The sequence below is a fragment of the Spermophilus citellus genome, assembly GCF_964194105.1.
Source record: "Spermophilus citellus genome assembly, chromosome: 10".
Lineage (NCBI taxonomy): Eukaryota > Metazoa > Chordata > Mammalia > Rodentia > Sciuridae > Spermophilus > Spermophilus citellus.
The window spans coordinates 128115608-128185468 of NC_138197.1; the positions used below are offsets into that span (position 1 = coordinate 128115608).

General features: G+C 54.7%; 2 protein-coding genes across 4 annotated transcripts in view; both read right to left on the minus strand.

The window, feature by feature from the left end:
* Nucleotides 1–2964: 2964 nt before the first annotated feature.
* On the minus strand, nt 2965–20533 carry CBX7 (chromobox 7). 3 transcript variants are annotated; one of them, XM_081310490.1, is made up of 6 exons: nt 20215–20533; nt 18195–18238; nt 11202–11267; nt 9362–9428; nt 6379–6727; nt 2965–6057 (listed from the first exon to the last, which is right to left on the minus strand). In XM_081310490.1, the coding sequence occupies exons 1-6, from the start codon at nt 20281–20283 to the stop codon at nt 5903–5905; spliced, it is 750 nt and encodes a 249-aa protein (XP_081166616.1). In that variant the 5' UTR covers nt 20284–20533; the 3' UTR covers nt 2965–5902. The 3 variants fall into 3 exon arrangements, with proteins under 3 accessions (XP_081166616.1, XP_081166617.1, XP_081166615.1); XM_081310491.1 differs by having other exon boundaries at nt 2965–6060; nt 6379–6448; nt 20215–20528; XM_081310489.1 differs by having other exon boundaries at nt 2965–6060; nt 20215–20526.
* A 44949-nt stretch (nt 20534–65482) lies between these two features.
* The window catches only part of PDGFB (platelet derived growth factor subunit B), a 14581-nt gene continuing 10202 nt past the window's right edge, over nt 65483–69861 (minus strand). The window contains exons 3-7 of the mRNA XM_081312062.1: nt 69499–69588; nt 68420–68625; nt 67242–67386; nt 66149–66297; nt 65483–65823 (exon numbers count right to left, since the gene is read on the minus strand). Coding sequence (XP_081168188.1) covers nt 66173–66297; nt 67242–67386; nt 68420–68625; nt 69499–69588 — 566 coding nt within the window. The 3' untranslated portion in view covers nt 65483–65823; nt 66149–66172. The remainder of the gene's footprint in view (nt 65824–66148; nt 66298–67241; nt 67387–68419; nt 68626–69498; nt 69589–69861) is intronic.

Here is a 69861-nt window from a genome sequence, read left to right on the forward strand (position 1 = left end):
GCAGGTGGGAGCTGCCTATCCTTGTCTGGTGACCACCTTGTCCCCCAGGGTGATAGTGTCCTCCTCTCCTGCTCATCTCAGCCTAGACTACGGTTGGGTGGGCTCCCTCTGTGCACCAGAAGGATGAGACCCTAGCAGGCGCCTGCAGAACAGAGGGAAGTGTTTAATGAGGGTCAACAGGAGGACTGACGGCGGGCATGCTCCTGGGACGCAGGGTGTAGCCAGTGGGGACCTCTGGCGCCAGGCCTGACGTGCTGCCAAATCCACCAAGGCTGGGTGTGAGGACAGCACTGGGGGTGGGCTCTCTGCCACCACCTTCTTACACTTTTTATTTTGGGGGACTCAGGGGCGCTTTACCACTGAACCACATCCCCAGCCCTTTTTATTTTTGTTTTGAGACATGGTCTCCTAAATTGCCAAGGCTGGCCTCAAACTTGCAATCCTGTCTCGGCCTCCCAAGTGCTGGGATGACAGGTGTCCGTCCTGTACCCACCTCTGACTCTGCTATTTAATTGCTCAGAGCTCTAAGCCCCACATCTGGAAGAGCAATAAGAACATGTGGGTGCACCCTGTTTGGCACTGGGGGAGATTCATGTGGGTACACATGGGCCCACCTTCTGGCCACAGCAAACGCCCTGGCAACCCCTATGCTGACCGCTGGCAAGGCTGGCCCTGCGCTCCCCAGGTTCTCAAGTATGGCCATGACCCGCACTGTCATGCCCCCTGTGAGGGTGACATCCTTCATCTCCACATTTTGGAAGGGTTCCACCTACCCCTGTAGGGGACCATGGATGCCAAACAGACTCTGAGTCCTTTGGAGGAAGGATCAGAAAGCTCAGGTCGGTGGGAAGTCTGAATTGATGGAGTGAGACCAAGGATGCAGCCCTCACCATGTTCTCTGGAAGGACAGACTGTCTCAGACCCGTGTCCACGGAGGAGCAGTCACCACGGAGGACTCCTGGGGAGCTGGAGGGTGAGGACTCTTCTGTCTGTCTAGCCATGACAGCGGATGACAGCCGGCCTCCGTCCTTGCCCTCTGCACAGCCTCCTGGAAAAAGCAGAGGCTCCTCGAGGGCCCTCGCAGAGTAGCCGTCCTCTCCTAGAGCTGGTCCAAGCCCTTTAGCACAGCTGAGGAATGCCCGCCGGTCAGAGGCTGGTGCCACTGGGAGCCCCACAGAGCAGCGGGAGTGGCTGGGAACTTCAAGGCAGGGTGTGTCCGTGGGCTCCATCCCCTCCCTCAGGAGAGGTCGGCGACTTGGTTACCAGAGCTGACTCGTCCCTGGGCGTGGATCTGCCTTCCTTTTCTACAGCATCGATGCCATCAGCACCAACACGGCGGGCCAAGTGCCTGGCTTCCCCACAGACGTCCACCCCAGCCGCGCTGGATCGGGACCCCGTCGTCCCCTGGCAGAGCAGCACAGCCGAGTGAGCGAGCTAGCGTGGGCATGGGCTCCACGGGCCCTGCCCCTTGGGCCCCGTCCCAAGCTCCTGGATACCAGAACAATGGCATCGCAAACTGAAGATCAGCGTGGGCATCAGGGCTGGGCAGCACCCTGCGGAGTCAGGCCAGAGCTCCCCAGGATTTGGGACCTGCACTGGGCCCATGGTGCCACATCCAGGAAGAGCCTGGGGGTGGCAGTGGGACTGGCCCTTTTCACTGGCTTGAGAATCTGCCCTCCTCACTCTGTGGCTCTGGCCTGGTGGGTTGGCGATCCTGGTTTCCAGGGCAGGGAGGGTCTTCCAGGGAACGCCTCAGAATCCCAAGTCCCAACCTCCACGGGTGGGTGTCAGCCCCTGGGGCGAGTGTCAGTGGGCAAACAGGAAAACGGGGTTCCTGGTGAGGTCGACCAAGCTCCATCGCCCGGAGGTGCCAGGTGGCTGCTACATAATGTGGGCAGAGGGGAGCCTGTCTGAACCTGGGGAGTCCTGGAGGCACGTTTTGCTGTCCCCAGTCCTGGCGGTGACTGAGGCACGTGTGCAGCAAGTGTAGTCTGATCTGATGAGGGCAGGTCACCAGGGCCCCGAGCACTTGGTGGATGCAATTGGGTCTCCCCACCGGGGAGGGTGGCTGGCTGGGGGCGGAGAGAAGGGGGTGATGGTCACCCTCCACACCGCCGTGGCCACCCAGAACTGTGGTTTCCCCACCACCATACTACTTCCTCACAGGGGCTGTCTGTCGCTGGCCTCCTCTTGACAGCCTTATTGTGAAGAACCAGCAGCACAGCACAGCCGCGCACCTGCAATGGCCCTCGGGACACTCACCTCTTGGCCTCATCCCTGACCTCAGCTATGGGCTGGGGACAGTCCCCTGTGGTGTCAAGCACCAGCTCAATGCACATTCTAGTTGGGGCTCAATATAACTGATGGGTACAGCCCGGGGGCCGGGGGCCCTGGATGGCTGAGGGCCACCCTCCACCAATCCATCCTCAGGAAAGGACAATCTGTGGGACACTTCTTGGTGGCCATAGCATAACTGTACCCCAGTTGCCTATAACTGACCTCAATAATCCACCCGTCATAGCTCTTCTTTCTTCTGCCCACTCTAACCCTTGTCCTGTCCCTGGGTCACCTCCCAAACTCCCTGCAAAGAACATCCCGGCCTCAGGCCTGCTTTGGGGGGTGACCAAGCTCCTTCTAAACCCTCTTCTGTTTTAATCTCCTTCCAGAGGAGGCGCTTCCCACAACCCATCACCCCAACTAGAAACCCAGACATGACCTCAGCACCCGCGTGTCCCCAGCATGCCTTTCTTGCCCTCACTGGGACTGTCCCCCTCCTGCTCGCCCTGACTGCTCCCAGCCAGCATCCTGCAGCTGGTGAGGAACCCAAAAGCAAGTGGCCTCAGGACTCTGTCTCACTGCGTGCCCCACCCGCCCGCCTGGGGTTAGAGGGCTGCGCTGGCTCTCTCCCCAGAACAGAGGGCAAGCGTATTAAGATAAGGATTGAATGCCCACAAATTTTTTTTAAATTGTCTTTAATAATTTTTTGCCTCATTTACCAGATAAATCATCTAAATAAATAGATGCTATACAGTCTCTTACCAATATCAGTACAAAAATAAAACTGCGCTCTGCACCCGCTCTGACCCTCCCCAGCCTCACCATCAGGAAGGCGCGCCCTGGGAGCCGATGCCCGGTCCTCGAGTACATTCATGTCGTCTGAACAAAGCTCGAAGCTCATCTGTGCAAAGGACGCGTTCTTGGCTGAGACCTGGTGGCCACATCTGGCCATTTATAAAGCAAAAGCTACACAGGCTTCCATTCAGATGCCTAGCGCCTTCCCAGAGGAGGCGGCGAGGGACATTGGCAAAGGGGTTACCATCCTGTCAGAATGATAAGGTTCCGTGCCAGGGGTGGGTGGGACATTCCACCCCGCTTCATGGCAACAGTAAAGTACCAACAGGCCTCTACATTCAAAAGGGGCTGGGGAGAGGCAGGCGGCCAGTGTTCCCCAGCCCGAGGGTACTGGCCTTCCGGGGAGCTGTGGGGTGGGAGGTCACTGTCCACCTGGTCTTCTCTCACCTGACCCTAGCTGGGACACTCAGGGCTGGGGGGAGGCCTGTATGGCCAAACCCAACCCCTCACAAAGGTCACCTGTCCTGGGCTGAAAAAGATCCTAACTGCCTGAGTGGTTCTCCCCAGGGAGCCGCTCTCAGGCTGCCCTGAGTTAAACATCTCAAGACCATCACTCCAGGGCCAGGCCTGGACCTCACCCTCTGAGCCACAGGGTTCCCTGTGGGCCACAAAGGTCTGAGGAAGAGGAGATGCATGTTCTGCTGCTGCAGACAGAAACACAGCTGCCTCACCCACCAGGAAAAAAAAAAAAAGCAAAAAAACAAAAACAAAAAAACCCCAACCCCCCAGGGCCACAGGCTGGCAAATTTGACAGCTTAGGACCCCCAGGAAGCAGGAAGAGGGCCTGTGTCTCCTGAGGGGGCAGAGTGTATCTTCTAGTAGAAGCTGTGGCCCTGTCCCAGAGCCAGGGTCCAACAGTCAGCTGGAGAGGACCCCTCGCTGTCCCAGCCTCGGCCCTCCACCTCCAGGGCTGGGAGCCCCTGCCCCCAGGCTTCTCCTCTTCTCAGGGTCGTGCAGCTGAAGCCCCTTCCCTTCCCGGGCCCACCCCACATGCTCATCTAGATTCCATTCCCTGGGCTGGGGTGAATCAGGTCACCTATTGTGACTGTCCCCCAATGGAAGCACTGAATTGATCCCGGGCAACGAGAATTAGAGAGAGGGAGAAGGAGCTGGAATTGGGAATCTTGCCAACAAAGCATCCCAAAAAGGAAAAGGGTGTCTGCTGTCTTTGGTTTGGGAACTGGGGAGGAGTCTGGGGGAAGAGTCACCCTGCCCTTGTCCTCACGAAGACCTAATGACCTTCTGAGGACAGGCACAGAGTCAGGGGACAGGGATGAGCTCCCAGCCACAATGGCTCTACTGTGTTCAGGTTACCCCAACTCTGACCGGGGTGGAAGGGTGGGGGAGTGGACCTGCTCCCTGCTCCCCAGGACCCCTGACTCCAACTGGCCTTCTCTCTGGGACAGGGCTGGGATGAGGGAGCAGGGAAGCCACCAGCCCGCAGGGAACCTTGGGGCAGACCAGAAGCCAAGCATCCCTCCTCCTGGCAGACACAACCTCACCAGGGCGCTAGGCTTGTGCACAGCCTGAACTAACCTCCCCTGCGGCTGGACCCCCACAGGAAACAAGGCCAGTCCCTGCCGTCTATTTAGGTCTGGTGGGAGGACACAGAATGAAGTGGGAAGGGGTCCAGGAGACAAGGGCTGCCCTGAGAAAGTGGGACACCCCCGCCCTTCCTGCCTGCCCACACCCACACCATGCTTGGGGTTGGCTGAGCTGGAGGGGAGGGCAGAAAAAGGGGAGTTGGAAGGGCTGAAAAGTCACCTGAGTCAGAAAGGACAAGAATCCCTGTGGGAGGAAGGACAGGTCACAAGTGTCTTGGAGTCTATGCAGATGTGTCAGCACAACTGGGCAGATGCTTGCACACCTGCTGCTTGGCCAGGCACAACCAGGAAGCCACATCTGCATGCCTGGAGCAGCAGATGCCGCCATGCTCGTGGCCAGAACCTTGTTCTCGCTGACAGCTGCGAGCAAATGGAGCTGGAACAGGTCCTGTCGCATGACCTGTGCAAGGTGGTGGGTTGCCGTGGCGAGTTCTTTTGTGCTGTGAATTGCCCTATGTTCACCTGGCCAGGGTTTCTAAAGGAGGCATGTGAGGCCCACGTGGACACTCAGGGCACATGTGATGTACACAAGGGGCATCGTGCACGCTGTGCCGCTAGGTGTGCACATATTTCCACACGAGCCAGGAGATAGGGCAGGATCTCTCAGCAGAGGGAGCCCAGAGGGCAGCCTCCTCCCTGGGAAGGAGTCTGTGACTCTACCTCAGACCCTCCCTCCAGCCCCTTCTCCCTGACCTGGGCCCTGGGGTGAGAGCAGCCTCCGAGCCCCACCAAAGCTGGAGGGGAAAGATCAAAACCAACACCCAATCCCAAGAAAGGGGTGGGAGGGCCAGACAACCAGACAGGCTGGGGGCTGCCAGGTGGGGCCCTGCCTCCCAGGGCTCCTTTCCCTTCTGGAACCAGCAGCTGCAAGGCAAGGCAGTCAGCTGCAGAAGCAGCCTGAGCAGGTGGCCCTGTCCCCATCAGCCTGGAGATGGGACCCTAAACAGAGCAATACCAACCTTCCCAACCCAGCCCTAAGGCCTCTCTGCAAACGCCCTTCACAGAGAAGGGCAGGGTGGTGGGAGGTTGTGGGGCCATCCCCACTTCTTCTGCTTGGTGTTTTTTTTAAATAAAATAATTACCCTGCCCCAACCCCTCCCTGTCTCGGGAGTTCCCCACCCCAAGCCCCAAAGGAAACAGCGAAGAAGAACGGTGGAAACAGTGATTCAGAGCCTCTCGCTGCGGTCTCGGAAGAAGCCCTCTGCTGCCTGGGCCTCTCGAAAGGTGACGGTGATGGAGTTGGCGGTGATGTCTGTCACGGTCACCTCACTTGAGGGAAGCACAGGTGTCCAGGGAGGGGGCCCATCTGCCAGTTCTGCATCTGCTGCAGCCACAGGACAAAGACAGGGACAGAGGACAGGTTGGCAGGGGGAACAGCAGCAGCATGCAGACCCCTCCCAACTCCAGGTCCTTCCCATGGGACCTACCACTGGTCCCCCAAGAGGGTGCCATTCCCCCCCAGTCCCTGGCGGACAGAGTCTTCCATAGTGGGTTGCCAGCTCTGGCCAGGGGTCAGGCTCAAGTCAGTCCCCACAGTCCCGACTGGCTGTGTAGCCAACCAGGTCCTCAAGGCTTGGGTCAACTGGACCTGGTGGCCTCCAAGGACGCTACAGATCTGAGGCCCAGGGCCGGGCTGTCTTACCCTCCTCAGGGGGCTGCTCTGCGGGCTCCCACTGGCCCGCCGCCTGCAGGTCATCCGAGGCCGGTGTCTCCTGCAGGGAGAGCTCCCGTCGATGGCTGTGACTCTCCAGGTGGGACCCGCGGGGCGGGAACTTCTTGCGCGAGAGCCGCAGATACTTGTGGGCCTTGCGGGGCTTGCAGAGCGGGAAGGGCAGGCCGGGCACCAAGGGGCCCTTGTCCACCAGCTCAGGCGCCCCCGCCTTGACCACCCCCTCGGGGCTCCCGCTGCCGAGTGGGCGCGCGCGAGAGAAGCAGAGCTTCTCCTTGCCCTTGGCCTTGTGGGAGCTCCGCAGGTCCATGCTGTAGAGCCGCTGCGGGGGCAAGCCAGGGCGCGGGTCAGCCCCGCCTCCCGTCCGCTGCCACCTTTGCCTTCGCTAGAGCCCTGGCCCCTGGCGCCGGGTGCCCGCCGCTCCACGCCCCCCACAGCTGGCCAGGGCCGCAGCGCCCCGGCCCCCTGCCCGGCCCTATGGAGGGGTGCGGACGGACCCAGGACGACAACCACGGGGGTGGGGGTGGGGGCGGCACACGGGGAAAGGAAACCCAACTGGGGGAGCATCGATCGCCTACTCCACACCAGGCCTGGGTCCAGCCACCAGAAAAAATTGTTTTTGAAGTGGCTTCTGAAGCACTTTAGGTTCTAGGAGAATCGCTGCTGCACACCACCCTCAGCTGGAGCAGCCAGCTCCACGGAGTGGGTTCTTGTGGCAGCTAGGCTGTGGGGACAGACAGCACAACCTGCCCCCAGCTGAAGGGACAGCATGCTGCCCCTCAGCTCTGTGGGGCCCAGGCCTCTGCCAACCTGCCTCACCAAGGAGCAGGGTGCGGCGGGGGCTTCCTACACCAAAGGCCCCAGTTCTGAGATGGGGGATCTGTCTCCCTGCCTTTGGGGAGAATTTAAGTCTCCAAGAAAGGAAGATACGGGATCTCCCCCCATCACTCTGGTACAGTACCTTCACCTGTCACCTGTCACCAGAGGCTGAGGGCTCCTAGAACAGCAGGAAGGATGGGGCCAATGGAGTCACAACCCAAGTTGGAGGCGGTGATGACACATGTGGCCTCCACTCAGTCCAATCTCCTAATCCCGTCCCTTGCCCTGGGTGCGGCTGTGGCGGAAGGAAGCAGGGCCGAACCCAGAGGGGCCTGGGAAACTAGAGCGGGAGCTAGTCCCGCCGCAGCCCTGGGAGCCTCTCCTACTGTCAGCAAGGCAGGCTCTTTCAGTGCGATGCCACCTCTCCATGCGAGAACAGGGGGCTCCAGGCCAGAGCTCGGTTCTCACCTGCTGTGTGACTCCAGGTCAACCACAGGCCTCCCTGAGCCTCAGCTACTTCAACAGCAAAGCGGTGAGGAGACCTCAGTGGACAGCCTCTGACAATACCTGCTTCCCACCTTCATGCCATCGGTGGTCCCTTCTCACAAGAAACACTGCTGCGTGTGACTTCCTGGGCCTGGTCACAAAGACACAGTGGCTTCTTCCTTGCTCTTGGATCACCCACGTGGGGAAGCGAGTGGCGGTACCGTGAGGGCTCACACTGCCCGGCAGGGCCTCATGGCAGGAGCTGCCCTAAAACAACTGGCACGGATCCTGGGCCTGGAGCAGCCCCAGCCCGGCCCAGGCAACTGACCTGGTCCCCTGACTACCCAATCAGGACCACTAAAGAACTGGCTAAAGTGCTCCCAAATTCCTGATCCACTGAAACTATGTGATGATGAGTTCAGTGGTTTAGGTTGCTAAGTTGGGGTGACTTGTTATAGATTTGCCATGGATAACTAATACACCTACCCGGCAGGTTTGGCACGCAGAGGAAATGTGGCCATTTGCGAAGCACCAGATACACCACCCCACATGCAGTTCTCTGGCAAATGTGACTTTCCATCCTGGGACTCAATTCACATCAAACACCATGGATCACCCCCCACAGGAAGGAGGCTGTCACTCGCCAAGAAAGCCCCAGGTGATCCATAACCTCCACACTGCACGCGGACCAGGGAGCCTTGTGCTTTGATTCAGACACAGGGGTGGGGGTGGCGGGCGCATGTGAAATTAAAGCAGGTGTTTTCATGCTCACAGCGAGAACCCAGCACCGAGAACCTCAGCAGCTTGCCCAGAACACACAGCTGCACCTCAAGCCCCATTTGCTTTTCATGCTCCCAGACCTAAGATGTAGGTGTCCAGGGTATCAGAGCCCCGCCTCTCAGAGGACTCAAAAGGAGTCCCCAGGGGTTTCTTCCTACTCAAGAAGGACACCTTTCTAGGAGCTGGTGCTCCACAGCTGGTCCACACACGAAGGGCCTCTCCTTCCCGGGTTCTGGAAGTCCAGCCTCCATGTCCCCTAACCGCCAGAGTCTGTGTTTCTGAGGCTCTTAAATATTACAATTTTCTGTTTGGGGATTTTGAGCATCATAGGCTTATTTATGAGATTCTAAGCTTTCAAACATCCTAGGACTAAGATCAGCACGGTGGTGCACGCCTATAATCCTAGCAGCTTGGGAGGCTGAGGCAAGAGGATCTTGAGTTTAAAGTCAGCCTTAGCAAAAACAAGGGACCTTAGTACCTTGCGTACAACTCAGTAAGACCCTGTCTCTAAATGAAATACAAAATAGGGCTGGGGATGTGGCTCAGTGGTCGAGTGCCCCTAAATTAAATCCCAAGTATCCCTCCAAAAACAAAAAAAAATCCTAGGCCTGTATTAGCCATGTGGCCCCTCCTCCCACAAAGGCTCCCCCCACGGGGGGTCATCTTTCCTCAGTTCCTGCTCCATGTTTGGGCTTTTCCCCTTCTGTGGAAAATTACCCACTGAGTGTCCCACCCCACAGTGCCCGGATGGTACCAGGGGCGGGCAAGTGAACCAGTTCAACCAGCCAATGCAGATGCACTCAGGGGGGTGAGGGGAGGCAGGGGCCTGGGTAGGGCAGGGGAGGAGGAGGCCCTGCGGCAGCCGGGTTACCTGCAGCAGAAGCCGCTTGGGTTTCGGGCCTCTCTTCCTATACCCAGACGCTCGGTCTCTCTCCTCCCTAGATGCAAGGCAAGTGGCAGAAGAAAAGGAAACACTGGTGACATCCAAGGGAAAGGAAGGTGTCTGCTTCATCCCCTCCTCTGTCTGTCGGGATGGAGACCCCCCCCAGCATCCCGAAGTCCTCCAAGGCTCTCCTGGTCAGGTGTCCACTTTCCAGGGCTTGGACTTCCCATCCAATAATGGGAAGGGGACTGTTTGTCACTGATGTGGGGCTCTCCAAACACGTGAGTCCTCCCTGAGCTCCAGGGCCAGCGCAAATGCCCTGCTGTGCATGCGGTGGGGACCTCCAAGGTGCAGTTGTCGCTCTTAGAGGAGCTGCGTAGAAACCTGCCAACCAAATGTGCCTTGAATGTCCTTGGGGGGCTGGGGAGAGTGGCGAGTCCTGCCCGCTGGCCTGACTTGAGATCCTTAGGAACCTGAACTGAGGAAGGCTGCACCATCTCATCAGGGTGGGGAGGAAACCCAGTTGTCTGCCGATGGCTCTCATGGTGCCCCCCCAGGCACAGGCTGAGGTGCTACAAAGTCACACTCAACACAAGAGACACCACGACCAGAGGCTGCAAACCATGAGGCCAAAGTAGGCAGCTCCAGGCCTCTGCCTCCTGGTCACTGGTTCAACTCACTTCCTGTGGCCCCCACTCTGGAGGCCGGGAAGACAGCAGAGAATGTGGGGGTGGAGTTAACCGCCCCACACCCCGCCCCCGCCTGGCTGGATGGCCTGGGCTAGTCTCAGTATGAGCTCAGCACAAAGCAGTGAATCCACGGCCTCTGTTTAAATGTCGGTCACCCTCCAGGCGGAACCTGGCACCTTCTGGACACGGGTCTCGGGACAGCCAAGAAAGGCACTTTGCAGTCCCACCCGGGCCTTCACTCCCCCATGGCTTGCCTGGCCACACGCCAAGGTGGTCCACAGGGTTCTCCCAAGTGGCACACCCTGTTGAACTAAGGCCCACCAAGCACCCTGGAGGGAGAAAGAAGCTGGGGACGGGACACCCTGGATTTTAAAGGAAAGAACAATAAAAGCGCATCCTTTGAATCAGCAGCCATGGAGACTGTGGGAGAAGCACTGAGCGCAGGGAGGAGCTGCCACCTGCCCCGTGGCCTTGTGCCAGTCTCCAGCCAGAGGCTCAGGACAACCGAAACTCCTCAGAGGCTCAGCCTCCTCATCTGCCACACGAGCCCCTGGTCCCTGCCTCAGGAGGCTGCTGTAAGGGACCACATAAAAAGGATACAGAGACAAGGCCCACACTGCACGGGCCACGCTGGGAGAACCGAGGCTGCCCACCGTGGGCAGGGCTGCTGGGCACAAGGGCCAGATGGCGCGCGGAAACCCCGCAGTAGCTGGCAGAAGAGGGGACCCACTTTACCCTGGGGCTCTGCTGGGAGGTGGCCAGGAAGAGGGCCAGAGCTCAGCAGGTCATGCCTCCTCTGGGCTCAGGTGACCTCATCAGACTTCCCTCAGTGGAAGGACAAGCCACTGACATGCCACTCACACGACTGGCACCTTGGGAGCCACCCCTGTCTGCCTCCCCTGAACACAACTGAGGTCTCGGGCTGGAGCTCCGAGTGCCAGAGCCAAGAGATGATGGCCGGGCAGCCAGAGGAAGTGGCAGGCAGAAAAGGAAGGGGACCCGGAGTTCTCTGTGCCCACCACCTTCCAACGCCTGGTCAGACACCCCGGTCCTACCCCCAGCGGCCCCCTGCTCAGGGCCACGCTGCAGTGGGACCCCTAGGAAACCTGGAAGTGGGCCCAGCAGCTGCAGGCCCTTACTTCTCCTCGTAGGCCAGGACCAGGCGGGGGTCCAGGATGTGCTCCTCCGGCTCCCAGGTGCTGTACCTGAGAAGAGAAGTAACAGATGAGAGCTGTCCTGCCTCTGCCTGGCCCCAGAGGCCACGGCCACTGTCCCAGGGCCCTCCCTCACCAAGCCTCCAGCCCTTCCTGGTAAGGGGGGGCTGCCACGCACTCCTAGGGGCTGACCTGTTTGGGCCCCAGTGACACCAGAACTCCCCTCCCTCCTGCCTCACCACAATCTGACTGGGTCCTACTCAGGAGAGACCCCACATTCACCCAAGGCCCTTGATGCCTGGAAGACAGCAGGTCCCTATGTGTCCCAGGAAACTGGGGGACACTCTTACTATGACAGCGTGGGGGCTCTGGAGCCACCTGGCCAGGGTTCAAGTTTCAGTTCTGCCACAGCTAGCTGGGCAGCCCTGAGCCATTTACTCAACAGCTCTGTGCCTCAGCGTCCCCCTCTGTAAAGGGCTCTTGTGCTGATAAAATGTTCTACTTAAGGGTCCAGAGCCAGTAGCAGGTGGGGAGCGCTCTGCGGGTGTCTCCCAGTGTTTACCAGCACCACGGGTTCCTCCCCAGCCTTCCAGCCCAGCCTGCGGGGGTCACTGCTCCTTCCTGCCTCGGGCACCGGAGCCATGGAGACCAGGCCTTCACATAAGTGCCCTAGTCTCTGGGCCTGGCACCCCACAGGTATCTGTAAGTATCTATAACTCTGGTGCGGTGCTCCCACAGTTGACCTCAGCACCCCCAAGAGCCGAGGGACAGAGGGGTGACAGCACCGCTCCCCAGAGCTCTGCCCTGATCAGGCCTGGCTGGGGACAATGCCACAGGTGCCTTCCACCTTCTTTTAACTACTCAGCACCAGCCTCCTGCAGTGCAGCCTTTTTGTTTAAATAATTTCATTTTAAAAGCAAACTTTTATGACTTCCATATGGAAAAACCAGTATCACTCATCATAGAGAGATGTAAGTATAAAACAGTTTTTAGGGTGGGGGTGTCCTCAGTGTATACCACTTGCCTAGCATGTGTGAAGGCACTGGGTTCCATCCTCAGCACCGCATATGAATGAATGAATGAACAAATAAATAAAATTTAAAAATACACATATGTATGAGCCACATGTGGAGTCACATGCCTGTAATCTGGGCAATAGGAGGCTGAGGCAGGAGGATCACAAGTATCAGGTCAGCCTGGGCAACTTAGTAAGACTGTTCTGGGGCTAAAGTTGTACTCAGTGGTAGAGCACTTGCCCAGCAGGTGTGAGGCACTGGGTTTCATCCTCAGTACAACATAAAAATAAATAAATAAAATAAATGTGTTTTGTCATCTACAACTAAAAATATTTAAAAAAAAAACTGTCTCAAAAATGTATTTTTTTTTAAATGGGCTGGGACTATAGCTTGGAGGTAGACTGCCTCCTGGCTCCAATCTCCAGTACTACAAAAAGGTCTGTACACATGAGTGCATATAAATCCCTATGTAAAATACCTGTGTATCTAAGTATACAAAGGTAAAGACACAGGCAACAAATGTGTCTAAACCAAAACAAAGCAAAGTTCCACGATCTTGGCAAGAGGCCTTGCTGGGTGAGAAGGCAAGTAACTGGGGAGCTTCCGGAGGCAGAAGAGGCAGGCAGAGCCCCTGCAACTGCAACCTCCCAGGTTAACGTATCAGAATACTTATTTACTTTTCTTCTTTATTTGTTCTAATCTCAGGATATTTAACAGTAGACCAGGGTTGAGCAGCAAGACATCCCAAGACAGAAAGCACTCCTCCTCCTTCCACTCATCTTCCCTCCCACGTACTCCACCATCAGGCCTGGTGCAGCCTGGCCTGGCTTCTGTCATCTGTGCTGTGCCCCACCTCTGGGTGCTCCGACCCTGCAGTGAGCCAAGCCAAGCTTCCCAGGCTTTACGGAATGGCCCTCCTCCCAGCAGGCCCAGCACCTGGCCTGGGAGTGGCTGTGGAGGCCCCACATAGTTCTGGAAGCCCAAGGACCCAAAGGCTGATGCGGACTGTGCCCTCCTCCCCCCAGGAAAGGTTGGCTCTCTCAATGAATCTAATAAGGAGGGAGATCCTGGTTCCTCCTGGGTGGGCGGGACTCACCTCTCTCTAACTGCTGCCCTTCCTCTCTACCCAGCCCACCTGCCACGGCAGGTTCATTCTTGCTGATGTAGCTACTCTGTGATTGCTGGTAAGTCCCTACCCTTCTCTTGACCTCAATTTCCTCATCTTAAAGAAAAATCACCCCCACCCCCTCAGTGACAGCTGGTGCACCAACAACCGCCAGGAACTTGTCCCTTCTTCACAGCACTCTGAGGAGGTAGGTTCTTACACTACCCCATTTTGCAGATGAAGAAATGAGACACAGAAGTTAAGCAGCTTGCGGGGGATCAAGAGCGGGTGAGTGGCCAGTCTGTGCTTGGAACTCAGTTCCACTCCCAGTCGCCCTCTACCTTAGGATGCCTCACAGGACACCGTGTCTGGCTCCTCACTGGCTGACATCCCTGAGAGAGTAGCACTGCCTGTCTGACCAGGGCCTGGCACACTGGTGCACAGGACAGGGCGGCCAGATTGAGAGCAGGATGCTTTCTGGTGTGGGTGGGCCGTGGCAGCCGTCAAGTGCCGCTCCGGGCTTGCGGGCCTTCAGAAGCACCTGGGCCCCTCGGCCCCCTGGCTCCCGAACCCAGCGAACCCAGCGGAGCGCCCCGCGCACTAGGGGAGCCAGGAGGCTGCAGGGTGGGCAGGAGCTTGGATGACAGGCGGGCCCAGGTAGCGCGCGGCCGACCCGGGACATCCTCAGGGCCGCAGGTCTGCGACCATTGGCTGCGCCGGCTGCCGGGAGCGAGCGCCCCGCGCCGGCGGGACAGTGAAGTGGAAGGACGTGGGGCGCCCCGCCCCTCGCAGCAGGGCGGCGCGCACGCACGGTCACCCGGCCAACCAAGGCGCGCGGGGGCGGGGACGGCGCAGCGGCTCCGAGATAAACACGGCCACGTGACCCCGCCCCGCCCCCAGCCCCGGTAAACAAGCGGCCGCCGCCTCCCAAGTGAGTTCCATCCTTAGGCGATACAGGCTCCTCCTGGTAGAGCGGGCGTCAGCGAGGCAGGTCGCCCCAAGTCCCAGCAAGCCTCACCCGTACGTGAAGACGGCGCTGCCGAGCTGTGGCGCAGCTTGGGGCCCGGGCGAGCCACTCCAGGTGCCATGCAGAGCCAGGCCAGCAGCAGCACCCCTCTAACTGCCCTGAGTGAGAAGCCCCGGTGCAGACTGCCGGGTCCCTCCTTGGGGGCAGGTGACTTGGTCTGACTTCCATCCCTCTGGGGCCTCATCCTAAAGTGGGGCTCTCAATAAATAATCCCTTCGTTTAGGGTTGTGAAGATTAGCTGTGTTAAGCCACATAACGCACTTAGATCAGTGTGGAACTCGATAAGTGCAAATAAGCAGTAATGAAATCAATTTCAAAAAACCTAGAGGGCCCAAGTCTGCCAGGGTGGGAACCCAGGGCTCTGCTGCTGCTGTCCAACCCCAGCTGTGGAGGAGGAATACCTCTTACTCTGTGGCTAGAAGCCATTAGTGATTGTCTTGGTCTTCAGCAGGGGCCTTATTCTACAGATGGGGAAATGGAAGCACAGAGAGATTGAAGGTTTTATCCTGGGTCACACAGCTGGTGAAACTACAAAAACTATTTTTTCTAAGGTAAATGGTCTGGCCCCAAAGCCTGAGCACATCCCATTGAACTGGCCAAAAGGCCAACAGACAAGAGAGACTCCTGGCTTGGTCACCTTGGGTGGAGCTGGCTGTGTATTACATCTGGTGGGTCCACAAGCCTTGGGATCCAGCAGCCTGAAATTCAAATTTTCCCAGCTGACTCTGCAACAGCTCTTTGCTGGGGCTTCTGTCTCTCCATCTATGAAATGGAGGACTCTAGGGCAACTGATGGGCCAATGTCTGGCTCCTAATGGGAGTTTTTTGATTGGCAGTTTGGTGACTGCTGTACTCACTGATGTTGCTATTAAAGTTCCACGGAGCCAGGCCTTCCTAAAAGATATAGTAGCATTCACAAGTGGGAAAGAAAGGAAAGCATCTAGTATGTGGGGGTAGCAGGGTACTGGGAAGGATGAAATGAGAGTGGAGTACCTAGGGGTTCTCCAGGGTGCAGAGACCACCATAAACCTCCCAAAGGGCATGAGTTACTTTGACATCCTCTGCCTTGTGCTCCCAACCCCTTCCTGTGCCATTTTGCTGCAAAAGAAGCAGGAGCCCTGCACAGTGGTGTGGCACACACCTGTAATCCCAGCAATTTAGGAGGCTAAAGCAGGAGGATTGCAAATTCAAAGCCAGCCTCAACAACTTAGCCTTAGCCTAAGTGACTCAGTGACACCCTGACTCAAAATAATATTAACAAAAGGGTTGGGAATGTAGCTCAGTGGTAAAGTGCCCTGGGTTCAATCTCTGATACCCAAAACAAAAGAAGCCAAAAAAGCAGCAGCAGCAAGAGAGCCCCTCTGACATATCTGCTGGGGAAGGGGACACTCATTGTCCTACTCCTGGGGACCAAAAAAGGCATAGAAAGCTCCAATGGAGCCTGGCTCAGAGTGAGTACAGTTTGGGCTGGGTATGGTGGCCCATGCCTGTAAACCTAGCAACACAGGAGGTTGAGGCAGGAGGACTGAAGTTCAAGGAAAGCCTGGGCATCTTAGTGAGACCCTCTCTCAGAAACTAAAAGGGCCAGGATGTAGCTCAGCGGGAGAGCACCCTTGGGTTCAACTCCCAGTACCACAAAATCAATTACAGTTTGCTTATGGTTAATTGTAATTAACAGAAGTCTCCTTGCCCAGAGTGAGGACAGTGGCCACCAAGCAGGAGGACCTGAACCACACACCCCCGCCTGCCCAAGGCTGGCACTGCCCAGCCAAGGCTCCTGCCCAGGGGAAGAGTCTGCCAGCTCCATCCCACCACCTTTCTTAGTCTCTGTTGCAGGCACCCTCCCCCCAGGAAGGGAGACCCCTGCTCTCCTGCCTCTACCCTGATTGAGCCACTTTCTTCTCCCAAGTGAGGTGGGGATGACTGGCAGTACCTGCCTGCGCAGGTGGCACCAATGATGGTGGGAAGTGGGTAGCACACTGCTTGGGGTTGGCAATTATAGTCTTGGATGACCTCCCCTCTCTGGGCCTCAGTATCCTTATCTGAAAAATGAGCTCTTGTTAGAATGGAATCCCCTACTTCGTTTCCTAGGTGGGGCACCTTCCAAGCCTACCCACCTAACTCTGTACCAACTGCAGACATCCCCACTAAAAGCGGGTTGAGCCTGGCACCCTGCAGTTTTTGCCCTTTGTCGATCCTCCTAACAATCCACCCAAAGGACGGTTTATGGCTCCAATGTGAAGACCAGAAAGCAGACGCCCTGCCCTGCTGGGACCTGCCCAAGGGCTCACAACTGTCCACTGTGCAGCCAGGAATCCAGTACCAAGGAGAGGGGACAGGCATAAGGCACCCCCTGGGTCACCTGGTCAAACAGGGCTTCAAGAGCTCCACTGGGGTCACAAGAGGGCCCACGTGATGTCTCAGCACCTTAAGAAAAAAGTGGGCCAGGGACATAGGCCCACAGAAACAGCCAGGGCCTCTGCTCTCTGGCTAGCTCCCTCCTCCTGACTGAGCTCTGAGGGGCGGGCAGATGTATTGGTCTTTAAGATAGATCAATGAAAGCGGGAGAGAAGGAACTTTTCATTAATAGGGTCTCCGATTAGAGAAGGAAATCTATCAAAAGCTGTAGTCAGGAGGACAAACAGCAAAGAGTGTCTGGAAGGCCAAAAAGCCAGAAAGCCCCGCCCACTGCCATTCCGGAGAGCTGGGGGAGGGGAGGAAGGGCTGAAGAGCCCCTCCACCCGAGCCAGAATCCACCTGTGGCCAGTGGGGGAGGGGGTCCTCCCAAAGCTCCAGGCGTATTTGGAAGGAAGGACTGAGGAGTGTATTATCTACTTGCTGGTCACCAGTTGTCATCAGGATGCTGTGGTGGCTCTGAACTCAGTCCTTTCCCCTTACAAGGCAGAGCTGGCGGCAAGAGGACTATTGAGCCCATTTCACACAGAGGGAAGCTGAGGCCCCGCGGGGCTGTCTCCCCCTTTGCGGCCTCCCACCTCCCTCCCAGAAAGCCTGCAGGGCCAAACACCACGTCGGCACGCCCCCCTTTCTACACACACCAGGTGAGCAGGAAGCCCCAGGTGCGGACAGCAGGTGGGAGAGGGGGTTTCCAGGAGTCGGTCTGCAGGAGGCAGGCCGAGGGCGGGGCACCCACAGACCAATGTGAGGCCCCAAGGCTTGCTCTTCCCTCCCCCAACAATTCCCTGCTGGGAGGTGATTGGCTGGTGGGCGGGCTCCTGATTGGGCTTCAGCAGGAGAGGCGGAGCACGCGGGGGGAGGTCTTAGGCCCAGCTCTCCGACCCCCGACTGTGGGATGGGAGGGTTGGGGCAGCAAGGAGACTGACCTGAAAATGGGGAGGACTGTTCAAGTCCCAACTGTGCCTCTACTTGCTGTGTGACCTTTTTCTGAGCCAGTTGCTCATCTTGAGTGCTCAGGATCACACCCACCTCCCAAAGCTGTCTGGGGATCTACTCTGGAGACTGGAAAGTGCCACCCAAAGGCAAGGTGGCCCCAGGCTCCATCCTTCCCTAGTGGCTTACCCAGCAGTAGACCTGCTGAGCTCCGGCCCCTTGGCCATCTCGGAAGCACAGATGCCGGGTCTTCACTCCCAGTTACCAGGAGAAGCCCAACACTGAGAGGGCAGCACCACAGGAGCTGGACCCCCACCTCGGCACCTGTGCTCCGACCCCTGAAGGCGGCGGTGGAGGGGAAACTGATGATTTAGTCAGGGTCAGCTGCCCAGTCACAAAGGCAGCCTACGCTAAAAGCTAGGCAGGGGAGGGGGCACAAAGGGCGGAGGGATGGACAGGGAGACACACACGAAGGAGCCTTACTTTGGGGGCCATCCTTTCCACTTCACCAGATATTCCACTTTGCCCTGGAAGAGAGAGAAACAGGAATAGTGAGACAAACGCTTGCCCCAACCTGTCAGGACAGTCAAGTCTCAAATGGCTTTGGAAAGGATCTTGGTCCCAGATACCCTCTGCAAACAGCTGCGCTTTGACACACAAATACAACCCGGGGACCCTCCACTAGATCCCTACCAACCCAGAGACCCCCAAATGCCCCTGGGGCCAAAGCTCAGAGCTCTCGTCACACATGGGGACATGCATGTATGGCCAGAGATCCACAATGGCCAGAATCTCAGCGTCAAATTCATGACAACTGGAAGACTTTCCCAATGGCTCTGGCCCTCTCAGCTGAGTCTGTGCAAGAAGAACCCTTACATCAAAAGACCCTAGCAGGACCCCAGAGAAGGCTGACACACTCTCCACCTTCAGCAAGGCAGTAGATCCTTCCAATTATTAGGAAATAGAGCCAGTTCCTCCTCCCTTCTTCACAAGGGACAGGGACTTTTATAAGTGTGCTGTCCAAGCACATTGACTGGGCAAAGCTCCTCTCAACCACAACTTTAAGACCAAGATATGGCACCTCCTCAAAGAGGCCTTCCCTGGCCACCTTCCTGTCACTGTCCTCCCTAGCACCTGGCAGTCCTTCAGCAGAGCACACAGCCCATCCACAGGCATCTGTACTTATTTCCTCATTCATCACTGAGCCGCATCCCCTCTGCCAGAACACTGGAGGTGTCCCTGGGGCTAAGGATGGTGCCTGGAATAGATCTCCAGGGAATGTTTTCAGAGGCTGGCTGACACAGAGGTCCCCATTCTCTCATAACCCCTCCCACTGCCCCCCCACCACCAGGTTGTAGAATGGTGTGATGGTTGTACCTGCCTCTGGAAAGCACTGGGCTTTGTAGAATAAATTAATCCTCTTTTAAACCCAGGAAAACCTGGGGGAAGGGAAAGAAAGGAGAGGCAGCCCCATTCAGAAGCAAGCTAAACCCCAAGCCCAGTTGGGGAGAGAAAAGAAGTTGACCTTTGGCTCAAGATACAAGGACTGAGTTTTCATCATGGGAAAAAAATGGGCTTGCAAGCAACCACCAGAGCTGCTGCTCCACCTCTTCTCTAACTTGCTGTGGGTCTTGAGCAAGTCACTTTCCCTGCCCAGGGGAAGGAGAACACCAGGAGCCTCCCAAAGGGCATGAGTAAGGAGATGAGAGAAAAGGACAGGGGGGAGTACCAGGAGAGGAACTTTTCCCTATGGAAGCCCCCAGCCCAACCTCCAGTCCCCCTTAGGCAAACGTGCACTGGAAGTGCAGACTCGGGGCCAGGAAAATCAAATTGGTACAAGGTGCGGGGTCCTGAGCAGCATGGACGCCTCTTTAAATTGCAGGGTGTGTGTTTGGTAGGCAGGCGTAGGCAGATGGGGAGGAGCTTCGAGGATGCCCCAACGCCAGCGGCGGCTTCAGAGCCCGGGCGGGGCTGGAAGCTGGGGACCCGGGTGGTGTGGGGGCTGGGAAAGAGGGGTGTGCACTGCGGGATAAGGATAGGAAAAGGTCAAAGTCCAGCAGGAAAACTTCCATAGGCTGGAGGACACTTTTTCAAAGCTCCGCCTCCAGCTTCAAGGGACTTGTTACTAAGAGTCCACAGTGCCGAGTTCGAGACCCAGCTCTGACACTAACGCACCGGGCAAGTCAACCTGGGCCTGCCTCCCCATATTTAAAATGAAAAGGGGATGAGGCAGGACGGCACTCAGAATTCCTATCCTACCCGATCCTCGTCGCAGATGAGGTGGACTCAGCTGCCCCCAGCAACTTGCGCCAACAACTTTGATTCTACTCGCCCCACACGGTGGCAGGGAAACTGAGGCACCGGCGGGGGAGAGAGGCCCGGCGGTGCAGAGCTGCTTGACCTCCCCCCAGCCCCACGTTCCTCTAGCTCCAGCCTGAAGGGGGTGGTGCTGGGGACCCGAGGCGACTTCTGGGGTCCTGGGGCCGCCCCCGGGCAGCCTCACCTTCCGCACGCGCTTCTTCCGGATGCTCTCCACCGCGAACACCTGCTCTCCGATGGCTGACAGCTCCATGTGGGGCGGCGAGCGAGCGGGCCCGGGGCCGGGCCGGGGGCGGAGCTGCGGGACCGCGGCTGCTGCGCGCGATGCTCGGGCCGCCGGGGTCCCCGTCACCCTCGGCGGGGCGCGCACGCGCACGCGCACGCGCGCACACCCCCTCGCGCTCTCTCACGCCGCCGACGTTCCATTTTTGAACCTGCGCAACGTTTTCCTCCGCGCCAGCAGGCGAGCGCGCGCGGGGAGGGGGCGGGGCGGGAGCGCGCGGGCCTGCGGGCCGCGGGGCTCAACTCGCGCCCTGCGGGTCAGCCCCGCCCCTGGCCTCCGGAGCCCCGCCCCGCCCTGGCCCCGCCCCGAGCCCCGCGGAACAGAGCGCTGTGGCCGGGAGCAGTTGGCAGATCCCCGGCGTGGCGTGGCGGGACTTCTGTGCTGCTGCGCCGTCGGTGCGCGGCGGTCGTCCTCGCGCCCCGGGCAGACCGTGATGTTTAACACCGAGCTGCGAGGCCCAAGGTCTTCCCGATGATTCTGTGGGGCCAAAACGGCCCGGCCCGGCCTGGGCAGAAAGGATAGGGGTGCAGGGCGGGGAGGTCAGCTTTCCCACTCCCACGACGGGGGAGCCTTCGTCCGGCACCGACCCTAGTGCCGTAGGAGTGCGGACCGCACGAGTTTCCCACGCCGTCCGGGCGCCGCAGAACCCAGCTCTCAACTCCCGACTCCGGGGCGGCGTGGCCCGCAGGTCCTAAGCAGGTTCCTCCGCGTGCGACCTTGCGCTGGCCCACCCTACTATTTGCGCCGCTAACGTGCGGGCGCAGCGCTAGGCGAGGCAACAGCTCGTGGCGGGTGAGGCTGCAGGGAAGATAAGGTACACACTGGGACCTGCCACACTGCCCAGCTCTTGCGATGAATGAATATGTGGTCCAGGTCGAACTCACCCCCGACCCATCCCTACCTCTGCTCAAAGATATCTCCATTCATCTTCGCCAAGAACCCGCGATCATCCTTGCCCCTCTGGTTCTTTCCCCATCCCGGCGTCGAGCCCAGGTCCTGCCTCTGACCTCCTCGCGGTGACTCAGAGCTGCACCTCCCTCACCTCCACACCCACTGCCCAGGTTCACAGCAACGCCTCTCACCCAGCCGCCGTCCCCTCGGGTCTAAGAGCACGCTCTCCAAAATATGCATACCTGGCCGAGTCCCCCAGCGCTCAGAAACTTCCCATAGCTCCCCATTCCCTTCCAACACCTGTGGTCAGGCACAGAGAAATAGGTTTACAACTGACTTCATCAAGAGCAGCAAAGAGGGGGGGCTGGGGATGTGGCTCAAGCGGTAGCGCGCTCGCCTGGCACGCGTGCGGCCGGGGTTGGATCCTCAGCACCACATACCAACAAAGATGTTGTGTCCGCCGAGAACTAAAAAATAAATATTAAAAATTCTCTCTCTCTCTCCTCTCTCACTCTCTCTTTAAAAAAAAAAAAAAAAGAGCAGCAAAGGGCAGTAAAATGATGTGTCCAATGTCGGGAAAGAAAGCAACCTTCATCCTGGAATTTTATCTCCGGTGAAAATATGGTTCAAGAATTACGTAGGAGGCCGGAAGGGAGGAATAGAAGACTTTGGATTAGACAAAGGAAAATGAAGGCAAGAAGGGTTGGGAATAGCAAAGACAGTAGAATGAATCCGACGTAACTTTCCTATTTCATAGAAATGAACACACGATCAGTTTAACTTGCACAACCACAGGAATGGGAAGTTCTACTCCGTGTATGTGTAATACGTCGAAATACACTCTAGTGCCATACGTAACCAAAAAGAACAAATATATTTTTAAATATTATGTACCCAATGAACGAGGGTGAAGTAGTGACATAAATACAAACGCTAAGAATTCACCCCTCCCTAAGGGAAATTCCAGCGGAGGAACTTCAAAAGCAGAGGAAGATGGCCAGACAGAAGTTCTGGTGCAATACGGGAAGAAAGAACAATGAAGAACATTGATAATGGGAGACAGTAACAATGTCTTCCGGGTAAAAATAGAATTTAAGTCCAAAACAACAGTAGCTTGTAACTCTGGTGAGTGGAGCTAGAATGTTCTAAGATCCTTATATTCCTCTGGAGGAAGGGGAGCAATAATGAGTTAAGAATCAAAGTTGGAAATAGAGTAAGATTTACCCAATGAGAGGGGGAAAAACAGAATGAGAAAACCAACCAATTTCAAGGCAGGCAAGAACAGAGAGGGAAAAAACAAACAAAACAACAACAACAACAACAAAAAACAAGATTGGAGGGACAAATATAAATTCAGATGTCCTAGAATTCAACAATACAAATTAACTAAATGTTGTGGTTTAAATACACAGATTGTCACATTGCATAAAATCCAGCTAGATGCAATTTGCAACAAACATCTGCAAGAGATAATTTCCTAAACTCAAGGATGCTGTGTGGTTGAAACTAAGTGCATGATGGGGAAATATCTTACCAATGCTAACGAAAAGAAGGCTGGTGCCATTATTTTAATATCAGGGGAAAAGCTTCACTTGGGACAAAGTCAGTTCATAATGAAAAGGGTCTAACTCAACAGGAGATTAGAACATTTCCAATTTGCATGCAAGCACCATGGTCTTAAAATACAAGAAATAATAAATGAAGAGATCCACAGGAGGAAACAGACAAATCCACAATTATAAGGGAACATTTAAAAATACTCTGTAATAAATAGAACAAGCAGAAAAACATTTAGTAAGACACAGAAGATTTGAACAACATGATGAAAAAACTTGACTAATGGACTTTTCTAGAATACACTTTTTATAGTGACAATGTAGTCGTCTTTCCAAGACAAGATATTTACCAAAACGGTTCATCTCAAGAAATTCCAAGAGCCTGAAATCATATAAAGAAAATCATACAAAGTATATTCTCTGACCATAACATATATAAACCAGAGATTAATAACAAAAAATAGGGGCTGCGGTTGTGGCTCAGCGGTAGAGCGCTGGCCTAGCACGTATGAAGCACTGGGTTCAATCCTCGGCACCAAATAAAAATAAATAAAATAAAGGTATTGTGTCCAACTACAACTAAAAAAAAAATTAGAACCAATTAGCAAAAAATAATTCAAAAGCCCCATATGTTTGGAAATTAAGAAGTAAATTTCAAGGACTGGGGACGTGGCTTAGTGGTAGAGCACTTGCCTGGCATGTGTGAGGCACAGGGTTCGATTCTCAGCACCACATATAAATAAATAAAGATCCATTGACAACTAAAAAATATTTAAAAAAAAAAAGAAGTAAATCTCAAAATAACTGATAAACCCAAAAAAGTAAAGCAAAATATAAATTATATCAAATGAGACTGAAAATACTACATATTAAAAATCATGGGCTAGCTAGTCTCAGTGGCTCACACCTGTAATCCCAGTAGCTTTGGAGGATGAGGAAGGAGGATGGCAAATTCAAAGTTTGAGGCCAGACTGGGCGACTCAAGGAGACTCTCAGCAATTTAGCAGGACCTTGACTCAAACAAAACACCCTAAGGAAAATATCAGTAAACCAAGTCTGGCTGTATATAAAAATGATAACACATCATGATAAGATGGGGTCTAGTCCAAAAATGCAAGGTTGGTTTAAGATTTGAAAATCAATGTAATTCAGCACATTAAAAGCTGAGAGGAGGGGGCTGGGGATGTGGCTCAAGCAGTAGTGTGCTCACCTGACATGTGCAGGGCGCTGGGTTCGATCCTCAGCACCACATAAAAATAAAAATAAAGATGTTGTGTCCACCGAAAACTAAAAAATAAATATTAAAAAATCTCTCTCGGGGCTGGAGATGTGGCTCAAGCGGTAGCGCGCTCGCCTGGCATGCGTGCGGCCCAGGTTCCATCCTCAGCACCACATACAAACGAAAGATGTTGTGTCTGCTGAAAACTGGAAAATAAATATTAAAAAATTCTCTCTCTCTCTCTCTCTCTCTCTCTCTCTCTCTCTCACACTCTCCCTCTTTCTTTAAAAAAAAAAATCTCTCTCTCTCTCTCTGCCACCCCTACTACAGAGCATTTGAAATGTGATTAGACCCAGTGAGAGGCAAAATCAAGCACCCATCAGATTTGAAAGACTTCCTACAAATAAAACCCATTGTGAAATGTCTCTTTGATAATTTTATATTTATACTGATTGCATGTTGAAATATTTTTGATACTCGAGGTTAAATAAAACATATTTTAAAAATTAATTTCACCTGTTCCTTTAAAAACTTTAATGTAGCTGTTAGAAATGTTCAAATTATACCTGTGGCTTGCATTTATGGTTCACCTTAGTTTTCTATTCGGCAGTGCTGTCCCAGGCAGTAGAACAAAATGAGCTGGCCAGGGTGGCACAGGCCTGTAATCCCAGTGGCTCAGGAGGCTGAGGCAAGTTCAATGGCGAGACACTGAGCAACCCAGTGAGATCCTGTGTTTAAATAAAATACAAAATAAGGCTGGGGAGGTGGCTCAGTGGTCCAGTGCCCCTGGGTTCAATCCCCAGTACCCCGCCCCCCCAAAAAAAAAGAAAAAGAAAAGTAAAAGGATGAGAAATAAACCCAGCTCTCATTATTTTCAGATTTTATATAGATCTTTATTTGAATTAATAAGCATATAGCAAAATTGTCAGCTAAAAAGCAATATACAAAAATCCATTGTGTTTTGTATTTCTGAGTGCAACAATAGACAATTTAAAACTGAAGTAATATATTATATACATATAATGCAAATATGTAAAGTGTCTAGGAATAAGTTAATAAAATGGGTAAGGTCCTAATAATAATAATAATAGTAATAATAAAATAATGCATAATGGAATAAAATCATAACATTTTATTGAGAGACATTAAAGAAGATCTAAAAATGGAAACTTGATTCATGGTCCTGAATTGAAAGAATCAGAACCGGAACCATGTTGATCTTCTCTAAATGAGTCTACAGCATCAAGGACCCTAATCAAAACCACCGGGAGTTGTTTTTTTGGATTTGTTTTATTTGGAACTTGAAAATTTACTCGAAAGTGCAGAGAAGCTGAGACTAGTCAAGATCTTCCTGAAGAAGGAGGAAGAGGAGGATATGGTGGCAATGGAATCATCCCTAGAAGATACCAAGACATAAAGCAATGGAGCTGGGGGTGTGGCTCAAGTGGCATGCATGTGGCCCAGGTTCGATCCTCAGCACCACATACAAACAAAGATGTTGTGTCCGCTGAAAACTAAAAAATAAATATTAAAAAATTTTAAAAAAAGACATAAAGCAAATGGGACTGTGTTCTGTTGACACAAGAACAGAGAAATAGGGGCTGGCGATGTGGCTCAAGCGGTAGCGGGCTCGCCTAGCGTGCGTGCGGCCCCGGGTTCGATCCTCAGCACCACATACTAACAAAAATGTTAAAATTAAAATTCTCTCTCTCTGTCCCCCTCTCTCTCTTAAAAAAAAAAAAAAAGAACAGAGAAATAAGACATTGGGACAAAAAAGAGCCACAGCTGAGCACAGTGGCCCATACCTGTAATCCCAGTGCTCAGGAGGCTGAGGCAGGAGGTCTACAAATGCAAGGCCAGCCTCATCAACTTAACAAGACCCAGACTCAAAATTTAAAAAAAGAAAGAAAAGGGATGTGCTGGGGATGCAGTTCAGTGGCTGAGTGCCCCTGAATGCCATCCCCAATACAAAAAAAAAAGAAAAAAATTGCAGGAGTGCGGGGGTGTGGCCACAGGCATCTCAGCAGGAGGAATCTCAAGTGACCAATAAACATATAAAAAGTTGCTCAACCTCCTGAGGAATGCAAATAAAAACCCAGGACCTGATGCAACTTCAACCCTATCTGATGAGCAAAAAAAGTCTGATAAAAAAAAAATTGTTGCTAGTGCTGGCACACAGAAGAACACTCTACACTGCGGGTGGGGTGGGGGTGGGAATGGATGCTGCCACCTGGGAGGTCAGCCTAGCACTCTTGGGCCCATTTCAACCTGTAATCTCTCTCCTTGGGACACTCCTTACAACAGTTCTCACAAGTGTGCCACAGAAAACATTTTTAAATGGTTCAGAGCAACAATCTTTATAAAACCTAAAACTGGAAACATCCCCCAAACCCAGTACTGTGTTCTGAGGCAGGGCAAGTAAAGCCTAGAATAGTCACAGACTGGGTTATTATACAAAACTGGAATGGAGGCCTGGGGTGGTGGCTCAGTGGCAGAGCACTTGTGTAGCATGGGTGAGGCACTGGGTTCAAATCTCAGCACCACGTATAAATAATAAATGAAATAATAAATGAAATAAAGGTCCATCAACAACTAACAACAACAACAGAACTGAAATGGGATGAGCTAAATTGCACAGAACACCTCCAATAATCTATCGGCATAATGTTGAGCAAAGGGAACAAAAACACCAACCGCGTAATCCCACTTCTACAGTTCAGAACCAGGAAGAGCTGCACGTCATGTGCTATGAGGATGGTGGAATCTAAGGAGAATCTAAGGAAATAATCACTGCAGAGATCAGAATAGTGATTTCCTCATGGGCAGAGAGGTGAGCACCAACATGCAGACGAACCTACAGTCCTGGCCCTGCGCCCTGACTTAATTTGGAAGCTGACAGTGTGGGCTTTAGAATTCTTCTTCTTCTCAAAATACTTATATGCTATACACACGTTTATGTATGTATTATGTATCATATTGCAACATTCAGTTAAATCCAAAAGATATGGTTCTGAAACTGTAGTCAGGAACCAGACACTACAAAGCACTTTGGGTATGTTGAAGGATTTTTGTCATTATCTAAAAGTATCAGGTAGTTGAGAGAAAACTGGAGCTGAAACACTAAGATTAACTAGGGAAGATTGCCCCTAAATAATGATAATGCAGGGTATAGATGTTGCTGAGTCTGGCTTGAACTCGCGATCCTCCTGCCTCAGCCTCCTGAGCCACTGGGATCACAATTGTGCACCACCATGCCCGGCCTAGTAAAAGGATTTTATGAGCAAGAAAGAAGTAGGGAAGTGGACAATGGATGAGTGACTAACAGGTTGTCCTCACCAGCTACAATCAAACTGCAAGGCTGAGTAAAACCATTTTGCAGACAAGCTGGATCTCTGAAAATGTCCCTCCTGAGCACCCTTTGTTAGGAGATCATTTGAGAATCACCTTCAGGGCTGGGAAACAGCTGAGTTGGTAGAGTGCTATGCCTAACATGCACAAAGCCCTGGGTTCAATCCCCAGCACCACCAAAAAAAGAATCACCTTCAACAAAATGGAACTATAGCCCTGTGGGGTGTGGTGGCACTCCCTGTAATTCAGTGGCTTGGAAGGCTGAGGCAGGAGGATCCTTAGTCCAAGGCCAGCCTCAGCAACTTGGTGAGGCTCTGAGTAATTTAGTGAGACTCTATCTTCAAATTAAAAATTTTAAAAGGGCTGGGGATGTAGCTCAGTGGTTAAGTGAATCTGGGTTCAATCCCTGATTCCAAAAAAAAAAAGAAAATGGGCTGGGGTTGTGGCTCTATGGTAGAGCACTCGCCAAGCATGTGTGAAACATGGGGTTCAATCCTCAGCACCACATAAAACTAAATAAATAAAATAAAGGTTGTGTCCAACTACAACTAAAAAAAAAAAAAAAAAAAAAAAAACAGGAAAAAAAGAACAGAGCACACTGAGGTTTCCTATAGTGGCTGCTTTACCACCCACACCTGGAGCTCCGCCCTCTCCAGGGCCTTGCCCACACTTGGAATTGAGAGAATTCCCTTGTAGTTACTCATTGTCTATCCACAGACACAATGTAGAAAACCGGCATTTCTCTAATGTCTAATGAATCATGATGAGCATCTTTTCAAGAGCTGATTTGCTATTCATATACCCTCTTGGGTGAAATGTTTGCAAAACTTTAGGCTGAGAGAGGAGGATTGCAAGTTCCAGGCCTCAGCATCTTAGTGAGGCCTGTCTCAAAATAAAAAATAAAAAGTGCTGGGCTCGGGATGTGGCTCAAGCGGTAGCGTGCTAGTCTGGCATGCATGCAGCCTGGGTTCGATCCTCAGCACCACATACCAACAAAGATGTTGTGTCCGCCGAGAACTAAAAAATAAATATTAAAAATTCTCTCTCTCTCTCTCCCCCTCTCTCACTCTCTCTTTAAACAAAATAAATAAAAATTTAAAAAAAATAAAAAAATAAAAAGTGCTGGGGAGGGGCTGGGGATGTGGCTCAAGCGGTAGTTTGATCCTCAGCACCACATACCAACAAAGATGATGTGTCCGCCGAGAACTAAAAAATAAATAAATATTAAAAATTCTCTCTCTCCTCTCTCACTCTCTCTTAAAAAAAAAAAAAAAAAAAAAGTGCTGGGGATGTGTCTCAGTTGTAAAGTGCCCCTGAGTTAAATCTCCAGTACAAAAAAAAAAAAAAAGATTCAATTTTTGTTAAGATACTTTGGCTTTCTAGGTCTTTTGCATTTTCTTTCTTAAAAAAAAAAACCTCTTTTTAAAAAATATTTATTTTTTAGGTGTAGATGGACATAACACAATGCCTTTATTTTTATGTGGCGCTGAGGATCTAACCTGGTAGGCTAGGCGAGTGCTCTACCACTGAGCCACAATCCCATCCCCTCTTTTGCATTTTCCATACAATGAGAGTCAGCTTGTCAGTTTCTACCCCACCCACCAATTAGGATTATTTTGAACCTACAGATAAATCTGAAAGCAGTTTACATTTTAACAATATTAATTTTTCCAATTCTTAAAAATGTCTTATTGCTCCATTATTTAGGTCATTATTTAGGTTATTTGATTTCTGTCAGTAACATTTGGTAAGGTTTTTGGGATACAATTGCTGCACATCTTTACCAGAGTCATCCCTAAGAGTTTTATTAGCATTGTAAGGGGTGTTTTTATTTATTATAGTGCTGGGGTGGAACCCAGGGCCTCACACCTGGTATGTGAGCACTCTACTATTAAGCTACACCCCAGCCTGTAATTGCTATTTTAAAATTTTAATTTCTAATTGTTCATAACTAGTATATAGAACAAGATTTTATATATATATATATATATATATATATATATATATATATATTTAAGAGAGGGAGAGAGAGAATTTTTAATATTTATTTTTTAGTTTTTGGTGGACACAACATCTTTGTTTGTATGTGGTGCTGAGGATCGAACCCAGGCCGCATGCATGCCAGGTGAGCGGGCTACCGCTGAGCCACATCTCCAGCCCGAAAATTTTATATATTTTTTACTTTGACCTAGCAACCTACAACATTATTAAACTCACTTTTCTATCAGGTTTGTTTGTTTGTTTTTAATTCTGTCCAGTTTTCTGCATCAAGAATCACATCTGTGAATAAAAAAAAAAAAAAAAAACAGTTTTGGTTCATTTCTAAGCTGTAGACCATGGATCAAGACGATGTTGTATAAAAGTATTTAAAGTAGGTATCCTTGACTTTTTCCTGATTTTAGGGAGAAAGTACTTAGGTTGATTTGTACCAGTATACATATGTCAGCTATAGATTTTTTTTAGACATACTTTTTATTTTTTATAAGTTTTTTTTCTTTTATGTTTTTATTTGTGATGATTTCATTTTGAGAAGTGAGAGAAAAGAAAAATGTCAGCTCATGCAGGTATAATTTCTTTCTTTATTTTTATTTATATATGACGGCAGAATGCATTACAATTCTTATTCACATATAGAACACAATTTTTCATGTCTCTGGTTGTATATAAAGTATATTCACATCAATTCCGTCTTCATGCACCTACTTTGGATAATAATGGCCATCACATTCCACCATCATTTCTAACTCCATGCCCCCTCCCTTCCTCTTAGTTTTTTTTCAAATACCTTTATTTTACTACTTTTTAAAAAAATATTTATTTATTTATTTTAGTTTTCGGGGGACACAACATCTTTGTTTGTATGTGGTGCTGAGGATGGAACCTGGGCCACAGGCATGCCAGGCAAGCACGCTACCACTTGAGCCATATCCCCAGCCCCTTACTACTTATTTTTATGAGGTGCTGAGGATCAAACCCTGGGCCTTACGTGCTAGGCAAGCACTCTACAACCCCAGCCCAACATCGGATTTTTAAAATTTAACAATGAAGTGAAATCTATAAAGTTTGATTTTTAAAATATTGTAAAAATATAATGAATATCCAAATTGAAAGGGTCCACTGGATGAAAATATCCCCATATTAAGACACAGGAAGTTGGGCAGACTGGTGACACATGCCTGTCATCTACTACTCAGGAGGCCAAGGCAGGAGGATCACAACTTCAAGGCCAGACTGGACAATGTGGAGAGACTCTGTCTCAAAATAAAAGGGGTGGGGGATATTGCCTGATGGTAGAGCACCCCTGGGCTCAATTCCCATTACCGCAAATAAAACAAAAAAAGACATGATTTTTATGAAATTGAAATTCCAAAACTCTGGGAATAAGCAGAAAATTTTATAAGTTTCCAAAAAGGAAAAAAAATGAGTTGTATACAAAAAATAATGATGAGAATGACTTCAGACTTCTCAATAGTCACCTGGGAAGCAGGGAATATACTGGAGGATGCTTGTAAATTTCTTGAAAGAAAATTAGTTCCAACCCAGAATTCTATACCCCAAAATTATCCATCAAGCATGAGGGCCCTGTGTGTGGGGGGGGTGTGGGGTAAAGACATTTAGGACATCCAAGGTCTTCAAAAAACATATTTCCTATGTACCTGTTTAAAGGAAGACCCTGGAGGCTATTTGCCACCCCAAAGAGGGAGCAGAACAATAAGAGGAGGCCCTGAAGGCCAGGCAGAGCGGGGAGCGGGAAGGTGCTCCCCAGGCAGGCCAGGTGGTCAGTCAGGCTGCAGCAGGCAGAGACCCGAAGAGTTTTCCCCAAGAAGATGGAAGGGCTTGAAGGAGAGGAAGGAGGAGGAGGGGAGGAGCCGGAGGAGGCGGAATTGACAGGGCAGCTGGGATGGGTCAGGCATGGCGGCTGCCTGGGGCTGAACTGGTAATAAGGAAGCCAAATAACAGACCAGGAACAAGTCTAAGGGGGGAAATGATAATTTTGAGAAAGTGAGAGGAATCACCTTACCCCACAGCCCCCCACGGGGCTGATGTGGGAAGCCTGGGCCCACTCTCAGGGACAGGGGGGATACTCCTAGCAACATCAGCTCGGGGCGGGGTGTTCATGGTTCTCAAGGACTTTCCTGAACAGCTTCACACCTGTGTGTGTGTGAGCGTGTGTGTGTGTGTGTGTGTGTGAGCGTGTGTGTGTGTGTGTGTGTGTGTGTGTGTGTGATGGGAACGGCCTACGGTATCAGGATACCACACTTATATAATTTTGATCAAAAGTCACCTGGGAAAAGCTGCCCTCAGTCTGATCTATAAGGGAAGGAAGTGGAGGGAGGGGGAGAGGGTCCCCGTGTAGCTGCCTGGGACAGTGAGGGACAGGAGCAGGGCTGGGGAAGGAGGAGGGTCTGGAGGCCCTGCTACAGCCCAGGGAGGAGGGGAGGTGGCCCAGACCAGGGCCCAGCAGAATGTAGAGAGGTGACCAGAGGAAGAGGGGAGAGAGAAGAAAGAAGGGAAGGAGGAGGGAGGAGGAGGAAGAGGAAGGGCGGGGGAGGGGGGAGGAGGGGGGAGATGAGGAAGAGGGGGAGGGGAGAAAGGGGAGGGGGAGGTGAGGAGGAGGGACAGAAGAGCGGGAAAGGCAGGGAAGGGGGAGGGGTGTTGGTGCTTTGGCTGGGGGAGGGTGTGGGGAGGGTCAAGGCCTAGGACAGGGCAGTGCCCCCCACTGCGCTGGGCCTTCTCCTTAAAGGGGGAACAGACTTCATCAGAGGAGAGCCCCTCCCCTTCCTGCTGCCCCACCCCAGGATGGCTTCCCAGTGTGTGGCCAGTGGGGTCTCCAGGCTGCACCCCACGTTTCCAACTTGCCCTGGACCCCCATCCCTGCCCCCACAGGGCCCAAGTCTCAGCCCAGCCTCTCCCCACAGGGGAACCATGGGTGGCCTCTGTGATCCCGGCCTTCCTGTCAGTGACTGTTACCGCCCGCTGCCCTCTGGGTGTCCTCTGTCCCACCAGGGAGCTCTGGGCTGAGGCAGTCACAGCCCTGCCCACCTGGGGCCCAGAGCACATTCCCGGGGAGAGGCACGGGCCCCCAAGGCCTCGCCAGGGGAACCTCCTGGACTTTCTCCCAGCTCCACAGATACCCGCCCCGGGACCTCACCCCCGGCCAACAGCCTGTTGTCAGGGCCGGGCAGCTCCCCCGACGTCCCCAGCCTCAGATGGCCACCTAGGAACCCGGTGGCACCTCCTCTCCTAGCTCCCTGCCTCCACCTGCTCCCTGTCCTCGTCCCTAGCAGCCTCCTCCCGACCCCCCCCCAGGCGCACGGGCCAGCTACACCCCAGGGCTGCGCAGCACCCCAGCCCCGGCACCTCCCTGCTCTGCCGCCCGGGGCTCCCTCCCGCCTCCCCTGCTGCTAAAGGCCAGTCTCTAGGGCTCCTGTCTTGCTGCCCCCCGGCGGGCGACCCCAGCGACACCAGGGCTTCCCTCCGTCCGGCCCTGGGCTGCCCTCAGCCCGGGGGTCCCCATCAGACCGGGAGCTCCCCAGGGCAGGGACCCAATCCTTGCCGTCCTGGTGCCCCCTGGGGGCAGGCACGTGACACAAATTCTGCATCTGTGAGAGAAGAAATCCTGCCCAGGGAGGCTGGTCTTCAGCAGGGCAGAAAGTGGGGCGCCAGGTGGGAAGGCTGTTAAAGGGCCGCCTCTGCTCCCGCCTGGGAACCCCAGGACGCCCGGCGCTTCCCTCCGCTCTGGCCACCAGGTGGCGCCAGACTCCCGGTGTGTGACTGGCCGCGCACCCCAGCCTCCCTGAGGGAGGCCCTCAGCAGCAGCAGGACAGGCTTCTCCTGGACTGGTCCTTGGCGTCACCTCAGTTCCTCAAGGGGTCTTGCTCCATCTGCTCCCCTGTGCCTGTGCCCACCCTAGGAGGTGCCATGCCTGCTGCACAGGTCAACTTTCCCCTCCCAGGTGGCCTGGGATGAGGGTGTGTCACAGGAAAATGGAAGAGAACTGGACTTGGAACCAGGAGACCTGGAAATGGCAGTGTCCCTCAGTGTTCATGGTGTGCTGGCACACTCTGAGGACTTTATGCTTGTCCACCCAATTAATACTTCCAAGGCCCTAGGATGTAGGAACCACTATTAGCCCCATATCACAGGGAGCTGAGGCACAGAGAAGTTATGTAGCTTGCTAAAAGTCACACAGCTAGAAAGTTCTGCCCAATGAGATGCTTGCAGCTGGAGGCGGGATTGGGAGGATGTGATGCTGGAGCTTTGAGGAAAGAAGAGGGTGGAACAGGGGACTCAGGAAGGCCCGTGGGCCCAGGTTGGCAGTGGAGCGAGCCAACCAGATTGAGGAGAAGTGGTAAGGAGGGGTGGAGGTGGCACTGGGTGTGGCAGGCCAGGGACATGGCCAAGGTGCCAGGGGAGGGGCAGGGCCCAGGGCTCCTTCCCATGGGCCTTCCAGGGACCTGGGTGGCTCACCCTGCACTGCCCAGCTCCCCCCTCCCCTGCCCCAGACCCAAGTCACCTGGACTGCAGCACGTTCCTGCAGCCAAGTTCCACAGTCCCCCCCAAGATTCCCACCGGCCTCTCCTGCCCCTGGACTGCAGGGGCACAGGAGGGAGGACAGGAGGACTGGGGTGGGGACATGTCATTTCTGAGTCCCGCCCAAGGCCCCTCGGCGCAGCCCTGAGCCACGTCCACCTAGGTTTGAGACCCAAGGGCCACCTGGATTGAGAACCATCTCCCTGCCAGGTGCAGTGGCGCACACCTGTGGTCCCAGCGGCTTGGGAGGCTGAGGCAGGAGGATCTTGAGTTCAAAGCCAGCCTCAGCAACTTAGTAAGGACCTAAGGAACTCAGCAAGACTCTGTCTCTATATTTATACCTATTTCAGAGTTATAAATATTGCAGTATAAAGTAGTCTTCATTCATTCATTCAGTAAACATTGATTGCGTAACTAGAATGTGTCCTTATTATTAAATTCAAAAGAAAGGAACCAATTCTGTTGACCTCAGCTCCCCTGATTGCCCATCCTATGCTTTGTCCTGATGTGTCACTGATCTGTCCAGAGGAATCACTCTAAGTGATCTAGTGACGCCCATCACTGGAGCCTCAAAAGCCTCCAGCCTCCCTGGTGTCTGTAAGTCAGGTGCCAATCCTGTTTGGGACCCAAAGATCCGGCTCTATCTCTGTCCCCTAGGGTCTCCCTTTATTGATTGATTGATTGGTACCAGGGACTGAACTCAGGGGCACTCGACCACTGAGCCACATCCCCAGCCCTATTTTGTGTTTTATTTAGAGACAGGGTCTCACTGAGCTGCTTAGCGCCATTGCTGAGGCTGGCTTTGAACTCGAGATCCTCCTGCCTCAGCCTCCCCAGCCACTGGGATTGCAGGTGTGCGTCACTGCATCTGGCTCTTCTTTAGTTTGTGACACCAATTTCCACTGAAGTCACATGGTCCAGGCCCATGACCAGAACATCTGGGGCCTTCTCTGTGCACCCTGCTCATGCCACGCCCTAGGGGAACAGCTACCCCTTCTGTCCTGCCAAACACGTCCATCTTTCTTCTGGTCCATTTCTCCCAGTGGCCTCTCTGGCTGTCTGGAGCCAGGTTCGTTCTGAACTCAGGCAGCCTCCTGTCCAGCCTCCCGTCCCTGGACATCCTCATGTGAGCACTGATCTTTGGCAGGAGCTGCTGGGCCAGCCGACAGCAGGGGCAGGGTTGGGCCTGGGCCACACACATTGCTGGGTGGCCTGGGCATCTGGGCTGTGGTGTTTTGGCATTCCTAAACTGAACGGACATGAGTGGTGGCCTCCTCCTCCCCAGCCCTGTTCCTCTTCCAGGTAGTATAGGGTCAGTGGGGGTCCCACAGCCTCCCAGTGCCCTTCCAAGCTGCCATCCAGCTAGGGCACCAACCAGATGCCAGGCAAGATCCTATTATCCAGACAGAGCCACTGGGCCAGAGCCCAGGCAGGGGAGGCTTGAGGGTCCTCTGCTGCACCCCCAGGGCCCCGCCTTTCTACAAGGCCCAAGTCTTCCCAACCTCTACGTGGTCACCTCCACTGAGTCGTGGCCGCCTCCACTGAGCTGTGGCCACCACTCCAGCACTGACAGCTCTTGCTGAAGGAATCCCCCACCACGTCTGGTCTGTCTGCCTTCCTCCATTCTCGGCTGGTCCTTCCCGCTCCTGCTGGGCACCAGGTCCCGTGGCAGCTCACTGAAGCTCAGGGCACCTCTGAGGTGAGGCAGGGGCAGCTGAGGTTGCTGATGAGGGACCCAGGGAGGCTGAGACTCCAGAGATCGTCACTTTCACAGGATTGTGGGATCAGGCTCCGTGGGGCCAGGGCTGACTCTGTTAAGGGCCCCACAGCCTGTGCCCTTTCTTCCAGGTGTCCCTGGCCACTTGGGGAGAGGCAGGCCTGGCCCGACAGGTCCCCCCAAATTTTCAGCAGACGTACAGAGGGAAGCCTGGGTCGGGGTTGCGGGCCAGTCTGCGTTGGGGAGCGCGTCCAGGCTCGGGGACGGCCAGCACCAGGGGCTGGGAAGGGCCAGCCAGGAGGCTCTGGTGAGGAGGAAGTGCTCTTACTCCATTGTGTTGGGAGGGAAAACCGGGTCCCTGGCTGGGGGCCAGCCCCTGCCTCGGGCTGTTTGGCTTTGTTTGTTTTTTTGGCCTTTTTTTTTCCTTTTTCTTTGGGCTGATTGTTCTCCTTGAATCTTTTCGTCCTGTTTTGTTTTTTACGGGCTGACCGTGCTGCCCAGTGCTCGGCGGCTTCCTGTGTTTCTGCCGCAGCGCGGGCCTCTGCGGGCCTGGCTTCCTGTTGTGGCCGTCGCCAGGGCGATCGAGCCCCTTCCCCCAGGGGGCTGGTGGGGGCGGAGGGGGGGACAGGGGTGATGTCACCGGGTGAGAAGGCGAGGGGCTGGGGTCGGGGAGGGTGGCAGCAGCAGAGCGCTGTGGGCACATTGCTGAGGGGTGACTCACAGAAGAATGTCCTCACATTCTCTGGGAGGTAAACAAGGTCAGGGAGTGAGCTGGGATCCTGTTTACCTGACCCAGGCCCCTGGGGACCCTGAGCCATCGCCAGGGCAGGCGGGAGGGGCCGGCGCAGCAGACCCCTGCGGAGGCCCCGAGGATCCAGAGACAGACCCGGGATTCCAATCATCACAGCTCTGAGACCGACCGGGAGCAGGTCACCTGGGCTTCCCCTATTTCTGAATGGTGACCGCGTGGCCACCCTGGATGGTGTGTGTGGCAGAGAGGGGCTTCGGCTGCTGGTCTCTCCATCCCTCACCTGGAACAGGGCCTGGTCTACGTGGGGCCTCCACACTACCACAGGAGGCAAGCCCAGACAGGGGGACAGAGGTTAGGGGACACCCTGAACAGGCCTCAGGGACGCCCCAGACACATGGCCAGGCAGAAGAGCCAGGGAGAGCCGGCCTCCGAGGGCCGCAGTGTGGGTGCAGCTCACCTGTCCCCCATCTTGTGGTCCACCTTCAGCCTTCCCTGAGCCTCAGAGTGACAGAGCCAGGAGGCGCCCCCCTGGCCCTTCCTGGCCAGGATGGCCTGCTCCAGGGCCCTGCAAGAGCAGCTGCAGAAATGGGGCTGGAGCCGGGGTGCCAGCTCCCCAAACTCAGAGACATGTCCTGCGTTGACTTCAAATCAGACCGGCTGCAGACGGGGTGGGGGCTGCTTCTCCCCTCCACAGGAGTCATGTGGGAGCCCCAGGCCAAGCTCCCCCCCCCCCCCCCGTGGTCACAGTTGAGTGGGGGACACCTGGTCCAGTGGGTGAGCACGTGGACATCAGATCAGAGTGGCCTGGAGCCAGGGGTGGCTAGTGTGCCTCTGGGCAAATTCCTGGCTCCTCAGAGCCCTCCCCTGACCCTGCAGCCCAGGTCCCGGGTGGCTGGGAGATTCAGCACACAGTAGGCCCTCAGTACGCGTTGAACCCACCCAGACTTTCACTGTCCCCAGCACCTGCCCGGCTGGGCCCAAAGCCCCTGGCGTCCCTTGCTGACTGCCTGTCCCCAGGCAGGAGGCGCCACCAGATGCCCCGAGGTGGTTTTCCCATAAAGGGCCGACCCGGGTTTCCCTGGACGGGGAATATCCTGTTCTGCGCCGGCCGGCAGCGGGGGAGAGGGAGGGGAGGAGCGGGAAGGACATGGGCTCCGCATTCCTGGCATTCTTGGCAGGCTCCCCGTCCAGCTGCCTCGGCGGCGGTTCTGGGGGCACTGGCCTGGTGCCACACGGCCGGGATCAGCAGTCCACCACGGTGCCAGGGGACCCCTCTTATGCTGGACCCACCTGCCCCTGGCTATCTCAAGGGAAGCCAGGGTCCTGTTCTCCAAGCAGACATTTGGGGTCCTGGGGGGCGGGGCGGGTCCCCAGGGGAGGGGTGTTTTCATTTGTGTCTCGCAGCCCCCCCCCCCCCCCCCCCCCCCGCCAGCCCACCCACCAGCCCAGCAGGGGAGCTCCGGAGAGTGGCTTGGGGGCAGGGCTGGGGGCCAAGGATGCTGGCTTCTGATAGCCAGCGCCTGGGGCCTGGGACAGTCACTCTGGTCTCAGACTCCATCTCCATGGCTCTGCCGCACTGTGGCGTCACCATCTGTGGCCCTGGAACCCCCTTTGCAGAGCCTTGTCCCATGAGCAAGGGTGGGAAGCCAGCCCTGCCCCAGGCTCGGTGCCCACTGCCTCTGAGGGGCAGCTCAGGTCTGCAGGGTTCTGACCTGGGCTGGGGGCCGCAAGGCGAGCAGCGGGGCAGGGACCGGGCTCCATGCTGCTCCTGGGAGGGCCCGGGGTGGGGGATGGGGCCTGGAGGGAAATCTGGGTCCAGATCCCAAGAATCTGCTGCCTTCCCCCCAAGCCTGCCCAGCACCTGGGGCCATTCTTGTCCCTGGTTTCTGATCCACAGGAGCCCAAGCACTGTGGGAAGAAGCAGAGCTACTGTAGCTCCCCCCGCTCCCCCCCGGGGTCTCTCTCAGAGAGCCCCCTCCCCCAGAGACAGCTGCAGGCAGGTGGCCCTGGACCCTGGCACCTCCACCTTCCCAGGAGAGGGAGGGACGGGGCTGTGTCAGGTGGGCGCATCTGGAGCCCAGCCTGGGACACCAGCCTCTGGACCCTCCTCTTCCCTCTGCTGTCCTGGCCCCGCTGTTCTGTCCTAGAGACCCTCAGAGGGTCTGCACCAGGTGCTCCATTTCCCATGTCAGTAGCTCCTGGTGGCTTGGGGACAGAGACCAGGGCAGCCTTGGTCCAGGCCACACGCAGAGGCAGGAAACTCTTCTCACTTTAGCCAGGGGGTGTCCCAACCATAGGTCTCAGCCTCTCCCCTTGACCATCTCAGAACGGCACCACAGGGTCCCTCTGGCTCAGCCATGTTGGCCCGGGTTCTGCGACCGACCATCGGCCTCTTGTTAAGAGAAGGAGCCTCCCTGGCCCCAGCACAGCTTCCTACTCCCAGCAACCCCTTCCCCATCCCCTGACCTCCCCCAGAAAGGCCAGATCCCCCACCCAAGCCTCCCCCTTCCCCTGGTGCCTCTCATCTGCCTGTCCTGTCTGTCTGGCCATCTCTCTGTCTGTCTAAAGGACAGTTGGAGGAAAAGGCCCGGAGCCCCACCCTACTGGGTGCACGTGGCCAGCGCATTGTTCACCCTCCTCTGGGAAATCGCCTCCATTGTCAAGCTGGGCCCTCAGGGGAGGAGGGCTCAGGGTGGAGGATGGAGACAGACATCTCCGTCAAATAAATTAGGATAAAATGAGGGAGTATTATGCAGCCATGATATATGACATTTTTTTAAATTTATTTTCTAGTTTTCGGTGGACACAACATCTTTATTTGTATGTGGTGCTGAGGATCGAACCCGGGCCGCACGCATGCCAGGCGAGCGCGCTACCGCTTGAGCCACATCCCCAGCCCGATATATGACATTTTTGAAGAATAATGATGACATAGGAAATGGTCACTGTCTAAGATTAAAAATTTTTAAAAAGTGTCCCTAGAAGAAAAAGTTGAAGCAGCCAGATTCTGTGGCACATACTCGTAATCCCAGTGGCTTGGGAGGCTGAGGCAGGAGGATCACGGGTTCAGAGCCAGCCTCAGCAACTTAGTAAGACCCTAAGCAACACTCTGCCTCTAATAAAATATAAAAAAAAGGACTGGGGATGTGGCTCAGTGGTTAAGTGCCCTTGGGTTCAATTGCTGGTACCAAAAAAAAAAAAAAAAAAAAAAAAAAAGTTGAAGCAAACCCATCAAAGTTGCTAAGTCCTAACTAATCCTGTTTTCCCTTTATACTCTTGTGTATTTTCAACATTTTTTGCAATAAGCACTTGTTGGTTTTATACTCAGAAAAAGGAGATAAATGTAACACAAATGAAAGAGAAACCAGGAACAAATACACATGATTTGAAAGACACTAAGGCCCTACTGGAAAGCACTGACCGGGTGTTTAACTCAAGTTAGCAAACACTGAGTATGCTCCTGCTGTGTGCTGAGGCTCTGCTGAATGAAACAGAGTGGGACAGTCACGGGTCACTAGTGACACAGGCACAAAGCAGGACAGGGTCCCCTGAGGAGGGCATCAAGGAAAAGAGATGAGGGACCAAGAGGGCTTTGGGGAGAAGGGGAGGACTCACAGAGGCTGGGGGAGGAGCAGGTACCCATGGGGGGCTGGTAGGAAACAGTGAGCCGCTGGGGTCCCCTTGGGGCCAGAGCAAGAATGACAAGCAGGCTCCAAGGCACCAGGGAAGTCTGGGGTTGTGGGTCATTTGGAATCCAAGTGGGAATTCCTTGGGAAAGAGTGCAGGGGTTGGTTAGCACTCACCCATCCACCCCCTCATGTGTCTACCCATCCACTCACCCACCCACCCATCCACCCATCCACCCACTATCCACCCATCCACCCACTCACCCACTCACCCATCCACCCACTATCCACCCATCCACTCACCTACCCACCCACCCATCCATCCACCCACCCATCCACCCACCCATCCACCCACCCATTCACCCACTCACCCAATCCACCCACTATCCACCCATCCACTCACCCACCCACCCTACAATGACCCTGGCTCTGCAGTGAGCCACGTCACCTGGGATGCTGCAGGCAGCCCCATTGAAATGCCCGAATGAGCAGCCACAGTGGGCCCGAGGGGGGGTAAGTGCTGGGAGGAGGATGGGGGTGGGGAGTTCAGGGTCAGCTCCCTTGGGGCGCTGGGGGTGGTGGCAGCATTGGATCAACACCTGAAGGGAATGGGTGGCAGAGGCAGGTGTGAGCAGGGGCTCTGGCAGAGGGGCTGCGTTCCCAGAGCTCCACGGGCCACACTGGCAGGCTCAGCCTGGGACCCTGTTGCTCATGGGCCATTGTGAGGGTTTTAGCCGGAGGTGACTCAGGTATCCCAGGCCCGTCCCTGGATGCCAAGCAGCCTGTAGGGGGAAGCAGGCAGCCAGGGCTGAGGAGGGGGCCGGGGCCAGGAGGAGCAGGTTGGGGGAGCAGACACTGGGGGTGACCAGGAGCTGAGCTGGCGTGAAACAGCCTGCAGTTCAGGTCCCAGCTGAGGACACACATGTGTGTGTCATTGGCTTCCTGGGTGATAACCCCTGAGACAGGATGAGGTCACCCTGGGGCAAGGAGACCTAAGGATTGAGCCCAGGGCCCCCCAGCTGCCCCCTAGCTGCTCAGAAGACTGAGGCAGGAGGATTCCTCAAGCCCGGGAGTTGGAAGCCTCTGCCTTGAGCCTTCCACTCCTCCACCCAGAAGAAGTCATTCCCGTCCGGAGCCCACAGGAGCCCACAGGCTGTGACACACCGCGTCACCCTGGGACATTGGTGGAGGTGACGCTGCACCCTCCGTAGCTGGATTTTGAAAGCGTCACGGAGCCCTGGAGGAGCCCTGAGCCCCCAGGCTCCACCCTCGCCCCCAGAGGCCCAGCTGGAAGGAGAGAGGCCCCGCGCCACCCTGACCCGGTGAGACCCTGAGCCACGCAGCTGGACCCTCCCCACCCGAGACCCACGGGAGGTTAGACGGTCACCAGAGCCTTTGTGCATTATGGGAAATAGCTTATTGCCACCAACACCAAGGACTGGGCTGAGGTTCGTGGTGGAGAACCAGTGACAGGGGCTGGGGCCGGGCCCCGTGGTAGAGCGCTCGTCCAGCACGTGCAAGGCCCTGGGTTCGCTCCTCGGCACCACGTAAAGCAAATAAATGAAATAAAGGTGTGTGCCCAACTACAGCTAAAAATGAATATTAGGGGGAAAAGAAAGAAAGAAAGAAAGAAAGGACAGATGGAGAAGAGGTCCAGGGTGTCGGGATAGGTGTTTGGACTCGACCTCGTGGGCAAGCAGGAGCTGTGGAGGGTGGTGCTCTGCCAGGGTCAGCACTACGGCCCTGTCCTCAGATAAACTGGGTGTGGGGCGGAGAGGGGTCCCCCCAGAAAGCCTGGCCACGGGTCTGAGGCCTGGGGACTCTGGGCACAACTGACCTCACCCCCTTCCCCTCTGCCTGAGTCAGCGCACAGCAGACACAGAGGGAGAGGACTGAGCCTCAGTTTCCCTATCTGGAAAATGGAGGCATCAGGCTGAGGCATCTCAGCAGTCTGGCTCTGAACCCAAGGACAGGAAAGCGACGTTTGTGTTCACATTTCCCCACAAGGGTCCTGTTAAGAGAGCGGAAAGGGAGTGGGTGCCAGGGCCAGCCCCCCACGGCTGTCCTTTACCACAGGACACACCAAGAACAGCAGGCAAGACCCAGGGGCATCTTGGCTCCACCCACAGAACCTTCTAGAGACTGTGGGCTCTGTCAGACTGGAAGTGGTTGAGCACCAGAAACAGGGAATCTCCCATCAGGGATATTTCCAGCTACCAGTACGAGCTGCCCAGCTGGCCCGGCCACGTGGGAGCTGGAGACCAAGCCGGGAAAGGGCAGGGTGGGGGACATCTGAGTCTGCCCACAGGCCAAGAGGGAAAAGGGAAAGGCCCGCTTAGGCTCCAGGGGGTCCTCCGGTGGCACATGCCAGAAGCACATAACCCCTTGCCCAGGCTCAGCTGGGCCATACTCCACACCCTTCCTCCCCCGGGTCACAGGGAGCATGGCTGGGCAGAGATCATCCCATTGTTCAGATGCAGAGGAAGCTGAGGCCCAAGAAAGTGACTCACCCAAGGTCACCCAGCGAGGTGGGGCAAGGTCACGGTATAAACCTGGGCTCTTTTAAGATTCCTTCCTTAGCGGAATGCAGCAGCACATGCCTGTAATCCCAGTGACTTGGGAGGCTGAGGCAGGAGGATCACAAGTTAGAGGACAGCCTCAGCAATTTAGCAAGACCTTGTCTCCGAGTAAAATTTACGAAGGGCTGTGAATGTAGCTCAGTGGTAAAGTGTTTGCTTAGTATATATGAGGCCCTGGGTTTGATCCCTAGTACCACAGAAAGAAAGAGAGAGAGAGAAAGAGAATGAATTCCCCATCCCCACAGGGCAGCCAGAGCCACTCCCATTATTACACAGAGCACCGTGGGGATGAGGCCCCGTCTGTCACCTCCTTTAGGATGTTCAAATCTCCCCACAGCCTCCTCTCTCCGAGAGGCAGAGAGTAAAGGTCTGTCTGATCCAGCTGGCCCAAGTTCAAGTCCTCCCTCGGTCACTCTGTCTGCATGAACCTGGGCAAGGCAGTATCCTCATTCGCACAATGAAGAAACTAATCCCTCCGCTGGTCACTGGGAGGAGTGTCACTTCCCACACGTGGAGCTGCTAGGACACTGCATGGAGTAGAAGTGACCTGCCACACAGCGAGGGCAGCTACCACGGTGGCATCGCCCCGTCGTACGACCTGAGCCCAAGGCCTCGGCAGCAAAGCCTCGGGGACTCGTCCAAGTAAACACTGAAACAGTTTGTGGGGGGTGTGCCAACATGGGGCCCTTGCTGTCTGGGAGAATTCAAGTCCCAGGCTGCTGTCCCTGCTGTCCCTGCTGCTCAGCAGAGGCCGGGACACTTCCCCGCTTTCTCTTCTCCGCGGTGCCAAGGCGGCTCAGACAGGCGGGCATTGTCCCTCCTGCTGGGCCCAGATCCCACAGCTGCCAGCCCATCTGGGGTGCAGGGTCTTCATGGGACCCGCCTGCTGCATGTGGGGGGGACATTTGTGTCCCCGTTGCCATGGGAGACTCAGATTCTACACTGGATGCTCTCTCCGGTGTCCTGACGGTGACCCCCGAGCATCTCTGACCAGCAGGCCGCGGGACAAAGCTGCCTTTGGCTGCAGGCGGCCAGCCTGCGTCAGTCCCCCACCAGCTGGAGGCCGGGGAGCCGCCTTGTGGCCCCCTCACCGCGTCACTGAGCACATCTCCTATCTCTGTCATGACACAAGGTGACAAATGTTTCCCATCAATTCTGCTGCTGAAGTGTCTCTGGATCTCTGCCCTCTGTGTGCCCCACACCCGCTGCCCAGGTCGCCTCACCCTCCTCCTGGCCTGTCTGCCCGCCCTCCGCAGCTAGAGGGAGCTTTTAGAAACGCAGTTCCACCTCCTCCAACCCTGCAGGCTTTAGGACTCTCCGGAGGGCGGGTGACCTTGGGTGGGCATCCGGACCCTGCATCTGCATCTGCACTGAACCTGTGTGGACTCCATAGGTCAAGACAGCAAAGGACCATTTCTCAGCGTTTATTTGGCACTAGGTATTAAAAACAATCTAGAGAGGATGGAAAACACACAGGAGGCTTGGTGTGGATTGATGCAAATATCACACCTTCATAAATTTTGCGAACCTCAGGGCGGGGCTGCTGGAACAGACCCCTACAGACACGAGTGTGATAGTATTTGCAAAACATCTGGCAGTAGCAGGCGCAGTGGCGCATGCCTGTAATCCCCGGAGCTAGGGAGGCTGAGACAAGAGGATTGCCAGCCAGGGCGGCCCTAAGCAACTCAGCAAGACCCTGTCCCTACAATAAAAAAAAAAAAAAAAAAAAGACCCTATCCCTAAATAAATACAAAATAGGGCTGGGGTGTGGCTCAGTGGTCTAGCGCCCCTGAGTTCAGACTCCTCCTCTCAGGGAAGAAGGAACGAAGGTCCTGGGCACCCAACGTGGCTGGGTCTGTGCGGCCGAGGGCCCCAGCCCTTTCCCAGGCTGGCTCTGCCTGTTGGAGGTCAGACCTAGGAAGCCACCACTGTTCCCCAAACGCTGGTCTTGACTTGGCTTTTGAGCGTTTATCGCATTCGCCACCATCTATTTGTTGCTGGGATTATTTTAAGATCTATGAAGGAACCCGCTCGCTCCTGTCCTGTTCAGGACGGCGCTTGCCCTGCACCCAACGACCAGCACTGGACAAGGGCCGAGAAGGGTGCCCACAGCCTGCTGAGGAGGGAGTGGCCACCTCTCCGGCCCCAGAGGGGGAGCGTCCTGGGGTGGCCAGAGGGCAGGGTCTGCCGGTGCCTGAGGGAGCGCCACAGGCGCGGCTGCTCAGGGAACTGGCCACCGTTCTGGAAGGAGCCGTGGGGCGGTGCCAAGGGAAGCTGGTGGGAACTGCCAAGGAGGACCTCACAGGGACCACGTCCCACATTACCATCACCATGATTATTACTTCATCTTTTTTATTGAAGAGTAATATGTATATAAAGAAAGGGGACCATCTTGTGCGGGTCCAGCACAGTGACTCTTCCCATGCTAAACACACAGGTGTAACCAGATCCCAGGTGAAGAGTGGGGGCGGAACCAGGGCCGGGGAAGCTCCCTTGCCCACCCAGGCACGAGCCCTTCCCCCTCCAAGAATGACCTCCAGCCTGAGTCCTCTCCTCTGTTTATTTTGCTGGTTTTGGCACCAGGGATTGAGCCCAGAGGCACTTGACCGCTGAGCCACACCCCCAGCCTTTTTAGTGTTTTATTTTGAGTCAGGGTCTCCAAAAGTTGCTTAGGGTCTCGCTCAGTTGCTGAGGCTGGCTTTGAACTCGCGATCCTCCTGCCTCAGCCTCCCCAGTCGCTGGGATGACAGGTGTGCGCCACCACACGTGGCTGACACGGGATTTACTGAGCACAGCTTACAAGAGATCAGCTGCTGCTCCAAAAGAGGTCACGGGGACCCCCTGACAGAGCCTCTCCGTCCCTCCAGGTGCATGGCCCAGCACTGCTCCTCTCCCTCGTGCCTTTTGTCCAGGGCGGCTGGCTGGATGAGTGACACATGTCCTTTCCACAGTGCCCTCAGCTCTGTCCCCATTGCCACTGAGGGGGATGTCACATGTCAGGCTGCAGAAACAGTGACATCCTCAGCATTGGCTTGTGTGACCAGCAACTGTCCAGCCGTATCTGTAAGAAGGTGGCTTCCTACGGAGAACACCCTCTGGCCCTTGTCCCCAGGTGCATAGGAGGTGGCCGGTGCCCTCCCAGATAACGTGTGTCTGGACAGTCCAGCCCAGGTTTGGGTCACTGCTCCCTTGACTTGGCCAGGTCTGGGGGTGGGAAGGGCCGTTCAGCGACGTGATTCTTACGTCCCCCATAGTTTCTCTTTTGTTTAGAGCAGCTTTATTCATGACTGCCTCCTCTTGGGAGCGTCAGGGACCAGGTCTGACCTGCATGGAACCACAGGTGAACCCAACCTGTGACAATCTGCAGAGAGAAGCTGGCCAAAGACCACACACCACCCCACACCAGAGGCCTCTACAGAAGAAAGAATGGACCCAGTTCACAGCCTCGCCCTGACCGGCTCTGGCAGCAATTCTTGGCCAATATGCCAACATGGAGTCCTGAGCTAAAGCTTCTACTTCAACTAGGTTAGTCTCTTCCTCTGTCTTGTCTGTGTCTGTCTGTGTGTGTGGTGCTGGGGATTGAACCCAGGGCCTTGTACACTCAAGGCAAGCACTCTACCAGCTGAGCTATGTCCCCAGCCCTCTTCCTCTTTCTTAACCTCAGGAAATCTTACAACTTTCCTGAAGCCCCGCTGTCTCGGTCACTGCCTTGGCCACTGCCTTGCATTTCCTGGAACATGGCTTCAGTGGGCCTCCTGCAATGTTGCAGGAATACCCTATTTTTTTTCGGGGGATTCATGCCTCTGGGGCTTCAAAGGAACCTCTGTTCTGGATATTGGTACTCAAATTAAAGTGCAGGCACCATTTCCACAAAGTGTCCCAAGACACCTTATTAATCGGAGGCAAATGGTCAGCAAGGGCCGGGCTGGCATTTTACAGTGAAGTTTTGGGTGAGTTTTGAATTGTTCAGTTGTTGGCAGGAGGTGAGCTGCGTGTTTGAACCTGCAGCTCAAGCAACGTGTGTTTTCATTAGATGTTCTTTTTTAGGATCCTTCGTAACTGGGACCAGGATAAAATCACATTTTCCTCATCTAATTCCTCCTCAAAAATTTCTTCTCCCTGACGCTGTGATTTGAGCATGACATCTTCAGGAACACCCAGAAGCCAAAGGCCACAACACTGTCCCACTTTTTTTTTTTGTACCAGGGATGGAACCTAGGGGCACTTACTTACTGAGTCACATCTCCAGCCCTTTTTGTATTTTGTTTAGAGACAGGGTCTCCCTGAGTTGCTTAGGACCTCACTACATTGCTGAGGCTGGTCTCCAACTTGTGATTCTCTTCCTCAGTCTCCCAACCCACTGGGATTATAGGTGTTCACCACCGTGCCCAGTTGTCCCACTTTTCTTTTTTTTTTTTTAAACAGTTTTTTTTTTTAAAAGAGAGAGTGAGAGAGGAGAGAGAGAATTTTTGATATTTATTTATTTTTTTAGTTTTCGGCGGACACAACATCTTTGTTGGTATGTGGTGCTGAGGATCGAACCCGGGCCGCACGCATGCCAGGCGAGCGCGCTACCGCTTGAGCCACATCCCCAGCCCTGTCCCATTTTTCTTTAAGGCAGATACACAAGCATACTCTAGTTTGATTCCTCCCATTAAGTACAATTAAAGATTCTAGACACAGCATGTAAAACCAGCAGGAGGAGATTCAGGGGAGGAGGAGGCAGATGAGGATCTCAGGCCCAAAGAGCAACAGGAAGGTGAGCTTCCTGAAACTTTGTTCTCATTTTCCTCCTATATCCCACAGTTAAGAAACCAAGGCTAGGCATGGTGCCCCATGCCTGTAATTCCAGCCCCTGGGAGGCTGAGACAGGAGGATCCCAGGTTCAAAGCCATTCTCAGCAACTTAGCAAGGCTCTAAGCAACTCAGTGAGACCCTGTCTTTGAATAAAATACAGAAGAAGGCCGGTGATTTGGCTCTGTGGTTAAGTGCCCCTGCGTTCAATGTCCAGTACCAAAAAAACAAACAAAACAATAAAAAAAAAAAAACTTGTCAAAAGACATGAGTCTACTGAATAAAGGGGGTAAGGAAATCCCAAACAATGTCAACCCAAAGAAATTCACACCAGAGTCAGACTGCTCCTGAAAACTAAAAACAAAGAAAAACAGTCTTGAAGGCAGCAAAAGAGAAATGGCAGCTGACCCACAGGGAAGTACCAAGAAGGACGGTGACTTCTCACAGGAGACTATGGCGCCCGGGAGGAAGTGGCACTACATCTCCCAAGAGCTGAGAGAACCACATCCAAGTCCTGGGTCCCCAGAATTATCCTTCAGGAATGAAATCAAGGCGCTCTTGAGTGAAGGAAAAGCAAACCTACTGTAAATCAGAGCTACATTTCTTCAGACAGAGAGGAAACGATGGGAGAATATTCTTGAAGCACAGGAAGAACACAGCGTGTAAAACCACAGAGCGAAAGTTGAAGCAAAAATCATCTGATACAGTTCTTGGAGGAATTAGAGGAAATATTTAAGACAATTACATTATAAATGAGAGAGTGAAGGACTCAGAGGGAGGTGAGGTGTGCACACTGTGCTGAAACTGATACAATGTGACGTCTGGAGATCACAACAAGTTCTATCTATATCTATGAACATGCACCTGGAGAAACTACTGAAACACTACATGAATACACACTTGAGGGCTGGGGTTGTGGCTCAGTGGTAGAGCGCTTGCCTCACATGCGTGGAGCACTGAGTTTGATCCTCAGCACCACATAAAAAATAAATAAATAAAATAAATATTGTGTTCATCTATAACCAAATTTTTTTTAAAAAAAGGAACACTTTAAATTCTAAAAAAAATCAAAATGGAATTCTAAAGAACATTTAAGTAATCCAATAGAAAACAAGAGAGAGAAAATGAAAAAAGTGAAACAGAGAGTAAATAGAAAAACAGAAGCAAGACAGAATTCTTGTGACCCTGACAAAAATTACGTTAGATCATGGTTTAAATACATGACTTAAAGACAGAAACTGGCTGAGTGATTGAAAAACATTTCCTAACTGCATACTGTCTACAAGAAATTCACTTTAGGTAAAAAAAACCTGGTAAAAATTAAAAGGATGGGAAAAATATATTATACAAATGTTAATGACAAAAATCAGAAGGGACTGTATTAGCGTTGGATTGAGTTTCTTTCAAGCAAAGGTAATTGCCAGAGGCAGAGAGGACTCCTCCAAGACTCGGCAACTCCAACATGTGTGTGCCACACAACAAAACTGTAGAAGGTGCAGAGCAAGACCTGAGAGGATTAAGGAGAAATAGAGCCTCAGTTATATTTGGAGACTGCCACACCCTCTCATAATAATTGATAGAAAAACTAGAAATAAAATCAGCAAGGATATAGAACTCAGCAACATCGTCAGCTGACTGCATCTGGCCAATATTGACAGAACACCACACCCTGCAACAGCAGGCTCCATGTTCCTTTCAAGTGTCTTTGGAATGTATACCAAGATATGTGTTCCCTAACCATGAAACCAACCTCAGTAGATTTGGAATAACAGAACTTATATTGTGTTTTCTGACAACTGTGAAATCAAACTAGGAATCAATGGGAGAAAGATAACAGGAGTTTCAAATATTTGAAAATTAAAACAAAACACTTCTAAATATTCCACAGGTCAAAGAGGAATTCTCTCTTTTTTTTTTAAGAGAGAGAGAGAGAGAGAGAGAGAGAGAGAGAGAATTTCAGTATTTATTTTTCAGTTTTTGGCAGACACAACATCTTTGTTTGTATGTGGTGCTGAGGATCGAACCCGGGCAGCATGCATGCCAAGCGAGCGCGCTACCGCTTGAGCCACATCCCCAGCCCCAGGAATTCTCAAAGGAAATCCAACAATACAATGAACTGAATAAAAATGAAAGCATCACAAAGCAAAATTTGAAAGGCAGGTCCAAACGATGCTGATAGAGAGATGGCTAGCACTGACTGCACACTGTAGAACAAGCATTCAGTCTCAAGAACAAAGTGGGAAAAGAAGAACAAAATAAAATCAATAAACAAAGCACGAAACTGGTAGAGATAAGAGCAGAAATCAATGAAACTGAAAATAGAAAAACAGTAGAGAAAATCAATGAAACACAGCTAGAGGAATGAGAAGTTGTACTCCATTGATGTATCATGCATCAAAATGCATTCTACTGTCATGTACTACTGACTAGAACAAATAAAAAAAATCAGTGAAACAGAGCGCTAGTTCTTTGTAAAGATCAATAAAAATGTCATGCCCCTAGTAAGACTGATGAAGGAAAAGAGACAGATTCCAACATCTAGAATGAAGCATGGAGACATCACTACAGACCCTATAGACGTCGAGGGGATAATAAAATAACACCATGCACTACCTACATACGTACAGTTAACAACTTGCATGAAATGCACCAGTTTCTAAAAAAGGTCTCTCACAACTCACCTAATATGAAATAGTTTGAAAAATCCTAGAAACATTAAGTAATTGACTTTGTAATTTAAAACTTCCCCTAAAAGTAGTCTCCAGGCCCAAATGGTTTCAAAAGACAATCCTACAGGACTGGGGTTGTGGCTCAGTGGTAGAGCACTTACCTAGCATGTGTGAGGCACTGGGATCAATTCTCAGCACTGCAAGTTTTTAAATTTAAAGAAAAATAAACGTCTATTGATAACTAAAAATACATATATAAATCAAAAATATTTTTAAAGAAGACAATTCTACCAAACATTTAACAAAGAATTAGTACCAACTCTACACAAAATCCACCACCCATTCATGATAAAACCTCTCCCAAAACATAAGCCAGGCATGGAAGTACATGCCTGTACTTACAGCTAGTCAGGAGGCTGAGGCAGAAAGTTCTCAGGTTCAAGGCTAGCCTGGACAACTTAGTGAGACTCTGTTTTTAAATTAAATTAAATAAATAAATAAAATAAAAAGATAGAGGACATAGATAAATGGTAGAGCACTTGCCTAGTATGCATGAGGTCCTGAATTTAATCCCTAGTACTCAATGGGGGGAGGCAGGAATAGAGGAGAAATTTCCTTTTGTTGTTGTTGTTGTTGTTACTGTTTGAGATTGAAGATGTATTGTATGCATGGAGGGCTCACCTGGCTCTGATATCAAAAGCAATAGTTATCTTATGATGTGACAATAGAAAAATGAACTAGGTGTACCTGGTCTTCAAGGAATTCAGGGTCCAGTAAGGAAACACGGGTCTCAGGCAAAAGGAGGAGACAACATTCTCTGTCTTCAGACTGCCTCTGGGGAGTCACCATCCATCTAACTGCTCAACCTCCTCCAAACAGAACCACACTGCCGCCCGCTCTCAGTGATCAAAGGCCAAATGCTTCCCCCAGTGCCGGCTCTCCCTGCAGTCAGCACAGAGCCAGAGGTTCCAGCCAGCGCAGGAGCAAGAAGTAAAAGTGTTCCTACTCACAGAGGGCGTGACCGTCTTCATAGAAGATGCCAGGGAACCTAAAAAGACCTCCCAAAACTAATAAGTGAGTTCAGCAAGAGGGCAGAATACAGAAAAAGTATATGCAAAATCATTCCATCAATGAACCCATGGTCACCAAAATTAAAGATGTCACTTGCAGCTGGGCATGGTGGTGTCCTTCTGTCACCCAGCAACTCGGGGGTCTGAAGCAGGAGGAATGCAAGTTCAACGCCAGCCTCAGCCACTTACTTAGGGAGACCCTGTCTTAAAATAATAAGTAAATAAATAAGTAGGGCTGAAGATGTGGCTGGTGGTCAAGCGCCCCTGGTTCAATCCCTGGCACTCCTGAAATTATCACTTACAGCAACTCAAAAAATAAAATAAAATGCGTAAGTGTCAATTTATAAAAACCAGGGACACAGGATTTGCACAGTGACAGCTCCAAAACACTGATGAAAGAAATCGAAGACAAGCAGACGGCCCACGTTAACAGACTGGAAGGCTCCACTTAGTAAAGATGTCAATTCTTTTCAAACCGACACACAGATTTAATGAGATTCGCTTAACAACGTCAGCGAGCCGGCTCCGTGGCACGCACAGGCTTGTCTCCCCAGCTACTCAGGAGGCTGAGGCAAGAGGATCGCAAACTTGAGAGCAGCCAGGCAACTTAGGGAGACCCCGTCTCAACTCAAGAATTAAAAAAAATAAAGATCTGGGGATGTGGCTCAGTGGTAGGGTGCCCCTGAGTTCAATCCCCGGTACAAAAAAAGAAAAAAATAATAACTCAAAATGAATCATGATCTTAAATGTAAAATGTAAAAACATACAACTTTCAGGGAAAAAAATAGGAGAAAATCTTTAGAGTCTTGTGCCAGGAAAACAGTTCTCACACTTGACACCAAAAGTGTGATTCATGAAAGGAAAGATTGATAAATGCACTTCACCAAAGTTTATTTTATTTATTTATTTGGGGTGGGGGCACCAGGGATTGAACCCAGAGTGACTTAACCACTAAGCCACATCCTCAGTCTGTTTCTATATTTTATTTTGAGACCAGGTTTCACTGAGTTGCTTAGGGCCTCACTAAGTTGCTGAGGCTGACTTTGAAATCAAGATCCTCCTGCCTCAGCCTCCCGAGCTGCTGGGGCGACAGGTGTGCACCACGGTGCCCAGCCAAAAATGTAAACTTTTGCTCTATGAAAGACCCTATTAAAAGGACAAAAAGACAAACCTCAGATGGAGAGAAAATGATTCCATCCCCCTTAACTGACGGAGGAGCAGTATCTAGAAGACATAGAGAACGCTCAAAACTCAGCAGTTGAAAGAAGCAGCAGGAAAATCCAATTAGAAAATGAGCAAGTGTGTAGAGACATGTCAGGGAGGAGGGGTCTGCAGATGGGAGCTAAGCACATGAAAATATGTTCAACCTCATTAATTATTAGCGAGATGCAAATTCAAGCCACAACGAGGCATCATTACGCACCTATCAGAAGGGCTGAGGCCAAAAACAGTGACGCACCAAATGTTGGCAAGAGGGGAGGAGCGGGCTGTGTCGGAGCTGCGGGTGGAACAGAGAAGAGCAGCCACTCTGGAGAACCGTTTGGCAGGTTCTTTAAAAATTAAACACAATGGCGCTGCTGGGCATTCCTCCCAGAGAAGGGAAAGCTTATGTTCCCAGGAAAACCTGAGCGGGAGTGGCTAACTCCCCAGACCTGGAGATGGCCGCCATCCTGCACCCACAGACCCCACTGCGGAACGGAGAACGCCCCTCAGCAATCCAAAGCAGAGAGCTGGGGCGGGCAGCTCCCGCGAGGGTTAGTCTGGGTGGGAAAGCAACCCCGAAAGGTCACACGCCGTGTGAGGCCATGCACGAACACTCTTGAAGTGACAAATTCACAGAAACCAAGAACGGGATCGCGGTTGCCAGGGTCGCGAGGCGCAGGGTCTGGAGAGCAGACGGAGGGGTGTAAGGGCGACAGGAGGGATCCTTGGCTGCTGGGAACGTTCTGGATCTTGCCTGTGTCGATGTCAGCACCAGGTGGTGGCATCTTTTTCTAGTTTTGCAAGATGTTGTCACTGGGGGAACTGGGTGAGCAGGATCCTTCTGTGTTACTCTTACAGTTGCGAGTGAATCTACAATAATCTCAACGTAAAAAGTTGGATTAGCATAAGCGGCCTCGAAGGTGCCCACCTGTTATCGCAGCACCTGGGGGGGTCTGAGGCGGAGGGTCTCAAGCTCAGGCCAGCCTCAGCAACACAGCAAGGTCCTACCTCAAAATAAAACGTAAAAGGGGCTGAGGGTGTGGCTGGGTGGTAGAGCCCTTGCCTGGCCTGCACAGGTCCTGGGTTCCACCCGCAGAACCGCAAAGAAAGGAGCAGCCCCGTGGCAGCCGGGTGCAGGGCCAGCGGGCGGGCGGGATCCAGGGGAAAGCCTGGGACCCGTGTGGACGGCGCCCAGCACCTGACGTGGATTCAGACGTCCTGGACCAGGGCGGACCAGCTTGAGGGAGGGGAGATGAACCTTGGCTAAGATATGACTCATTGAAGTCTCAAGGCACCTGGAAAACAGGCCCAAGGAATGAAGAGAGCCCTTGGTACCTGGGGGCAGGTGAGAAACACACTGGGGTTGGGCTCACCTACTGCATGTTGGTCACTTTGAGAACCAAAAAAATGAGAAATGCTTCATTGTGTTTTCTCAGAAACGAATCCAAAGATGACAGAGTCCTGCACCATTTGGAGACACCAAGGGCATGCCTGCTCGGGGCCACCCAGGTGTGGCATTTTAGAAAGTCAGTCCTTGGGCAGATGGCACCCGGGCTCTGGCAGCAGACACAAGGAATGACACTCTGGCCAGTGGGTAGCTGAGGGTCCCCGCTGGAGGTGGGACCTGTGATTCTGTGGCCCGTCCTCCCTGCTCATGGCCCTATCAGTAACTCCAAGTCCTCTCGAGTCCTGTCAGTGGGGGCCGCGGGGCGTACAGGTCTTGGAACGTTCTGGAGACGTCCTGCAGAACCTCCCGTGATGAGTGTCGGCCTGAGGAGATGGCACATGCCGTTACACAGGCCCAACAGCCTTCAGGGTACCACTGGCCCCAAGCCTCTCTGCTTCCGCCTCAAGGTCAGAGCTCGGACTTTTTCTTCAAATTGCTGCTCAGAGGACAGAAGGTAGAGCTGGTTCTCCAGCTGCGTGGGGACCTTGATCTAGAACCAGGGGACCTTGTGAGGAGCCTCTGGGGTGCTGTGGGAGGAGGGGCAGTCCCCCACTCATGGACCCAGGAGGCCATGCCTTCATGACCCCACCTCTGGCCACCCACAGCTTCCAGGGAGCTCTTGGGGGTCGTGGGAGTGACCAGGCGCTGCCCACCCTGACCCCAGGGAGGCCCTGGGTGCTTTACCTCCTGCTGCTGAGACACCGAAGAGGGCAGGGGAGGGCATTCCCTAGGCTGGAGCTGCGGCCACAGGGCAGGGCTTGGACCCAGGTGGGGGTGGGGGGTCAGGCAGCCCGCAGAAGGTGTGGGGGGCTGTGGCTGGCGACGGCACCCCTCACTCTGCTCAGGACGTAGACTCCATGGAGCGATGGGACCAGGGGACGGTGGCAGTCGTCTCAGAGAGCTCTTGGCCTGGCGTCAGGGCCACTGCGGGGGGGACGACTGTGTTATCACCTTACGGAGGGGCCCAGGTGACCAGTACCCCACCTCGGCCTCCATCTCCCCAGTTGGGTCTTTTCCTGCCGTTGCTGCCTGTTCGGGGCTCTCGGAAGTCCTCCGCCAGGCCGGCTGCTGAGGAGGGGCCCTGGGAGGAGGGACACCCCCAGCCCTGGGCCCTGCTGTGGGGGAGGGTGCCCAGGGCCCTGTCCCTTGCACTCAGTCGTGGTCCTCTGGATGGCATCGTCCCAGGTGCTGTCCTCCTCACCCACCCTGGGGGCTTCGGGGCCAGCGAGCTGGGCCTGACCTGGGACTCCTGGGAGGCAGGGTGGAGAGCGGGGTCAGCCCCAGTCTGGAAGCTTCCCAGGCCCCAGACAGGTGGCCGAGAAGAGCCGGGGGAGAACCGCAGGCCCAGGCCTGTGCTTTCCGCCTTGATTAGCAAAACATTCTGCATCCGTCACGGGAGGGGACCGCGGCTCCCTGCTGTCAGTCACCAGGGAAACACCAAGGGCTCCAGCTGGGCCCAGACCCTCTTCCCATGAAGTCTTGGCGGTCCGGCGCCCTCCCCCACCCAGAGCCCCGGGGACAGGTGTCAGGGGGGTCCCCCCGACCTCAGCTGCTGCCCACCAGGAGTGTCTGACTCACCGCCCTGCTCACACTCAGGGCTGCCGGCCATGAACACTTGGGGGCAAAGCCTTCCCCGCGCACAGCTGATGTGTGCACAGACCCAGGGGGGTGCAGACACACTCAGTGCCACTCCCCACTCCGGCTGCCCAGTGTGGGGCACACAGTAGGTCATCATGGACCCTCCTGTGGCCTGTGTATTTCTCCCACCCACTGCCTTGGCCAGCTCCCCACCAGGATCTGAGTCACCCACAGAGAGGACCTTGGCATCCCCAGGGCCCAGCACAGGGCTCCGCGCACAGTAGGAGCGCAGGAAGAATTTGTTGAATAACTGACCGGCAGCCTTACCCAGGCCCAGCCCCGCCTGCCCACCTCACAGCCTTCTCCCTAGGGCCTGCTCCCAGGTTGCTGCCTGACTCTCCAGGAGGGGAAGGGTGGTCTCAAGTCCCCCTGGGACCCAGGGCACCTGGCCCCTCACCCCCACCCCCGACAGTCCCTCACCACCATGTCCCCTGCCTGTCCTGCCTCCTGCCCGGGCCACTCTGGCTTCCCCTGCAGACCCATGACTTCCTGCAGCCAGGCCAGCCTGGAGGTCAAGGTCACAAGTGCCCAGCAGAGACCGCCTGGCCTCAGATCCCAACCAATGTCTCTTGGACCCCAGAGGGACAGTGACATCTCCTTGTTCTGGCCATCACGTTCAGAGGCTCTTTGTCACCTGTGTCCCTGGGATCACTGGCTACCACAGCTGACTTGGCAGAGCTCTGCACCCAGCTTTTCATGTGACCCTCCATGATCACCCAGTTTTCCTGGGGCGCCCAGGGCCCAGGGAGGGTGACATGCGCCCCAGCGGTCAGGCCTCCTCCTGGGACCCTCTGCAGGGTGCGGGGGGGGGGGATGCTGCCCAGCGCCTGCTCTCCAGGCTTCCCCTCTGCTGCTCACCCCTCCCCCAGGGAGCCTGGTGGCAGGAGACAGGCCTGTGACACCCTCCCGGGAGGAGCCCTCACTGTCCTGGGAGTAATGTCACAGCCCCCACTTCATGTTGTCCTCAGAAAATTTCAGGGGGTGGTGGCTCCATCTCCATTTTGAGAACATGGGAGGTGAGAGTTGCACGTCCGGCCAAGGTTGGAAAGGAATACTGACACGGCCGGCCATGCCGCAGGGTGTTCCATAGGGACACCTTCAGCGCAAGAGACATAAAAATCCTATTTACAGAGGCTTAGAAGACAAAATGGGGATTTGCTTTTCTTTTACAACTGGGCTTGCCATGTTCCCAGCCTTCTCTTGACCTCCTCATTTTCTTTATTGCCTCATTATTGTAAAATGGTTGCTGACCCTCCAAGTATCACATTTGCATTCAAAGAGGAAGTGCTGTCTTCCTGGAAGTCTCTGCCTTTTTGCTGAGGGATTGTTCCCACTGTCACATCCCTGCGCACCCAACTGGCTTTCTCTTAACAATCCATTAGCCAGCATGACATCATGTGACCACATGTTGAGAAACCACCAGTGCTGGGGAGTCCGGTGGCCGGGGTTGGGTTAGACAGATCACAGTCCTTCCTCTGGCTCTGAGATGGCTGAACTTCCGCTGTTCACACAGCAGTCGAGGGTTCTGCTGAGCAAGAAAAGGGAGGGCCGACCTCTGGGCAGAACCCCCCCCCCCCCGTGTCCACCCCACACCACCCAGAGCAGCTTCCACGGATCACCTCAGCCGAGCCGGGCAGTCCTCCAAGCCAGGGCTGGTCCAGGCCGCGTTAGCGGATAAGGAGACAGAACTGGTGAGGGGCAGGCTGAACCCTGTGCCTGCAGGAGGGCGGATGCCGTCCTGTCCTGGGGTCTCTATCAGGCCACATCACTTCAGCCTCACTGCACCCATGCCCTCCGATGGCCCTCAGGCACCTGAGTGCCAGGTGCTGACCGCTGACAGCGGCAGGTGAAGGGGCAGGCGTGTGGCTGCAGAGTCCCAAGTGGCCACTGGGCACTTGGGAGCTGCACGGGAGCCTCCTGTTCACCACCAACATCTGCTACACCAGGCACCTGGCCAGGCCTCGGGGCACAGGTTGGTGGCTACGGGACAGACCTGGCCTCTAGGACAGACTTGGGCCAGGCGTGGCGGAGCACACCTATAATCCCAGCAGCTCAGGAGGCTGAGACAGGAGGATAGTGAGTTCAAAACCAGCCTCAGCAATGGCGAGGTGCTAAGCAACTCAGTCAGATCCCGTCTCTAAATAAAATACAAAACAGGGCTGGGGACGTGGCTCAGTGGTTAAGTGCCCCTGAGTTCAATCCCCAGTAACAACAACAACAAAGTAGACAGACTTGGCCCATCAGCCCCGGCTGGCTCCAGGAGCTTGGGGAGAGGCTATCTGTATGGATTCTGAGGGGGAAAGGCTCGGTTCCCACCAAGAGGGCCGCAGAGCAATCTTTTATTTTCTTCTCTAATTTTTGAAAAGATTGTGGTAAAATACACATAACGTAAAGCTTACCACCTCTGTTTTTGAGTGGTATTTAGCAGATTTGTATTGTTGTGACAGTATCACCACCTTCTGCCTCTGGGTCTCCGCATCTTGCAAAACTCAAACTCTTTGTATCCATTACATGCTAACTCTCCACTCTCCCCGCCCCTGGGCTTGGCAACCACCACCCTGCCACTGTGCCTCTGCCTGTCCCCATGAACACAGCCACTCTGAGGCCTTGTGGAGCAGAATGCTCTTCTGTCTGGCTTGTTTCACTTAGTGCATGGTCCTCAAGCTTCCCCCTGTTGGGGCATGATAGAACTTCTTTTTCAAGGCTGAGTATTACTCCATTGTATGGATGGGACACACTTTGTGTATCCACACCCACAGATGCACATTTGGGTTGCTTCCACCTTGGCACTATCATGAAGGATGCTTCTGTGAACCCAGGTATACAGATGTCCCTTTGAGATGCTGCTTCCAGTTCTTTTGGGTACACTCCACTAGAGGTGGACCGGCTGGACCAGATCATAAGTCTGCATTGAGGAACGGCCATACCATTTTCTCCAGAGGCTGGAGGAAATGTACCATTTTATATTCCTCCGGGGGCAGAATGAACTTGAGACTGACCTTGAAGCTGGTCAGACGTGTGGAGGCGAAGGAGAAGAGGCAGGCAGCTGGGGGCTGAGGGTCCAGGCAGACCACGCAGGGCCTTACAGGTCTCCTTAGTGAGTCTGAGCCCCCTTTGGGGACAGGAACAGTGGCACGTTTTGAGCATCAGAGTGGCTTGACCTCTGTGCTGTGAGAAGGCTAAGGGGGCAGCTGAGAGCGAGGTGGACTGTGACGAGATACTCTAAGGTGAGAGGAGGAGACCCAGGAAGAGGGGCTTCATGGCTGGGGGCAGGGAGAGGGAAGACCTGGGACCTCAGCCATGAAAGAAAGAAGGAACGGGGACAGCAGAGCTGCATCTGCAGGTTGGGACCACGGCCACCCGTGAAGCCCCCAGCAGGCGCAAGTCTGCCTCCTATCTCATGAAATGCTGCTATTTGGTTCATTGTGGATTTGCGCTAATCTTGATTTCTTTAAAATTCTGCATGAAACGATGACATATCTGGGTCGCTGAGGGTTTTTTAGGTGTCCCCTTAATCTTTGCACCTGAAGCAAGTGCCTGTCTGGCCTCACCCTTGTCCTTGCCCCTCAGGACAGATCCCTTCCGTCATTCAACACCACAGACTGTGTGCCCATTGTTTGCCACAACTGTGCTAGGATCTGGGGACCCAAGAGCAGGTGACATAGTTGCACTTCTCCATCCTCAAGTTTGTGGCCAGAGATAATAAATCACAAGGGACAGATGTTTAGAGGAGGATTTGTTCCGCACCAGCCTGGAAGAGATGAAAGATGTGCGACCCCCAATGAAGTCGATGGTGCACTTCTATTTCATTGTTTAGCCCCTCCCCGCCGCCTGAACCCCTCCTCAGGGCCTCTGCCCCACGAATCACCCCCTCTTTAGAAACCAAAAGTGCCAGCTGCTCACTTCCTCCAGCTCCTACGCAGCCCAGGCCCATGGGTCTCACTCATCACCAAAGATTGAAAAACCAAGCAAGTCCTGAACAGGAGCAGAGCGCACCCTGTCAAACCCCGGGCCAGCAGACAGAGCGCGACGCACGGCTCCAGCGTGTGGAGGGCCGAGCTCACGGGCCACAGGCCAGTTCTTGGCACAGCCATTCTGGGAACATCCTTTTCTTCTCAAGCAACCAGAGTCCGTTCCTGTGCCCTGCAATTAAGAACATCGCCTTCTATCGGAATGGGGGCCAGGAGTGGTTGCAGGTGGTGGCCGTTGGAGGAAACTCGAGAGGCTGGAATTGGTTATGTGGACGGCTGGGGACCAAATCAGTTGAAATCAGCACATGACAGGGCAGACCTGGCGACCTGTGGCACATGGGGAACAGGACCTGCTTTGCCACCTGGGACCAGCTGCGGTGAAGAGCCCAGGGAAGGCCAGCTCCGAGACTGGGATGCAGGTCCCGACTGTGGAGAGAAGGAAGGGCATGAGGGGCTGGGCTGTGGGGGGGGCTCCGGCAGGGCCGGGTGGCTGGCGCCTCAGAGGACAATATCCTAAAGTCTGGGGCTCCTCACTGGCTGGGCAGCTGTCGTGACCCTCACAGACCCACCGCCCTGCAGGATCTTCAGACTGGAGTCAGGTCCAGCGCTCCCTGAGGGCAGGATGGAGTAACCTTCTGTCCCAAACCCAAACCTGTGCAGAGCTTGGCAATTTCACCTTGTCAGGAACCTGGAGGGTGTGCGGCAGGAAGGAGGGCCGTGGTTTTGCTGGGGCTGAGTTTACTGACAGCTGGACCAAGCTGGACCAAGCAGCAGCAGTTCTTGTTCGGGGGTGGCCTCAGCACGGGTGACTGATGTTTCCACCCTGGCTTGTGGATGGAGAATGAGCCAAAGCGGAGCCCCCCCTAACTGGAGTGGAGAAGACAGAAATGCTGGACATGGTGGAGTGACCACTTATGACCGACCGCCCTTAGCTACGACCCCTTGTGACAGCCCCACTGCTGTCTCTTCACCAGGGTGGCCAGAGCCACCTTATGGGGATCCAGCAGCCTTAAATATGCCTCAGCACCTGGCTTAGGGGTCCTGCCAGGTTTCTGGGATGGCAGAGGTCTGGTGACAGCAGTGACCACATGGCCAGCGGGCACAGCTGTAACAGGCACAGGACCCGGTACCAGTGGTGCCATCAGCAGGGATTGGTGGGCTGACGGATCCCAAGTTCCCAGGGCAAAACCAGCGCGGCCCGGCAAGGACCTCTGGACTACACCGGAAAGGTCTGAGCCATGGCCACAGTTGGTGGCCCCAGATGAGACCTGTGCCCCCCAGACCCACACCTGACCAGTTTGTGGACCCAGAGCTGCCCAAACAGAGGGAGGACCTGGCATCACATCTGGGGTCTCCCCATGAACATCCCCCTGAAAAGGGCTGTGGCCACCTGAAGGAGAATTCACTGAGCGCTGGAGGGCGGGTTGGAGCTCCCTGAGCCTCATCTGCAACAGGAGGACCGGAACATGTGACCAGGGCTGCAAGGCCATCCAATAGAGCGTTGGACAGCCGAGCGGGCGCGCAGCACTCCTGTCCCTGGCTGCAGAGGTTCCTTGATGGCTGCCAGCCTCACCCGCCTCCTTCTCATTGGCTGCCAGCCTCACCAGCCTCCTTCTCATTGGCTGCCAGCCTCACCAGCCTCCTTCTCATTGGCTGCCAGCCTCACCCGCCTCCTTCTCATTGGCTGCCAGCCTCACCAGCGGTCCTGCGGCCAGCCCAATTCCTGGCTGCTGGGAGGAGAGGTGAGAACCACTGCGGGCCGTCATCGAGCACCTGGAGCAGGTCCGCCTTTGGCAGTGTCTCTAAACTGCGCAAGCGCTCCGTGAGGGCCTGTAGCAGGGGAGCCACGTCCGGTGGGGACCTGGTGTTGTGTGCTAAACCTGTACTGGCCCTACCTTAAACTGAGGTGACATGTGCAGAGCCTGGGACATGGTGAAGGTGATAGGAAGAGGGAGGTGGATCAGTGGATGGGTGGGTAGGTGGATGAGCAGATGGATGGATAGGTGGGTGGATGGGTGGGTGGATGGGTAGTGAAAAACCAGAGCAAAGCCTTCCAAGGAAGGGGGCGTGGCCCTTGCCTTGGAAAGACCCACAGAGCACTCCTAGGCACATACCCTCCCTGCTGAGTTGTTTATCTACAAATAATAGGAGAGATCTGCTGCGCCAGGTGTCCCTGACTCAGTTAGGCTAGGTGGGGACCCATAGCAACCCCCTAGCAACCACCAATCAGCATGAGACAGGGAAATACCTGGGATGCCAGATGACCCTCCCAGGAGTTTATGGTGGTTGAGAACATGTTGGGAAACCATGTAGTTCAGCATGAACACCTCTCTCGGTTTAAACCAATCAGTTCAAATGAATCCCCCTCTTGTACTAACCAATCACCCCTACCCAACTTTTGTTCCCGCCAGTGAATGTGCTAATCATGTTTTAGAGTTGTTTTATGATTTTCCTGCGGTGTGTGATGATTTGCTAAGAGATGTATGTGGGGTCCCTGCCTTCCCCAAAGAGTGTATAAAACCCTGGGCTGGGGCCTCTCAGCGTCACCAGTTGCTGTGTGCACAGAGGAAGGAGCTAGCTCCCAATGAACACCTCTTTGCTGCTTACATCAATCTTGGTCTCTGGTGGCCTTTTGGGGGTCCCGAATTTGAGCATAACAGTAGAAGGATGGGTGAATGGGAGGATGGGGTGGATGGATGGGGGGTGGATGGGTACATGGATGGGTGGATGGTGGATGGATAGGTAGAAGGATGGGTGGATGGGTGGGTGAGTAGATGGATGGGGTGGATGGGGGGTGGATGAGTAGATGGATGGGCGAATGGGGGGTGGGGGGGATGGATGGGTGCAAGGATGGCTGGATGGAAGGGCGAATGGATGGAAAGGTAAGTGATAGTGGGTGGATGGACAGGTGGGAAGGTGAGTGGGCAGGTGGCCAGGTGGGTGGGTGATGGATGGATGGATGGGTAAATGTAGACCTGGAGAGAGTTGAAGGCTAAATAGAGCAAAGGCAAATTCAACATGACCGACCCTCTGAGGGTGTTCTAATCAAGGACGATGCTTCCCTGAGCACGGAGGAGCGGGTTGAAACATCTGATCTACAGCCAGCAACACCCTCACGGTGGACCATTCCCAGTCACTGCGGGGTGTGGATGGAGCCGTCCAGCTGCTGTGACTGGGGGTGGTCGCTTGCCTTTCCTCCAACCACACCTCTCATTCATTCACTCAACAGGGTTTGTTGAGGGCCCACTGTGTGCCAGACATGCTCCAGGCTCTGGGGACAGAGTAGTGAACTAGTAAGTCCACCTGGATTTTTTTTTCTTTTTCTTGGTTGTGGGGAGAAGCGCACATGTGGTGACCCAGACGTGGACATTAGCCATGCAGATAATCAAGCAGGTAGGAAAGCGGAGTGGGTCTGAGGCTGGGGGCCATGCCCTGGGCCGGGCAGCCTCTCAGAAGGGCTATTTGTGTGGAGGCCCAGCGGGAGGGCAGCCGGGAGCAGGCCGAGGAAGGAGGAATGGAGATTTCTCCACAACCCCACAGGAACCTTGGCTGCGACCAGGATTACTGCAGATGTTGGGGTTCGGGGTTCCTGGGTTGACGCCTTAACTGTGGAAACACCAGACACAGTGTCCACAGAGGGTCTAGGCGGGTCCTCGGGCCTGCTCCCGTGGCTTTGCCCGCCATGTCTCCTCCATCGAGGACAGCACGCTTGCTTGGGGCTGACGCCTACGGCACTTCATAAGCAGGAAATGTTCATTATGTTACTTTATGGAGGTGACAAATGCTAAGCCTCCAAAGAAGGCGACAGCTCCATGCTCTGGTTGAGAGAAGGGACAGTGGGCTTTGGGCTGAGACAGGAAGGCTTGTCAGGGCAAGGTATTAGTATTTGAGGGCAGGTGCAAGGGGCAGAAAACCCAAAGTAAAGAGTAGCTCACACAGGAATGTCTTTCTTTCTGTAATAGCTCCTGAGCCGTGGAGTCCAGGTGGGAGCTGAGACTCCCTCCCTCCCTCCTCAGCATTTGGCTTTGACCTCATGGGTCAAGGTCACTGCTTATGCACCAGACATCACAACTGAATCACAGCTAACAGAGCAGATCTGAAGAACAGAAAGTCTTTTTCCCAGAAGAGGTTTCTAGAAGAATGCCATTTTAGCCTGGTGATTGACCCCCAGGCCCCTAGAAGGCCCATAGACTTGGCATGGCTGCCGCCTGGGAACGCACACCAACAGGGAGGGAAGCAGACATAGATGCCTGGGAAGCTCCGTAGCCAGGGGCGGGTGGGCGGCCCAGCTGCGGGGTCCCAGACTCACAGGTCTCCCGCCCTAGCCATCCCCGCCCAGCTGTCTCCTCCTCCAGAGCCTTTTCTGCTGCCTGGGAACCCAGAACTCTGGTTGCTTAGGGCGGAGGAAAGGGTCCTGCAGACATGAGCGCAGGGCGGGAACCCCAGGATGGACTCTGGGGAGCATTCCAAAAGGAGAGCAAATGAATGAATCCATGGACCAACCCATGTCGGGGAGCCCCAATGTTATTCAGTAAACATCAGCCACGTGGCCTCTGAGAGTCCTCTTACATACTCCCCGTGACAGGGAGCTCACTACTTCCAAGAGCAAGATGGCTTCAGTTTTAGATTGTCAGCTTCAGGGTAGACAGCACGTGGGACTGGAACACACTCAGCATCTTTCCGTGTGCTGTTCCCGACTTCAGGAGCAAGGGAAAGCACGGGGGCCAGGGCGCACCAAAAAATAATCAAACCAATGAAAAAGAGAAGGCCAGGAGCCGGGGGCTGGCGCTTGGGGACGGCCAGTCTCCTCCCCTCACGTTTCTGGGGAGGTTGTGGCCAGGTGGCACTGTGCCTTGCCACACCTGGCCGGGGAGAAGCTCAGTTGTGCTTCCTCCTCCAGCCTCCCGGACTGTGCCCTGCAGCCCATCTCCCCGGAAGGGTCCAGGTCAGGGTCAGGGTCAGGGTCAGGGTCTGAGCCTTGGGCCTCCAGAGCCACGGCGGGAGCGCGCCCTCCCGCCCAGCGCGCACCGGGCTGCAGCTGCGATCGCAATCTTGCGAGCCTGGGGCGCAAGCTGCGGCCACCTCCTGCCAACACCGGCCACCTCCTGCCAAATGTTGACAGTCGCGCACTACGCAACGCCAGCACAGACCGCCAGAGAAGTCGCTGGGTTTTCGTTTTGTGGTTATTTCTTTTTTTTTTACAACTTTAAATACGGAATATAAATAAAATTTACATTTAAAAAATAAAAGGAAAGCCCCCAAAAATATAATCACCGACTTTACAAACTGAAGGAAGCAGGCTGGGGGTGCAGTGGGAGGCAGGGGAGGGAGCGCACCCCCCCCCCCAGGGCCTCCAGGTGCATCTCAAAGGGAGGGGGTGGGGCGGGCGAACTCCCTGGGTGCTTCCCGCAGACCTGGAGAGGACAGCGGGGACAGCAGAGCCCAGGCCTCTGTGTCACCATACCAAGGGCTCACTCCTGTCTGACTACTCCAAGCCACAGGGGCAGTCCACACAGAGCCTGTGTGTGAATTAGAGACAGGATTCTTTTCCTCAGATGCTTGACCTACATCTTCCAGAAACTGTCATAATAAATAGACAAATTGGCTATATCTAGGGTGTGCAGAATGCTCCCTTGCATGCAGTGCCCTTGTGCAGTACACATCCTGAACAACCTTAAATGGCAGTCTTGGCTGGGTTGGAATAAGATGGGCAGGTCTCCTGCTGCCCTGGCCCCTGGCCTTCTGCCTTGGAGAAGTGATCGGGGTCATCTGGGGCCTCAATCAGGGGTCCAAGAACCCCTTGGTAGAACAGACTGAAGGGCCAGGACAAGAGGAACACCCAGGGTGGAGGTAGAGAGATGAAACAGAAGAGGAAGTGAATTGGGTGGCACTGGGGGAGGGGCGAGACGGGAAGAGCAGGGGACGCTCAGGTCGCTGTCTAGGCTCACCTGAGGAGTGAGCCTCATCTAACCTACCAGAGGGCACTCAGCCACCTGCCCAGGAGTCCCCGTCTTTGAAGATTCATACATATAAAGAGAAAAGAAGCCACTGTGAGCAGAGGTGGCCCGGAGGGGAGAGGGCGGCAGGTCTCCAGTCTGTGCCCCTGACGCGTGGTCCTGGCCGCAGGAGTCGGAGAGACCCAGGTCACCCCAGGGACCAGGTCCTGAGGGCCACAGGCGGGGTTCCTAGGGCCAGTCCACAGCACTGGGCGGGGGTGGGCCACGCGTGGGGTGGGGTGGGAGACCCTGTCCCCTCTGTCTCTCGCACTCCTGTCCAGGTCCTCGGGGCCGGGGAGGGAGCAGCAGTGACTCGGCCCTGGTTTCCTTCTGGAGCTGCTGGGCAGGGCGCCGCCGGAGGAGGGTGGACGGACATGTGGAGGGCGGGGGCAGCACCATTGGCCGTCCGCATCAGGCATCGAGACAGACGGATGAGGGGGACGACAGCATCACTCCAAGGACCCCATGGGGGCAATACAGCAAATACCATGTTAAATAACCCTGCGGGCCAAGCAGAGGGACATGGGTCAGCACGGCCAGGGTCCACCCTGCTCTTGGCAAGGCCAGAGGACCAGCCATCAACCCCAATCCCAGCAGCGCTCAAGGCCGGGAAACTGGGGCCGGTGGGGGGACTCGAGGTCTAGACTGTCCTCTCTCCGGAGGACAGCTGGAGCCTCAAAAGTCCCCCACCCTGCGCCCTGTGGACGAGCCACTGGTGACAGAACAGAGGAGGGCGAGCCTTCAGGGTGCTCTGTAGGGACAAGGCCTCCCCAGTCCACCCGCCCGCCCCAGCCAGTGAGCAGGAACGCCCCGGGCCTGGCCTCACCTGCCCACACTCCTGCCGACGCCCCTAGGCCCCAAGGGTCTCCTTCAGCGCCGTCTTGTCATGGGTGTGCTTGAATTTCCGGTGCTTCCCCTTGGGGGGCCGGCGGACTCGCACTGTCCGAATGGTCACCCGAGTTTGGGGTGTCCTGGCTGCTCAAGAGAAGGGAAGAGCAATGAGCACGGCCATCGGGGGGTCCTCTGGGTGGAGGGAGGGACAGGAGGTGCCATGGGGCCAGGCATCCCGGGGTCCGGTCCCAGCCCCACTAGTCCCCAGCTGAAGAGGCCCGGGGACCATCACTGAGCCTCTCCCTGCCTTATCTCCATCTGTGAAATGGGGGCACAAGACGGGCCACCTTGAGCACCAGAGGGGGGAATAAGTGACAGTCCTGCAAAGCTCTCTGCACACTCCTCACGGAGGGAGGGCTCAATGTGGTGCCCGCCCGCCCGCCTGGGGCTGGGCCTGTCATCGCCAGCCCCTCATCCCGAGAGGCTGTGGGGGTGCTGGGCCAGAGTTCAGGCTGGGGCTCAGGCCTCAGGGTCCAGATCCAGCTGCGGCCTAGTGTGTGCTCAGCCTCTAGTCCTCAGAGCCACGTCCTGGAGACAGCAGCCCTGCCGCCCAAGCTTATATTCATGCCACAGTCTTAACGTGAAGGAGACACAGCCCAGAGAACCCAGACCTCTAGTGTCCAAGAGGGTTCACTACCTCACAAGGCAGCTGGTGGCCAGGGCAGACCTCTAGGAGGAGGCTTCTAAGCTGAGACCCAATTGAAGGGAAGGAGCAGGGCTCCTGAAGAGCCAGGGGAAGTGTAGTCCCAGCACTAGCATGAGACAAGGCCCTGAGGCAGGAAGCTATCCAGCCACTTGAAGGTCCCAGCCATGCTAGGGTGAACAGTACTGGATACTGGCAAGGCCAGAGGACCAGCTAGGGGCTACCTCCTCATGTAGGGCCTTTCAGGCTGGGAAGAATCTAGATTGTTCTCCAGGACAATGGTGCCTGATCTGATTTCCACGCTTAAGAGGCACTGGCTCCCAGCTGCTACAGGGGAGGTAGGCTACAGCTGCAGACTGGGAGCAGGCCCTGGGAAGGTGGGTACCTCGCTGCTCCTGGGTACCCGCGGGGCTCCGGGTCACAGGCCGCGCAGACACCACCGTCTCACACTTGCAGGCCAGGTGGTCCTCCAGGGTCACCGTGGCCTTCTTAAAGGTTGGCTTCTTCCGAACGATCTCGATCTTTCTCACCTGGAGGACAGAATCAGATCAGCCCTGGAGCCCGAGAATTCGGGTGCCAGGGAGTCGCACGGCCGGCTGTTCCCACCTGTCCCTGGAGCCCAGCTTTCCTCGAAAGCCCAGGGAGGAACCTGCAGGACCTATGTTTTGGGCTGAACAATGGCAGGGATTTGCCCTCTGCTCCTGGGAGCTTTTCCATCAAAACAAGCCCTGTGGCCGGCCTCAGCCCCTGGTCCCCCAGAGAGGGAGAAAGGCATTTCCGGGCTGTCCTCAGTCCTGGGGCACCAGCCAAGGCCAGGGCTGGCAGAGGCAGGAGATGGTCGTCTGGAAGGAAGCGGGGCGGGGGGTGGGGGAGTGGTTAGGGGAGGGAGGCAGGAAGGGGGAGGGCGGCAGGCAGGTGTGTGTCTGTGTGTCCAGAGCTGGAAGGGCTGGGGACAGGAGACACCGTGGCAGCTGTGGGTGGAGCCTGACATTCCTAATCTCGGGCACTGGGCCCAGGCCAGGATGGCAGGGACTGGGCACAGGCCACCCGGTAGCCCAGGGGAAGGGGGTGTGGCCAGGCGGAGCCAGCACCAGGCCGTGGTGAACACCTGGCAGGTGCACAGGGGAGGCCTGACCAGGGGTGCAGAGCCTGTCCACAACCATCAGAAGGCTGGTGAGGCTCCTGGGCCCGGCCCTGCCCAGCCTGAGGCCAGAGCCCTTGGGGACAGTGGATTCTGCACACTGCTTGGAACCAGTGTCTGTCACCTGGGGTGTTTTCTAGCCTTCCCTGTTAAAGACACAGCTTGGCAAGGGATAAGAGAAGTAGTCAGAGCGCAGGACCCCTGCCCGAGCCTTTCTGACACCTCTGAACAGGGGAATCGTATCAAATGTTTGTGGACATGTCTCTGAGGAACACCATGGGATTTTATAAAGTAGGAGAAAGCGTCCATTTCTTAACGTCCCACGAGCAGCCCCGCTGGGGCTCAGGCCTGGGCACACGGGTCCTGACACTGTTCCATGCCCCTCTGCGCCCCGGATGGGGAGGTGGTGGGACGGGACGCACCTGCACGGGCCGCAGCTGCACCTGCGCAGGCCGGCAGCGCACGTTGCGGCTGTTGCAACAGCCGGAGCAGCGCTGCACCTCGACGCACGGCGGCCACACCAGGAAGTTGGCGTTGGTGCGGTCCAGCAGGCGCCGCGAGATCTCGAACACCTCGGTGCGCGTCTTGCACTCGGCGATCATGGCTGGCTCTGCCGCCGCCAGGGGCCCTACGGGGAGGGGAGCCGCGTCAGGAGGGTCCTGCCTGAGCCCCTGCCCGGCTGGAGAACGGGCAGCGCCCCTAGCTGCCCTCCTGGGACCTGGGTGCCTGTCCCACCTCCTTCAAGCCCAGGGGAGGCTGCAGCCCTGGCCATTGCCAGCTGAGGGTGGGGACTTGGTGGGTGGGGTGCTCAGACCACCTCTGGCCAGCGTTGGCCAATGCTGGGGCTACTGTGGTTTTTCAGACAGAGAAACTGAAGCTCCAAGCACTAACCCACCCGATGCCACAGATGGCGGGTCGAGAGCCCGAGCCCAACTCTGCCAGCCCAGACACGTCTACAGTGTTTTGAAGACTGCAGGTGGGCAAAGGGCCTCAGGGTGATGCTGGCCTTGCCTGGGAAGGCTTCTCCAGGGCTGCTGACCTACTGTCTCCTTGTGGCCTCGGCTAAGGAGCAGGAGGCAGTCCTGGGCCCTACAGCTTCAGGCCACAGCCTGGAGCACCGTGGCAAATGTGCAGCCCACAGAGTGCAAGTGACAGCAGCAGGTTGGGACCCCGGCCCTACGCTTCCTACTTTCGAACCCTCACCTACTTGGGAACCCTCTCTGGGCCTCTGTTTCCAACTCTATTAAATGGGGACAATTGCATCTACCTCTAGGGTTGAAGTAAGGAACAAATGAGTGTTAAAGTGCCCAATTCAGGAACAGTGTGGGGACAGAGGGCCTGGTGACTCAACTCCAGAGTCACGCTCTCCCAGCCCCACTCAGCCTGAGGACAGGGGCAGGGTGTGGAGACAACCCCTGGTACGCTGGCTGGCTGTGTGCCCTGGTTCTTCTTCCCTGGCTCCTACGCTGTGAGGGGACGCTGTGGGGACCCTGGGTCTTACCCAGGCTCCTCCTCCCACGAGAAGAGCTTTCTGGCTCGCCTCCAGGGTGAGTCCGGGTCATGTTGAGGTCCAGCTCAGCCCCATCGTCATCTGCAGGGAAGTGGACATGCTGTTGAGCAGGGCTGCCACCCAGCATAGGCAGGAGCTCCGGGCACCCGGCCGGCCCCCACTCCATCGGGCAGGGCCCTCCGCCCTCTGTGAACCCAGGGCCCCGGCTCGGGTGAGGGGGGCCCACAGCAGAGCCCTAGGCGGCCATGAGGCTGGCATGGTGGAGGGTCTGCCTGCATCTCCAGGGGACTCCAGCCCCACTCCGGTCCTTCAGCCACATTTTTGGCCAGAACCCATGTCAATGGAGTTAAAAAT

Excerpts from the sequence above, each read along its gene's own strand:
- CBX7 (XM_081310489.1), bottom strand. The coding sequence starts at position 20,283 with ATGGAGCTGTCAGCCATCGGAGAGCAGGTGTTCGCGGTGGAGAGCATC. Across the intron at positions 11,268-18,194 it reads TGGAAAGGATGGCCCCCAAA|GTACAGCACCTGGGAGCCGG; the intron begins GTAAGGCTCCTT and ends TTCTCTTCTCAG. Across the intron at positions 6,061-6,378 it reads AGAGCAGCCCCCTGAGGAGG|CAGATGCAGAACTGGCAGAT; the intron begins GTAAGACAGCCC and ends CTGTGGCTGCAG.